A 72089-nucleotide genomic window follows, 5' to 3' on the forward strand; every position below is an offset into this window, starting at 1 on the left:
GATTTGCCTTTCCAGGTTGCTTGGTTGGCCAAAAAGGGCGTATGCGTTTTTTCCTGAATATATTCAGGAAAAAACGCATACGCCCTTTTTGGCCAAGGGCATCATTGTCGAGGTTTTGCCGCTTTTCCCGTGCTTTAAAGGCGATTCGAATCTACCTCCTGAAATCTGTTTCCTGCAATTCTGCCTTGCTTTCAAATCCTCTTCGTTGCCTACCGTCAATATATTTGAGGAGGAGAGTTATGATTTATAACTCTGCAGGTTTGTGAATTGCAGTGCCCCTGAGCTCCATTTTTCAAGTCGCTTTCTTGGGAGCTGGCTGCAAAAGCGCAGGATTGCTTCAGGCCCTATTCTGGTTCCGGGCGGAAGGATGAGCCTGAGGTTAATTCTTCTTCCTGATGGGAAAATAGAGTGACCTGTGCCTGTCCCAACACCTAGAGCTAGTGTCTCATTGGTTCCCCCTCTTCCCGTTCATCCTCAGGACAAATTGCAACCTGTACGGAACAGGAGGTTAAAGGTGCTGATTCTCCAAGGAGGGAGATTGCTAGTAAAGCGGCTGGAATGGCGAACCCGAGCACAAGGAGATGAGAAATGAGGTGCGTTTTAGAAACCTTTCCCGATCACACGGTGCACCATCTTCTGGGTTTCTCATGCATGTTTTCGAAGTAGGAAGATGCCCTTGAACCTGAAGATTTGGGACCCATGGGATTGGAACCACGCAGTATTACTTTAAAGGGTCTGCGTTTGCTCACCCAACCTCACCAAACCTCTCAGCCCCAAGAGTGTCCACCCTTATGTCTCAATCAGCTGTGGGTCTAGATATGGTCAATCCAGGTGGCATCACAGCCCCTGAACGAATTTTGTAAGAATTTCTCTCTCTTTCACTGTCTTTGTTTCACGGGTTTTTAAAAGTGATTGATTTTTATAAAGGGGTTTAGCTGCTTTTCACTGCTGTGTTTATGCCCCTTTACACCCACTTGACTCACTTACAGAGAGATATCAATACATAGGTTTTAAGATTCTTACTAGTCAGATATATTCTTGGGCGGTGAATAGGGGGTGTTGAGTCCAGTTCACTGAGCAAGGAGTAGGTCGTGTCTATTACATATTGGGTTTATGGAACGGTCTCTGAGCTAATTTGAAACCCTTCTTTTATGCATCACCCCACCTCCCCTTTCCCGTTAAGCAGCCATAGTGTGTTTTCTAAACGTGTGACTCTGTTCTGTTTTGTAATTCAGTTCAAGGGTCGCGGTTTTTACATTCCCTCTATAAGTGATATCTTATGATAAGTGTCTTTTTCTGTGTGACTTATTTCACTTAGAATCGTCGTACCTAAATCCACTCATCATGCTGCTATCAGCCTTATGACGTTGATTTCATGGCTGAGTGATATTCCATTGTACATAAGGACCACAACTTCTTTATCCAGTTTTCTCTTTCCTGGGATATTTAGGGTGTAACGAAGTGGAGGTTCTTGTCCACAGAGCAGCCCTAAACTTTGGGGTGCCTGTGTCTTGCTGATTTTTAGTTTTCCCAATTTATACGCCCATGAGTGGAAGTGCCCTATGCTCTCTAAGCTGAGTTTTTTTGATGTTTCAGGACACACCGTACACTTCTCCAGAGTGGCTGTTGGCAATTTACATCCCGCCCATCAGCGTAGCAGGGCTCCCGTTTCTCCATGGCCTGTCCTGCATTTCTGGGTTTGACACTTTATTCAGCATGGCCCTTTTGACCGATGGGAAGCGAGACTTCTTTGTAGCGCTGATTTGCCTTTCCAGGTTGCTTGGTTGGCCAAAAAGGGCGTATGCGTTTTTTCCTGAATATATTCAGGAAAAAACGCATACGCCCTTTTTGGCCAAGGGCATCATGGTCGAGGTTTTGCCGCTTTTCCCGTGCTATAAAAGCGATTCGAATCTACCTCCTGAAATCTGTTTCCTGCAATTCTGCCTTGCTTTCAAATCCTCTTCGTGGCCTTCCCTCAATATATTTGAGGACGAGAGTTATGATTTATAACTCTGCAGGTTTGTGAATTGCAGTGCCCCTGAGCTCCATTTTTCAACTCGCTTTCTTGGGAGCTGGCCGCAAAAGCGCAGGATTGCTTCAGGCCCTATTCTGGTTCCGGGCGGAAGGCTGAGCCTGTGGTTAATTCTTCTTCCTGATGGGAAAATAGAGTGACCTGTGCCTGTCCCAACACCTAGAGCTAGTGTCTCATTGGTTCCCCCTCTTCCCGTTCATCCTCAGGACAAATTGCAACCTGTACGGAACAGGAGGTTAAAGGTGCTGATTCTCCAAGGAGGGAGATTGCTAGTAAAGCGGCTGGAATGGCGAACCCGAGCACAAGGAGATGAGAAATGAGGTGCGTTTTAGAAACCTTTCCCGATCACACGGTGCACCATCTTCTGGGTTTCTCATGCATGTTTTCGAAGTAGGAAGATGCCCTTGAACCTGGAGATTTGGGACCCATGGGATGGGAACCACGCAGTATTACTTTAAAGGGTCTGCGTTTGCTCACCCAACCTCACCAAACCTCTCAGCCGCAAGAGTGTCCACCCTTATGTCTCTATCAGCTGTGGGTCTAGATATGGTCAATCCAGGTGGCATCACAGCCCCTGAACGAATTTAGTAAGAATTTCTCTATCTTTCACTGTCTTTGTTTCACGGGTTTTTAAAAGTGATTGATTTTTATAAAGGGGTTTAGCTGCTTTTCACTGCTGTGTTTATGCTGCTTTACACCCACTTGACTCACTTACAGAGCGATATCAATACATAGGTTTTAACATTCTTACTAGTCAGATATATTCTTGGGCGGTGAATAGGGGGTGTTGAGTCCAGTTCACTGAGCAAGGAGTAGGTCGTGTCTATTACATATTGGGTTGATGGAACGGTCTCTGAGCTAATTTGAAACCCTTCTTTTATGCATCACCGCACCTCACCTTTCCCGTTAAGCAGCCATAGTGTGTTTTCTAAACGTGTGACTCTGTTCTGTTTTGTAATTCAGTTCAAGGGTCGCGGTTTTTACATTCCCTCTATAAGTGATATCTTATGATAAGTGTCTTTTTCTGTGTGACTTATTTCACTTAGAATCGTCGTACCTAAATCCACTCATCATGCTGCTACTAGCCTTATGACGTTGATTTCATGGCTGAGTGATATTCCATTGTACATAAGGACCACAACTTCTTTATCCATTTTTCTCTTTCCTGGGATATTTAGGGTGTAACGGAGTGGAGGTTCTTGTCAACAGAGCAGCCCTAAACTTTGGGGTGCCTGTGTCTTGCTGATTTTTAGTTTTCCCAATTTATACGCCCATGAGTGGAAGTGCCCTATGCTCTCTAAGCTGAGTTTTTTCGATGTTTCAGGACACACCGTACACTTCTCCAGAGTGGTTGTTGGCAATTTACATCCCGCCCATCAGCGTAGCAAGGCTCCCGTTTCTCCATGGCCTGTCCTGCATTTCTGGGTTTGACACTTTATTCAGCATGGCCCTTTTGACCGATGGGAAGCGAGACTTCTTTGTAGCGCTGATTTGCCTTTCCAGGTTGCTTGGTTGGCCAAAAAGGGCGTATGCGTTTTTGCCTGAATATATTCAGGAAAAAACGCATACGCCCTTTTTGGCCAAGGGCATCTTTGTCGAGGTTTTGCCGCTTTTCCCGTGCTTTAAAGGCGATTTGAATCTACCTCCTGAAATCTGTTTCCTGCAATTCTGCCGTGCTTTCAAATCCTCTTCGTTGCCTTCCCTCAATATATTTGAGGACGAGAGTTATCATTTATAACTCTGCAGGTTTGTGAATTGCAGTGCCCCTGAGCTCCATTTTTCAACTCGCTTTCTTGGGAGCTGGCCGCAAAAGCGCAGGATTGCTTCAGGCCCTATTTTGGTCCCGGGCGGCAGGCTGAGCCTGTGGTTAATTCTTCTTCCTGATGGGAAAATAGAGTGACCTGTGCCTGTCCCAACACCTAGAGCTAGTGTCTCATTGGTTCCCCCTCTTCCGGTTCATCCTCAATTCAAATTGCAACCGGTACGGAACAGGAGGTTAAAGGTGCTGATTCTCCAAGGAGGGAGATTGCTAGTAAAGCGGCTGGAATGGCGAACCCGAGCACAAGGAGATGAGAAATGAGGTGCGTTTTAGAAACCTTTCCCGATCTCACGGTGTACCATCTTCTGGGTTTCTCATGCATGTTTTCGAAGTAGGAAGATGCCCTTGAACCTGGAGATTTGGGACCCATGGGATGGGAACCACGCAGTATTACTTTAAAGGGTCTGCGTTTGCTCACCCAACCTCACCAAACCTCTCAGGCCCAAGAGTCACCACCCTTATGTCTCAATCAGCTGTGGGTCTAGATATGGTCAATCCAGGTGGCATCACAGCCCCTGAACGAATTTAGTAAGAATTTCTCTATCTTTCACTGTCTTTGTTTCACGGGTTTTTAAAAGTGATTGATTTTCATAAAGGGGTTTAGCTGCTTTTCACTGCTGTGTTTATGCCGCTTTACACCCACTTGACTCACTTACAGAGAGATATCAATACATAGGTTTTAACATTCTTAATAGTCAGATATATTCTTGGGCGTTGAATAGGGGGTGTTGAGTCCAGTTCACTGAGCAAGGAGTAGGTCGTGTCTATTACATTTTGGGTTTATGGAACGGTCTCTGAGCTAATTTGAAACCCTTCTTTTATGCATCACCCCACCTCCCCTTTCCCGTTAAGCAGCCATAGTGTGTTTTCTAAACGTGTGACTCTGTTCTGTTTTGTAATTCAGTTCAAGGGTCGCGGTTTTTACATTCCCTCTATAAGTGATATCTTATGATAAGTGTCTTTTTCTGTGTGACTTATTTCACTTAGAATCGTCGTACCTAAATCCACTCATCATGCTGCTACCAGCCTTATGACGTTGATTTCATGGCTGAGTGATATTCCATTGTACATAAGGACCACAACTTCTTTATCCAGTTTTCTCTTTCCTGGGATATTTAGGTTGTAACGAAGTGGAGGTTCTTGTCCACAGAGCAGCCCTAAACTTTGGGGTGCCTGTGTCTTGCTGATTTTTAGTTTTCCCAATTTATACGCCCATGAGTGGAAGTGCCCTATGCTCTCTAAGCTGAGTTTTTTCGATGTTTCAGGACACACCGTACACTTCTCCAGAGTGGCTGTTGGCAATTTACATCCCGCCCATCAGCGTAGCAGGGCTCCCGTTTCTCCATGGCCTGTCCTGCATTTTTGGTTTTGACACTTTATTCAGCATGGCCCTTTTGACCGATGGGAAGCGAGACTTCTTTGTAGCGCTGATTTGCCTTTCCAGGTTGCTTGGTTGGCCAAAAAGGGCGTATGCGTTTTTGCCTGAATATATTCAGGAAAAAACGCATACGCCCTTTTTGGCCAAGGGCATCATGGTCGAGGTTTTGCCGCTTTTCCCGTGCTATAAAAGCGATTCGAATCTACCTCCTGAAATCTGTTTCCTGCAATTCTGCCTTGCTTTCAAATCCTCTTCGTGGCCTTCCCTCAATATATTTGAGGACGAGAGTTATGATTTATAACTCTGCAGGTTTGTGAATTGCAGTGCCCCTGAGCTCCATTTTTCAACTCGCTTTCTTGGGAGCTGGCCGCAAAAGCGCAGGATTGCTTCAGGCCCTATTCTGGTTCCGGGCGGAAGGCTGAGCCTGTGGTTAATTCTTCTTCCTGATGGGAAAATAGAGTGACCTGTGCCTGTCCCAACACCTAGAGCTAGTGTCTCATTGGTTCCCCCTCTTCCCGTTCATCCTCAGGACAAATTGCAACCTGTACGGAACAGGAGGTTAAAGGTGCTGATTCTCCAAGGAGGGAGATTGCTAGTAAAGCGGCTGGAATGGCGAACCCGAGCACAAGGAGATGAGAAATGAGGTGCGTTTTAGAAACCTTTCCCGATCACACAGTGCACCATCTTCTGGGTTTCTCATGCATGTTTTCGATGTAGGAACATGCCCTTGAACCTGGCGATTTGGGACCCATGGGATGGGTACCACGCAGTATTACTCTAAAGCGTCTGTGTTTGCTCACCCAACCCCACCAAACCTCTCAGCCCCAAGAGTTTCCACCCTTATGTCTCAGTCAGCTGTGGGTCTAGATATGGTCAATCCAGGTGGCATCACAGCCCCTGAACGAATTTAGTAAGAATTTCTCTATCTTTCACTGTCTTTGTTTCACGGATTTTTAAAAGTGATTGATTTTTATAAAGGGGTTTAGCTGCTTTTTACTGCTGTGTTTATGCCGCTTTACACCCACTTGACTCACTGACAGAGAGATATCAATACATAGGTTTTAAGATTCTTACTAGTCAGATATATTCTTGATCGTTGAATAGGGGGTGTTGAGTCCAGTTCACTGAGCAAGGAGTAGGTCGTGTCTGTTACATATTGGGTTTATGGAACGGTATCTGAGCTAATTTGAAACCCTTCTTTTATGCATCACCCCACCTCACCTTTCCCGTTAAGCAGCTATAGTGTGTTTTCTAAACGTGTGACTCTGTTCTGTTTTGTAATTCAGTTCAAGGGTAGCAATTTTTACATTCCCTCTATAAGTGATATCTTATGATAAGTGTCTTTTTCTGTGTGACTTATTGCACTTAGAATCGTCGTACCTAAATCCACTCATCATGCTGCTACTAGCCTTATGACGTTGATTTCATTGCTGAGTGATATTCCATTGTACATAAGGACCACAACTTCTTTATCCATTTTTCTCTTTCCTGGGATATTTAAGATGTAACGAAGTGGAGGTTCTTGTCAACAGAGCAGCCCTAAACTTTGGGGTGCCTGTGTCTTGCTGATTTTTAGTTTCCCCAGTTTATACGCCCACTAGTGGTAGTGCCTTATGCTCTCTAAGCTGAGTGTTTTCGATGTTTCAGGACACACCGTACACTTCTCCAGAGTGGCTGTTGGCAATTTACATCCCGCCCATCAGCGTAGCAAGGCTCCCGTTTCTCCATGGGCTGTCCTGCATATCTGGTTTTGACACTTTATTCAGCATGGCCCTTTTGACCGATGGGAAGCGAGACTTCTTTGTAGCGCTGATTTGCCTTTCCAGGTTGCTTGGTTGGCCAAAAAGGGCGTATGCGTTTTTGCCTGAATATATTCAGGAAAAAACGCATACGCCCTTTTTGGCCAAGGGCATCATGGTCGAGGTTTTGCCGCTTTTCCCGTGCTTTAAAGGCGATTCGAATCTACCTCCTGAAATCTGTTTCCTGCAATTCTGCCTTGCTTTCAAATCCTCTTCGTGGCCTTCCCTCAATATATTTGAGGACGAGAGTTATGATTTATAACTCTGCAGGTTTGTGAATTGCAGTGCCCCTGAGCTCCATTTTTCAACTCACTTTCTTGGGTCCTGGCCGCAAAAGCGCAGGATTGCTTCAGGCCCTATTCTGCTCCCGGGCGGCAGTCTGAGCCTGTGGTTAATTCTTCTTCCTGATGGGAAAATAGAGTGACCTGTGCCTGTCCCAACACCTAGAGCTAGTGTCTCATTGGTTCCCCCTCTTCCGGTTCATCCTCAATTCAAATTGCAACCGGTACGGAACAGGAGGTTAAAGGTGCTGATTCTCCAAGGAGGGAGATTGCTAGTAAAGCGGCTGGAATGGCGAACCCGAGCACAAGGAGATGAGAAATGAGGTGCGTTTTAGAAACCTTTCCCGATCACACCGTGCACCATCTTCTGGGTTTCTCATGCATGTTTTCGAAGTAGGAAGATGCCCTTGAACCTGGAGATTTGGGACCCATGGGATGGGAACCACGCAGTATTACTTTAAAGGGTCTGCATTTGCTCACTCAACCTCACGAAACCTCTCAGCCCCAAGAGTGTCCACCCTTATGTCTCAATTAGCTGTGTGTCTAGATATGGTAAATCCAGGTGGCATCACAGCCCTTGAACGAATTTTGTAAGAATTTCTCTCTCTTTCACTGTCTTTGTTTCACGGGTTTTTAAAAGTAATTGATTTTTATAAAGGGGTTTAGCTGTTTTTTACTGTTGTGTTTATGCCGCTTTACTTCCACTTGACTCACATACAGAGAGATATCAATACATAGGTTTTAAGATTCTTACTAGTCAGATATATTCTTGGGCGGTGAATACGGGGTTTTGAGTCCAGATCACTGAGCAAGGAGTAGGTCTTGTCTATTACATATTGGGTTTATGGAACGGTCTCTGAGCTAATTTGAAACCCTTCTTTTATGCATCACCCCACCTCACCTTTCCCGTTAAGCAGGCATAGTGTGTTTTCTAAACGTGTGACTCTGTTCTGTTTTGTAATTCAGTTTAAGGGTAGCGGTTTTTACATTCCCTCTATAAGTGATATCTTATGATAAGTGTCTTTTTCTGTGTGACTTATTGCACTTAGAATCGTCGTACCTAAATCCACTCATCATGCTGCTACTAGCCTTATGACGTTGATTTCATGGCTGAGTGATATTCCATTGTACATAAGGACCACAACTTCTTTATCCATTTTTCTCTTTCCTGGGATATTTAAGATGTAACGAAGTGGAGGTTCTTGTCAACAGAGCAGCCCTAAACTTTGGGGTGCCTGTGTCTTGCTGATTTTTAGTTTCCCCAGTTTATACGCCCACTAGTGGTAGTGCCTTATGCTCTCTAAGCTGAGTGTTTTCGATGTTTCAGGACACACCGTACACTTCTCCAGAGTGGCTGTTGGCAATTTACATCCCGCCCATCAGCGTAGCAAGGCTCCCGTTTCTCCATGGGCTGTCCTGCATATCTGGTTTTGACACTTTATTCAGCATGGCCCTTTTGACCGATGGGAAGCGAGACTTCTTTGTAGCGCTGATTTGCCTTTCCAGGTTGCTTGGTTGGCCAAAAAGGGCGTATGCGTTTTTGCCTGAATATATTCAGGAAAAAACGCATACGCCCTTTTTGGCCAAGGGCATCATGGTCGAGGTTTTGCCGCTTTTCCCGTGCTTTAAAGGCGATTCGAATCTACCTCCTGAAATCTGTTTCCTGCAATTCTGCCTTGCTTTCAAATCCTCTTCGTGGCCTTCCCTCAGTATATTTGAGGACGAGAGTTATGATTTATAACTCTGCAGGTTTGTGAATTGCAGTGCCCCTGAGCTCCATTTTTCAACTCGCTTTCTTGGGAGCTGGCCGCAAAAGCGCAGGATTGCTTCAGGCCCTATTCTGTTTCCGGGCGGAAGGCTGAGCCTGTGGTTAATTCTTCTTCCTGATGGGAAAATAGAGTGACCTGTGCCTGTCCCAACACCTATAGCTAGTGTCTCATTGGTTCCCCCTCTTCCCGTTCATCCTCAGGACAAATTGCAACCTGTACGGAACAGGAGGTTAAAGGTGCTGATTCTCCAAGGAGGGAGATTGCTAGTAAAGGGGCTGGAATGGCGAACCCAAGCACAAGGAGATGAGAAATGAGGTGCGTTTTAGAAACCTTTCCCGATCACACGGTGCACCATCTTCTGGGTTTCTCATGCATGTTTTCGAAGTAGGAAGATGCCCTTGAACCTGGAGATTTGGGACCCATGGGATGGGAACCACGCAGTATTACTTTAACGGGTCTGCGTTTGCTCACTCAACCTCACGAAACCTCTCAGCCCCAAGAGTGTCCACCCTTATGTCTCAATTAGCTGTGTGTCTAGATATGGTCAATCCAGGTGGCATCACAGCCCTTGAACGAATTTTGTAAGAATTTCTCTCTCTTTCACTGTCTTTGTTTCACGGGTTTTTAAAAGTGATTGATTTTTATAAAGGGGTTTAGCTGCTTTTCACTGCTGTGTTTATGCCGCTTTACACCCACTTGACTCACTTACAGAGAGATATCAATACATAGGTTTTAACATTCTTACTAGTCAGATATATTCTTGGGCGTTGAATAGGGGGTGTTGAGTCCAGTTCACTGAGCAAGGAGTAGGTCGTGTCTATTACATATTGGGTTTATGGAACGGTCTCTGAGCTAATTTGAAACCCTTCTTTTATGCATCACCCCACCTCCCCTTTCCCGTTAAGCAGCCATAGTGTGTTTTCTAAACGTGTGACTCTGTTCTGTTTTGTAATTCAGTTCAAGGGTAGCGGTTTTTACATTCCCTCTATAAGTGATATCTTATGATAAGTGTCTTTTTCTGTGTGACTTATTTCACTTAGAATCGTCGTACCTAAATCCACTCATCATGCTGCTACTAGCCTTATGACGTTGATTTCATGGCTGAGTGATATTCCATTGTACATAAGGACCACAACTTCTTTATCCATTTTTCTCTTTCCTGGCATATTTAGGGTGTAACGAAGTGGAGGTTCTTGTCAACAGAGCAGCCCTAAACTTTGGGGTGCCTGTGTCTTGCTGATTTTTAGTTTTCCCAATTTATACGCCCATGAGTGGAAGTGCCCTATGCTCTCTAAGCTGAGTTTTTTCGATGTTTCAGGACACACCGTACACTTCTCCAGAGTGGCTGTTGGCAATTTACATCCCGCCCATCAGCGTAGCAAGGCTCCCGTTTCTCCATGGCCTGTCCTGCATTTCTGGTTTTGACACTTTATTCAGCATGGCCCTTTTGACCGATGGGAAGCGAGACTTCTTTGTAGCGCTGATTTGCCTTTCCAGGTTGCTTGGTTGGCCAAAAAGGGCGTATGCGTTTTTTCCTGAATATATTCAGGAAAAAACGCATACGCCCTTTTTGGCCAAGGGCATCATGGTCGAGGTTTTGCCGCTTTTCCCGTGCTATAAAAGCGATTCGAATCTACCTCCTGAAATCTGTTTCCTGCAATTCTGCCTTGCTTTCAAATCTTCTTCATTGTCTTCCGTCAGTATGTTTGTGGACGAAAGTCATCATTTATAACTCTGCAGGTTTGTGAATTGCAGTGCCCCTGAGCTCCATTTTTCAACTCGCTTTCTTGGGAGCTGGCCGCAAAATCGCAGGACTGCTTCAGGCCCTATTTTGGTCCCGGGCGGCAGGCTGAGCCTGTGGTTAATTCTTCTTCCTGATGGGAAAATAGAGTGACCTGTGCCTGTCCCAACACCTAGAGCTAGTGTCTCATTGGTTCCCCCTCTTCCGGTTCATCCTCAATTCAAATTGCAACCGGTACGGAACAGGAGGTTAAAGGTGCTGATTCTCCAAGGAGGGAGATTGCTAGTAAAGCGGCTGGAATGGCGAACCCGAGCACAAGGAGATGAGAAATGAGGTGCGTTTTAGAAACCTTTCCCGATCACACGGTGCACCATCTTCTGGGTTTCTCATGCATGTTTTCGAAGTAGGAAGATGCCCTTGAACCTGGAGATTTGGGACCCATGGGATGGGAACCACGCAGTATTACTTTAAAGGGTCTGCGTTTGCTCACTCAACCTCACGAAACCTCTTAGCCCCAAGAGTGTCCACCCTTATGTCTCAATTAGCTGTGTGTCTAGATATGGTAAATCCAGGTGGCATCACAGCCCTTGAACGAATTTTGTAAGAATTTCTCTCTCTTTCACTGTCTTTGTTTCACGGGTTTTTAAAAGTAATTGATTTTTATAAAGGGGTTTAGCTGTTTTTTACTGCTGTGTTTATGCCGCTTTACTTCCACTTGACTCACATACAGAGAGATATCAATACATAGGTTTTAAGATTCTTACTAGTCAGATATATTCTTGGGCGGTGAATACGGGGTTTTGAGTCCAGATCACTGAGCAAGGAGTAGGTCTTGTCTATTACATATTGGGTTTATGGAACGGTCTCTGAGCTAATTTGAAACCCTTCTTTTATGGATCACCCCACCTCACCTTTCCCGTTAAGCAGCCATAGTGTGTTTTCTAAACGTGTGACTCTGTTCTGTTTTGTAATTCAGTTTAAGGGTAGCGGTTTTTACATTCCCTCTATAAGTGATATCTTATGATAAGTGTCTTTTTCTGTGTGACTTATTTCACTTAGAATCGTCGTACCTAAATCCACTCATCATGCTGCTACTAGCCTTATGACGTTGATTTCATGGCTGAGTGATATTCCATTGTACATAAGGACCACAACTTCTTTATCCATTTTTCTCTTTCCTGGGATATTTAGGGTGTAACGAAGTGGAGGTTCTTGTCAACAGAGCAGCCCTAAACTTTGGGGTGCCTGTGTCTTGCTGATTTGTAGTTTTCCCAATTTATACGCCCATGAGTGGAAGTGCCCTATGCTCTCTAAGCTGAGTTTTTTCGATGTTTCAGGACACACCGTACACTTCTCCAGAGTGGTTGTTGGCAATTTACATCCCGCCCATCAGCGTAGCAAGGCTCCCGTTTCTCCATGGCCTGTCCTGCATTTCTGGTTTTGACACTTTATTCAGCATGGCCCTTTTGACCGATGGGAAGCGAGACTTCTTTGTAGCGCTGATTTGCCTTTCCAGGTTGCTTGGTTGGCCAAAAAGGGCGTATGCGTTTTTTCCTGAATATATTCAGGAAAAAACGCATACGCCCTTTTTGGCCAAGGGCATCATGGTCGAGGTTTTGCCGCTTTTCCCGTGCTTTAAAGGCGATTCGAATCTACCTCCTGAAATCTGTTTCCTGCAATTCTGCCTTGCTTTCAAATCCTCTTCGTGGCCTTCCCTCAATATATTTGAGGACGAGAGTTATGATTTATAACTCTGCAGGTTTGTGAATTGCAGTGCCCCTGAGCTCCATTTTTCAACTCGCTTTCTTGGGAGCTGGCCGCAAAAGCGCAGGATTGCTTCAGGCCCTATTCTGTTTCCGGGCGGAAGGCTGAGCCTGTGGTTAATTCTTCTTCCTGATGGGAAAATAGAGTGACCTGTGCCTGTCCCAACACCTAGAGCTAGTGTCTCATTGGTTCCCCCTCTTCCCGTTCATCCTCAGGACAAATTGCAACCTGTACGGAACAGGAGGTTAAAGGTGCTGATTCTCCAAGGAGGAAGATTGCTAGTAAAGGGGCTGGAATGGCGAACCCAAGCACAAGGAGATGAGAAATGAGGTGCGTTTTAGAAACCTTTCCCGATCACACGGTGCACCATCTTCTGGGTTTCTCATGCATGTTTTCGAAGTAGGAAGATGCCCTTGAACCTGGAGATTTGGGACCCATGGGATGGGAACCACGCAGTATTACTTTAACGGGTCTGCGTTTGCTCACCCAACCTCACCAAACCTCTCAGCCCCAAGAGTGTCCACCCTTATGTCTCAATCAGCTGTGGGTCTAGATATGGTCAATCCAGGTGGCATCACAGCCCCTGAACGAATTTAGTAAGAATTTCTCTCTCTTTCACTGTCTTTGTTTCACGGGTTTTTAAAAGTGATTGATTTTTATAAAGGGGTTTAGCTGCTTTTCACTGCTGTGTTTATGCCGCTTTACACCCACTTGACTCACTTACAGAGAGATATCAATACATAGGTTTTAACATTCTTACTAGTCAGATATATTCTTGGGCGTTGAATAGGGGGTGTTGAGTCCAGTTCACTGAGCAAGGAGTAGGTCGTGTCTATTACATATTGGGTTTATGGAACGGTCTCTGAGCTAATTTGAAACCCTTCTTTTATGCATCACCCCACCTCCCCTTTCCCGTTAAGGAGCCATAGTGTGTTTTCTAAACGTGTGACTCTGTTCTGTTTTGTAATTCAGTTCAAGGGTAGCGGTTTTTACATTCCCTCTATAAGTGATATCTTATGATAAGTGTCTTTTTCTGTGTGACTTATTTCACTTAGAATCGTCGTACCTAAATCCACTCATCATGCTGCTACTAGCCTTATGACGTTGATTTCATGGCTGAGTGATATTCCATTGTACATAAGACCACAACTTCTTTATCCAGTTTTCTCTTTCCTGGGATATTTAGGGTGTAACGAAGTGGAGGTTCTTGTCAACAGAGCAGCCCTAAACTTTGGGGTGCCTGTGTCTTGCTGATTTTTAGTTTTCCCAATTTATACGCCCATGAGTGGAAGTGCCCTATGCTCTCTAAGCTGAGTTTTTTCGATGTTTCAGGACACACCGTACACTTCTCCAGAGTGGCTGTTGGCAATTTACATCCCGCCCATCAGCGTAGCAAGGCTCCCGTTTCTCCATGGCCTGTCCTGCATTTCTGGTTTTGACACTTTATTCAGCATGGCCCTTTTGACCGATGGGAAGCGAGACTTCTTTGTAGCGCTGATTTGCCTTTCCAGGTTTCTTGGTTGGCCAAAAAGGGCGTATGCGTTTTTTCCTGAATATATTCAGGAAAAAACGCATACGCCCTTTTTGGCCAAGGGCATCATGGTCGAGGTTTTGCCGCTTTTCCCGTGCTATAAAAGCGATTCGAATCTACCTCCTGAAATCTGTTTCCTGCAATTCTGCCTTGCTTTCAAATCTTCTTCATTGTCTTCCGTCAGTATGTTTGTGGACGAAAGTCATCATTTATAACTCTGCAGGTTTGTGAATTGCAGTGCCCCTGAGCTCCATTTTTCAACTCACTTTCTTGTGTCCTGGCCACAAAAGCGCAGGATTGCTTCAGGCCCTATTCTGCTCCCGGGCGGCAGGCTGAGCCTGTGGTTAATTCTTCTTCCTGATGGGAAAATAGAGTGACCTGTGCCTGTCCCAAAACCTAGAGCTAGTGTCTCATTGGTTCCCCCTCTTCCCGTTCATCCTCAGGACAAATTGCAACCTGTACGGAACAGGAGGTTAAAGGTGCTGATTCTCCAAGGAGGGAGATTGCTAGTAAAGTGGCTGGAATGGCGAACCCGAGCACAAGGAGATGAGAAATGAGGTGCGTTTTAGAAACCTTTCCCGATCACACGGTGTACCATCTTCTGGGTTTCTCATGCATGTTTTCGAAGTAGGAAGATGCCCTTGAACCTGGAGATTTGGGACCCATGGGATGGGAACCACGCAGTATTACTTTAAAGGGTCTGCGTTTGCTCACTCAACCTCACGAAACCTCTCAGCCCCAAGAGTGTCCACCCTTATGTCTCAATTAGCTGTGTGTCTAGATATGGTAAATCCAGGTGGCATCACAGCCCTTGAACGAATTTTGTAAGAATTTCTCTCTCTTTCACTGTCTTTGTTTCACGGGTTTTTAAAAGTAATTGATTTTTATAAAGGAGTTTAGCTGTTTTTTACTGCTGTGTTTATGCCGCTTTACTCCCACTTGACTCACTTACAGAGAGATATCAATACATAGGTTTTAAGATTCTTACTAGTCAGATATATTCTTGGGCGGTGAATACGGGGTTTTGAGTCCAGATCACTGAGCAAGGAGTAGGTCTTGTCTATTACATATTGGGTTTATGGAACGGTCTCTGAGCTAATTTGAAACCCTTCTTTTATGCATCACCCCACATCACCTTTCCCGTTAAGCAGCCATAGTGTGTTTTCTAAACGTGTGACTCTGTTCTGTTTTGTAATTCAGTTTAAGGGTAGCGGTTTTTACATTCCCTCTATAAGTGATATCTTATGATAAGTGTCTTTTTCTGTGTGACTTATTTCACTTAGAATAGTCGTACCTAAATCCACTCATCATGCTGCTACTAGCCTTATGACGTTGATTTCATGGCTGAGTGATATTCCATTGTACATAAGGACCACAACTTCTTTATCCATTTTTCTCTTTCCTGGGATATTTAGGGTGTAACGAAGTGGAGGTTCTTGTCAACAGAGCAGCCCTAAACTTTGGGGTGCCTGTGTCTTGCTGATTTGTAGTTTTCCCAATTTATACGCCCATGAGTGGAAGTGCCCTATGCTCTCTAAGCTGAGTTTTTTCGATGTTTCAGGACACACCGTACACTTCTCCAGAGTGGTTGTTGGCAATTTACATCCCGCCCATCAGCGTAGCAAGGCTCCCGTTTCTCCATGGCCTGTCCTGCATTTCTGGTTTTGACACTTTATTCAGCATGGCCCTTTTGACCGATGGGAAACGAGACTTCTTTGTAGCGCTGATTTGCCTTTCCAGGTTGCTTGGTTGGCCAAAAAGGGCGTATGCGTTTTTCCCTGAATATATTCAGGAAAAAACGCATACGCCCTTTTTGGCCAAGGGCATCATTGTCGAGGTTTTGCCGCTTTTCCCGTGCTTTAAAGGCGATTTGAATCTACCTCCTGAAATCTGTTTCCTGCAATTCTGCCGTGCTTTCAAATCCTCTTCGTTGCCTTCCCTCAATATATTTGAGGACGAGAGTTATCATTTATAACTCTGCAGGTTTGTGAATTGCAGTGCCCCTGAGCTCCATTTTTCAACTCGCTTTCTTGGGAGCTGGCCGCAAAATCGCAGGACTGCTTCAGGCCCTATTTTGGTCCCGGGCGGCAGGCTGAGCCTGTGGTTAATTCTTCTTCCTGATGGGAAAATAGAGTGACCTGTGCCTGTCCCAACACCTAGAGCTAGTGTCTCATTGGTTCCCCCTCTTCCGGTTCATCCTCAATTCAAATTGCAACCGGTACGGAACAGGAGGTTAAAGGTGCTGATTCTCCAAGGAGGGAGATTGCTAGTAAAGCGGCTGGAATGGCGAACCCGAGCACAAGGAGATGAGAAATGAGGTGCGTTTTAGAAACCTTTCCCGATCTCACGGTGTACCATCTTCTGGGTTTCTCATGCATGTTTTCGAAGTAGGAAGATGCCCTTGAACCTGGAGATTTGGGACCCATGGGATGGGAACCACGCAGTATTACTTTAAAGGGTCTGCGTTTGCTCACTCAACCTCACAAAACCTCTCAGCCCCAAGAGTGTCCACCCTTATGTCTCAATTAGCTGTGTGTCTAGATATGGTAAATCCAGGTGGCATCACAGCCCTTGAACGAATTTTGTAAGAATTTCTCTCTCTTTCACTGTCTTTGTTTCACGGGTTTTTAAAAGTAATTGATTTTTATAAAGGGGTTTAGCTGTTTTTTACTGCTGTGTTTATGCCGCTTTACTCCCACTTGACTCACATACAGAGAGATATCAATACATAGGTTTTAAGATTCTTACTAGTCAGATATATTCTTGGGCGGTGAATACGGGGTTTTGAGTCCAGATCACTGAGCAAGGAGTAGGTCTTGTCTATTACATATTGGGTTTATGGAACGGTCTCTGAGCTAATTTGAAACCCTTCTTTTATGGATCACCCCACCTCACCTTTCCCGTTAAGCAGCCATAGTGTGTTTTCTAAACGTGTGACTCTGTTCTGTTTTGTAATTCAGTTTAAGGGTAGCGGTTTTTACATTCCCTCTATAAGTGATATCTTATGATAAGTGTCTTTTTCTGTGTGACTTATTTCACTTAGAATCGTCGTACCTAAATCCACTCATCATGCTGCTACTAGCCTTATGACGTTGATTTCATGGCTGAGTGATATTCCATTGTACATAAGGACCACAACTTCTTTATCCATTTTTCTCTTTCCTGGGATATTTAGGGTGTAACGAAGTGGAGGTTCTTGTCAACAGAGCAGCCCTAAACTTTGGGGTGCCTGTGTCTTGCTGATTTGTAGTTTTCCCAATTTATACGCCCATGAGTGGAAGTGCCCTATGCTCTCTAAGCTGAGTTTTTTCGATGTTTCAGGACACACCGTACACTTCTCCAGAGTGGTTGTTGGCAATTTACATCCCGCCCATCAGCGTAGCAAGGCTCCCGTTTCTCCATGGCCTGTCCTGCATTTCTGGTTTTGACACTTTATTCAGCATGGCCCTTTTGACCGATGGGAAGCGAGACTTCTTTGTAGCGCTGATTTGCCTTTCCAGGTTGCTTGGTTGGCCAAAAAGGGCGTATGCGTTTTTTCCTGAATATATTCAGGAAAAAACGCATACGCCCTTTTTGGCCAAGGGCATCATTGTCGAGGTTTTGCCGCTTTTCCCGTGCTTTAAAGGCGATTCGAATCTACCTCCTGAAATCTGTTTCCTGCAATTCTGCCTTGCTTTCAAATCCTCTTCGTGGCCTTCCCTCAATATATTTGAGGACGAGAGTTATGATTTATAACTCTGCAGGTTTGTGAATTGCAGTGCCCCTGAGCTCCATTTTTCAACTCGCTTTCTTGGGAGCTGGCCGCAAAAGCGCAGGATTGCTTCAGGCCCTATTCTGTTTCCGGGCGGAAGGCTGAGCCTGTGGTTAATTCTTCTTCCTGATGGGAAAATAGAGTGACCTGTGCCTGTCCCAACACCTAGAGCTAGTGTCTCATTGGTTCCCCCTCTTCCCGTTCATCCTCAGGACAAATTGCAACCTGTACGGAACAGGAGGTTAAAGGTGCTGATTCTCCAAGGAGGAAGATTGCTAGTAAAGGGGCTGGAATGGCGAACCCAAGCACAAGGAGATGAGAAATGAGGTGCGTTTTAGAAACCTTTCCCGATCACACGGTGCACCATCTTCTGGGTTTCTCATGCATGTTTTCGAAGTAGGAAGATGCCCTTGAACCTGGAGATTTGGGACCCATGGGATGGGAACCACGCAGTATTACTTTAACGGGTCTGCGTTTGCTCACCCAACCTCACCAAACCTCTCAGCCCCAAGAGTGTCCACCCTTATGTCTCAATCAGCTGTGGGTCTAGATATGGTCAATCCAGGTGGCATCACAGCCCCTGAACGAATTTAGTAAGAATTTCTCTCTCTTTCACTGTCTTTGTTTCACGGGTTTTTAAAAGTGATTGATTTTTATAAAGGGGTTTAGCTGCTTTTCACTGCTGTGTTTATGCCGCTTTACACCCACTTGACTCACTTACAGAGAGATATCAATACATAGGTTTTAACATTCTTACTAGTCAGATATATTCTTGGGCGTTGAATAGGGGGTGTTGAGTCCAGTTCACTGAGCAAGGAGTAGGTCGTGTCTATTACATATTGGGTTTATGGAACGGTCTCTGAGCTAATTTGAAACCCTTCTTTTATGCATCACCCCACCTCCCCTTTCCCGTTAAGCAGCCATAGTGTGTTTTCTAAACGTGTGACTCTGTTCTGTTTTGTAATTCAGTTCAAGGGTAGCGGTTTTTACATTCCCTCTATAAGTGATATCTTATGATAAGTGTCTTTTTCTGTGTGACTTATTTCACTTAGAATCGTCGTACCTAAATCCACTCATCATGCTGCTACTAGCCTTATGACGTTGATTTCATGGCTGAGTGATATTCCATTGTACATAAGGACCACAACTTCTTTATCCAGTTTTCTCTTTCCTGGCATATTTAGGGTGTAACGAAGTGGAGGTTCTTGTCAACAGAGCAGCCCTAAACTTTGGGGTGCCTGTGTCTTGCTGATTTGTAGTTTTCCCAATTTATACGCCCATGAGTGGAAGTGCCCTATGCTCTCTAAGCTGAGTTTTTTCGATGTTTCAGGACACACCGTACACTTCTCCAGAGTGGCTGTTGGCAATTTACATCCCGCCCATCAGCGTAGCAAGGCTCCCGTTTCTCCATGGCCTGTCCTGCATTTCTGGTTTTGACACTTTATTCAGCATGGCCCTTTTGACCGATGGGAAGCGAGACTTCTTTGTAGCGCTGATTTGCCTTTCCAGGTTGCTTGGTTGGCCAAAAAGGGCGTATGCGTTTTTTCCTGAATATATTCAGGAAAAAACGCATACGCCCTTTTTGGCCAAGGGCATCATGGTCGAGGTTTTGCCGCTTTTCCCGTGCTATAAAAGCGATTCGAATCTACCTCCTGAAATCTGTTTCCTGCAATTCTGCCTTGCTTTCAAATCTTCTTCATTGTCTTCCGTCAGTATGTTTGTGGACGAAAGTCATCATTTATGACTCTGCAGGTTTGTGAATTGCAGTGCCCCTGAGCTCCAGTTTCCAACTCACTTTCTTGGGTCCTGGCCGCAAAAGCGCAGGATTGCTTCAGGCCCTATTCTGCTCCCGGGCGACAGGCTGAGCCTGTGGTTAATTCTTCATCCTGATGGGAAAATAGAGTGACCTGTGCCTGTCCCAAAACCTAGAGCTAGTGTCTCATTGGTTCCCCCTCTTCCCGTTCATCCTCAGGACAAATTGCAACCTGTACGGAACAGGAGGTTAAAGGTGCTGATTCTCCAAGGAGGGAGATTGCTAGTAAAGTGGCTGGAATGGCGAACCCGAGCACAAGGAGATGAGAAATGAGGTGCGTTTTAGAAACCTTTCCCGATCACACGGTGTACCATCTTCTGGGTTTCTCATGCATGTTTTCGAAGTAGGAAGATGCCCTTGAACCTGGAGATTTGGGACCCATGGGATGGGAACCACGCAGTATTACTTTAAAGGGTCTGCGTTTGCTCACTCAACCTCACGAAACCTCTCAGCCCCAAGAGTGTCCACCCTTATGTCTCAATTAGCTGTGTGTCTAGATATGGTAAATCCAGGTGGCATCACAGCCCTTGAACGAATTTTGTAAGAATTTCTCTCTCTTTCACTGTCTTTGTTTCACGGGTTTTTAAAAGTAATTGATTTTTATAAAGGAGTTTAGCTGTTTTTTACTGCTGTGTTTATGCCGCTTTACTCCCACTTGACTCACATACAGAGAGATATCAATACATAGGTTTTAAGATTCTTACTAGTCAGATATATTCTTGGGCGGTGAATACGGGGTTTTGAGTCCAGATCACTGAGCAAGGAGTAGGTCTTGTCTATTACATATTGGGTTTATGGAACGGTCTCTGAGCTAATTTGAAACCCTTCTTTTATGCATCACCCCACCTCCCCTTTCCCGTTAAGCAGCCATAGTGTGTTTTCTAAACGTGTGACTCTGTTCTGTTTTGTAATTCAGTTTAAGGGTAGCGGTTTTTACATTCCCTCTATAAGTGATATCTTATGATAAGTGTCTTTTTCTGTGTGACTTATTTCACTTAGAATCGTCGTACCTAAATCCACTCATCATGCTGCTACTAGCCTTATGACGTTGATTTCATGGCTGAGTGATATTCCATTGTACATAAGGACCACAACTTCTTTATCCATTTTTCTCTTTCCTGGGATATTTAGGGTGTAACGAAGTGGAGGTTCTTGTCAACAGAGCAGCCCTAAACTTTGGGGTGCCTGTGTCTTGCTGATTTTTAGTTTTCCCAATTTATACGCCCATGAGTGGAAGTGCCCTTTGCTCTCTAAGCTGAGTTTTTTCGATGTTTCAGGACACACCGTACACTTCTCCAGAGTGGTTGTTGGCAATTTACATCCCGCCCATCAGCGTAGCAAGGCTCCCGTTTCTCCATGGCCTGTCCTGCATTGCTGGTTTTGACACTTTATTCAGCATGGCCCTTTTGACCGATGGGAAGCGAGACTTCTTTGTAGCGCTGATTTGCCTTTCCAGGTTGCTTGGTTGGCCAAAAAGGGCGTATGCGTTTTTGCCTGAATATATTCAGGAAAAAACGCATACGCCCTTTTTGGCCAAGGGCATCATTGTCGAGGTTTTGCCGCTTTTCCCGTGCTTTAAAGGCGATTTGAATCTACCTCCTGAAATCTGTTTCCTGCAATTCTGCCGTGCTTTCAAATCCTCTTCGTTGCCTTCCCTCAATATATTTGAGGACGAGAGTTATCATTTATAACTCTGCAGGTTTGTGAATTGCAGTGCCCCTGAGCTCCATTTTTCAACTCGCTTTCTTGGGAGCTGGCCGCAAAATCGCAGGACTGCTTCAGGCCCTATTTTGGTCCCGGGCGGCAGGCTGAGCCTGTGGTTAATTCTTCTTCCTGATGGGAAAATAGAGTGACCTGTGCCTGTCCCAACACCTAGAGCTAGTGTCTCATTGGTTCCCCCTCTTCCGGTTCATCCTCAATTCAAATTGCAACCGGTACGGAACAGGAGGTTAAAGGTGCTGATTCTCCAAGGAGGGAGATTGCTAGTAAAGCGGCTGGAATGGCGAACCCGAGCACAAGGAGATGAGAAATGAGGTGCGTTTTAGAAACCTTTCCCGATCTCACGGTGTACCATCTTCTGGGTTTCTCATGCATGTTTTCGAAGTAGGAAGATGCCCTTGAACCTGGAGATTTGGGACCCATGGGATGGGAACCACGCAGTATTACTTTAAAGGGTCTGCGTTTGCTCACCCAACCTCACCAAACCTCTCAGGCCCAAGAGTGGCCACCCTTATGTCTCAATCAGCTGTGGGTCTAGATATGGTCAATCCAGGTGGCATCACAGCCCCTGAACGAATTTAGTAAGAATTTCTCTATCTTTCACTGTCTTTGTTTCACGGGTTTTTAAAAGTGATTGATTTTTATAAAGGGGTTTAGCTGCTTTTCACTGCTGTGTTTATGCCGCTTTACACCCACTTGACTCACTTACAGAGAGATATCAATACATAGGTTGTAAGATTCTTACTAGTCAGATATATTCTTGGGCGGTGAATAGGGGGTGTTGAGTCCAGTTCACTGAGCAAGGAGTAGGTCGTGTCTATTACATATTGGGTTTATGGAACGGTCTCTGAGCTAATTTGAAACCCTTCTTTTACGCATCACCCTACCTCACCTTTCCCGTTAAGCAGCCATAGTGTGTTTTCTAAACATGTGACTCTGTTCTGTTTTGTAATTCAGTTCAAGGGTAGCGGTTTTTACATTCCCTCTATAAGTGATATCTTAGGATAAGTCTCTTTTTCTGTGTGACTTATTTCACTTAGAATCGTCGTACCTAAATCCACTCATCATGCTACTACTAGCCTTATGACGTTGATTTCATGGCTGAGTGATATTCCATTGTACATAAGGACCACAACTTCTTTATCCATTTTTCTCTTTCCTGGGATATTTAAGGTGTAACGAAGTGGAGGTTCTTGTCAACAGAGCAGCCCTAAACTTTGCGGTGCCTGTGTCTTGCTGATTTGTAGTTTTCCCAATTTATACGCCCATGAGTGGAAGTGCCCTATGCTCTCTAAGCTGAGTTTTTTCGATGTTTCAGGACACACCGTACACTTCTTCAGAGTGGTTGTTGGCAATTTACATCCCGCCCATCAGCGTAGCAAGGCTCCCGTTTCTCCATGGCCTGTCCTGCATTGCTGGTTTTGACACTTTATTCAGCATGGCCCTTTTGACCGATGGGAAGCGAGACTTCTTTGTAGCGCTGATTTGCCTTTCCAGGTTGCTTGGTTGGCCAAAAAGGGCGTATGCGTTTTTGCCTGAATATATTCAGGAAAAAACGCATACGCCCTTTTTGGCCAAGGGCATCATTGTCGAGGTTTTGCCGCTTTTCCCGTGCTTTAAAGGCGATTTGAATCTACCTCCTGAAATCTGTTTCCTGCAATTCTGCCGTGCTTTCAAATCCTCTTCGTTGCCTTCCCTCAATATATTTGAGGACGAGAGTTATCATTTATAACTCTGCAGGTTTGTGAATTGCAGTGCCCCTGAGCTCCATTTTTCAACTCGCTTTCTTGGGAGCTGGCCGCAAAATCGCAGAACTGCTTCAGGCCCTATTTTGGTCCCGGGCGGCAGGCTGAGCCTGTGGTTAATTCTTCTTCCTGATGGGAAAATAGAGTGACCTGTGCCTGTCCCAACACCTAGAGCTAGTGTCTCATTGGTTCCCCCTCTTCCGGTTCATCCTCAATTCAAATTGCAACCGGTACGGAACAGGAGGTTAAAGGTGCTGATTCTCCAAGGAGGGAGATTGCTAGTAAAGCGGCTGGAATGGCGAACCCGAGCACAAGGAGATGAGAAATGAGGTGCGTTTTAGAAACCTTTCCCGATCTCACGGTGTACCATCTTCTGGGTTTCTCATGCATGTTTTCGAAGTAGGAAGATGCCCTTGAACCTGGAGATTTGGGACCCATGGGATGGGAACCACGCAGTATTACTTTAAAGGGTCTGCGTTTGCTCACCCAACCTCACCAAACCTCTCAGGCCCAAGAGTGGCCACCCTTATGTCTCAATCAGCTGTGGGTCTAGATATGGTCAATCCAGGTGGCATCACAGCCCCTGAACGAATTTAGTAAGAATTTCTCTATCTTTCACTGTCTTTGTTTCACGGGTTTTTAAAAGTGATTGATTTTTATAAAGGGGTTTAGCTGCTTTTCACTGCTGTGTTTATGCCGCTTTACACCCACTTGACTCACTTACAGAGAGATATCAATACATAGGTTGTAAGATTCTTACTAGTCAGATATATTCTTGGGCGTTGAATAAGGGGTGTTGAGTCCAGTTCACTGAGCAAGGAGTAGGTCGTGTCTATTACATATTGGGTTTATGGAACGGTCTCTGAGCTAATTTGAAACCCTTCTTTTACGCATCACCCTACCTCACCTTTCCCGTTAAGCAGCCATAGTGTGTTTTCTAAACGTGTGACTCTGTTCTGTTTTGTAATTCAGTTCAAGGGTAGCGGTTTTTACATTCCCTCTATATGTGATATCTTAGGATAAGTGTCTTTTTCTGTGTGACTTATTTCACTTAGAATCGTCGTACCTAAATCCACTCATCATGCTGCTACTAGCCTTATGACGTTGATTTCATGGCTGAGTGATATTCCATTGTACATAAGGACCACAACTTCTTTATCCATTTTTCTCTTTCCTGGGATATTTAAGGTGTAACGAAGTGGAGGTTCTTGTCAACAGAGCAGCCCTAAACTTTGGGGTGCCTGTGTCTTGCTGATTTGTAGTTTTCCCAATTTATACGCCCATGAGTGGAAGTGCCCTATGCTCTCTAAGCTGAGTTTTTTCGATGTTTCAGGACACACCGTACACTTCTCCAGAGTGGTTGTTGGCAATTTACATCCCGCCCATCAGCGTAGCAAGGCTCCCGTTTCTCCATGGCCTGTCCTGCATTTCTGGTTTTGACACTTTATTCAGCATGGCCCTTTTGACCTATGGGAAGCGAGACTTCTTTGTAACGCTGATTTGCCTTTCCAGGTTGCTTGGTTGGCCAAAAAGGGCGTATGCGTTTTTTCCTGAATATATTCAGGAAAAAACGCATACGCCCTTTTTGGCCAAGGGCATCATTGTCGAGGTTTTGCCGCTTTTCCCGTGCTTTAAAGGCGATTCGAATCTACCTCCTGAAATCTGTTTCCTGCAATTCTGCCTTGCTTTCAAATCCTCTTCGTTGCCTTCCGTCAATATATTTGTGGACGAGAGTTATCATTTATATCTCTGCAGGTTTGTGAATTGCAGTGCCCCTGAGCTCCATTTTTCAACTCGTTTTCTTGGGAGCTGGCCGCAAAAGCGCAGGATTGCTTCAGGCCCTATTCTGCTTCCGGGCGGAAGGCTGAGCCTGTGGTTAATTCTTCTTCCTGATGGGAAAATAGAGTGACCTGTGCCTGTCTCAACACCTAGAGCTAGTGTCGCATTGGTTCCCCCTCTTCCCGTTCATCCTCAGGACAAATTGCAACCTGTACGGAACAGGAGGTTAAAGGTGCTGATTCTCCAAGGAGGGAGATTGCTAGTAAAGCGGCTGGAATGGCGAACCCGAGCACAAGGAGATGAGAAATGAGGTGCGTTTTAGAAACCTTTCCCGATCACACGGTGTACCATCTTCTGGGTTTCTCATGCATGTTTTCGATGTAGGAACATGCCCTTGAACCTGGCGATTTGGGACCCATGGGATGGGTACCACGCAGTATTACTCTAAAGGGTCTGTGTTTGCTCACCCAACCTCACCAAACCTCTCAGCCCCAAGAGTTTCCACCCTTATGTCTCAGTCAGCTGTGGGTCTAGATATGGTCAATCCAGGTGGCATCACAGCCCCTGAACGAATTTAGTAAGAATTTCTCTATCTTTCACTGTCTTTGTTTCACGGATTTTTAAAAGTGATTGATTTTTATAAAGGGGTTTAGCTGCTTTTTACTGCTGTGTTTATGCCGCTTTACACCCACTTGACTCACTGACAGAGAGATATCGATACATAGGTTTTAACATTCTTATTAGTCAGATATATTCTTGGGTGGTGAATAGGGGGTGTTGAGTCCAGTTCACTGAGCAAGGAGTAGGTCATGTCTGTTACATATTGGGTTTATGGAACGGTATCTGAGCTAATTTGAAACCCTTCTTTTATGCATCACCCCACCTCACCTTTCCCGTTAAGCAGCCATAGTGTGTTTTCTAAACGTGTGACTCTGTTCTGTTTTGTAATTCAGTTCAAGGGTAGCAATTTTTACATTCCCTCTATAAGTGATATCTTATGATAAGTGTCTTTTTCTGTGTGACTTATTGCACTTTGAATCGTCGTACCTAAATCCACTCATCATGCTGCTACTAGCCTTATGACGTTGATTTCATTGCTGAGTGATATTCCATTGTACATAAGGACCACAACTTCTTTATCCATTTTTCTCTTTCCTGGGATATTTAAGATGTAACGAAGTGGAGGTTCTTGTCAACAGAGCAGCCCTAAACTTTGGGGTGCCTGTGTCTTGCTGATTTTTAGTTTCCCCAGTTTATACGCCCATGAGTGGAAGTGCCCTATGCTCTCTAAGCTGAGTGTTTTCGATGTTTCAGGACACACCGTACACTTCTCCAGAGTGGCTGTTGGCAATTTACATCCCGCCCATCAGCGTAGCAAGGCTCCCGTTTCTCCATGGGCTGTCCTGCATATCTGGTTTTGACACTTTATTCAGCATGGCCCTTTTGACCGATGGGAAGCGAGACTTCTTTGTAGCGCTGATTTGCCTTTCCAGGTTGCTTGGTTGGCCAAAAAGGGCGTATGCGTTTTTTCCTGAATATATTCAGGAAAAAACGCATACGCCCTTTTTGGCCAAGGGCATCATTGTCGAGGTATTGCCGCTTTTCCCGTGCTTTAAAGGCGATTCGAATCTACCTCCTGAAATCTGTTTCCTGCAATTCTGCCTTGCTTTCAAATCCTCTTCGTGGCCTTCCCTCAATATATTTGAGGACGAGAGTTATGATTTATAACTCTGCAGGTTTGTGAATTGCAGTGCCCCTGAGCCCCATTTTTCAACTCGCTTTCTTGGGAGCTGGCCGCAAAAGCGCAGGATTGCTTCAGGCCCTATTCTGTTTCCGGGCGGAAGGCTGAGCCTGTGGTTAATTCTTCTTCCTGATGGGAAAATAGAGTGACCTGTGCCTGTCCCAACACCTAGAGCTAGTGTCTCATTGGTTCCCCCTCTTCCCGTTCATCCTCAGGACAAATTGCAACCTGTACGGAACAGGAGGTTAAAGGTGCTGATTCTCCAAGGAGGAAGATTGCTAGTAAAGGGGCTGGAATGGCGAACCCAAGCACAAGGAGATGAGAAATGAGGTGCGTTTTAGAAACCTTTCCCGATCACACGGTGCACCATCTTCTGGGTTTCTCATGCATGTTTTCGAAGTAGGAAGATGCCCTTGAACCTGGAGATTTGGGACCCATGGGATGGGAACCACGCAGTATTACTTTAAAGGGTCTGCGTTTGCTCACCCAACCTCACCAAACCTCTCAGCCCCAAGAGTGTCCACCCTTATGTCTCAATCAGCTGTGGGTCTAGATATGGTCAATCCAGGTGGCATCACAGCCCCTGAACGAATTTAGTAAGAATTTCTCTCTCTTTCACTGTCTTTGTTTCACGGGTTTTTAAAAGTGATTGATTTTTATAAAGGGGTTTAGCTGCTTTTCACTGCTGTGTTTATGCCGCTTTACACCCACTTGACTCACTTACAGAGAGATATCAATACATAGGTTTTAAGATTCTTTCTAGTCAGATATATTCTTGGGCGGTGAATAGGGGGTGTTGAGTCCAGTTCACTGAGCAAGGAGTAGGTCGTGTCTATTACATATTGGGTTTATGGAACGGTCTCTGAGCTAATTTGAAACCCTTCTTTTATGCATCACCCCACCTCCCCTTTCCCGTTAAGCAGCCATAGTGTGTTTTCTAAACGTGTGACTCTGTTCTGTTTTGTAATTCAGTTCAAGGGTAGCGGTTTTTACATTCCCTCTATAAGTGATATCTTATGATAAGTGTCTTTTTCTGTGTGACTTATTTCACTTAGAATCGTCGTACCTAAATCCACTCATCATGCTGCTACTAGCCTTATGACGTTGATTTCATGGCTGAGTGATATTCCATTGTACATAAGGACCACAACTTCTTTATCCAGTTTTCTCTTTCCTGGGATATTTAGGGTGTAACGAAGTGGAGGTTCTTGTCAACAGAGCAGCCCTAAACTTTGGGGTGCCTGTGTCTTGCTGATTTTTAGTTTTCCCAATTTATACGCCCATGAGTGGAAGTGCCCTATGCTCTCTAAGCTGAGTTTTTTCGATGTTTCAGGACACACCATACACTTCTCCAGAGTGGCTGTTGGCAATTTACATCCCGCCCATCAGCGTAGCAAGGCTCCCGTTTCTCCATGGCCTGTCCTGTATTTCTGGTTTTGACACTTTATTCAGCATGGCCCTTTTGACCGATGGGAAGCGAGACTTCTTTGTAGCGCTGATTTGTCTTTCCAGGTTGCTTGGTTGGCCAAAAAGGGCGTATGCGTTTTTTCCTGAATATATTCAGGAAAAAACGCATACGCCCTTTTTGGCCAAGGGCATCATGGTCGAGGTTTTGCCGCTTTTCCCGTGCTATAAAAGCGATTCGAATCTACCTCCTGAAATCTGTTTCCTGCAATTCTGCCTTGCTTTCAAATCCTCTTCGTGGCCTTCCCTCAATATATTTGAGGACGAGAGTTATGATTTATAACTCTGCAGGTTTGTGAATTGCAGTGCCCCTGAGCTCCATTTTTCAACTCACTTTCTTGGGACCTGGCCGCAAAAGCGCAGGATTGCTTCAGGCCCTATTCTGCTCCCGGGCGGCAGGCTGAGCCTGTGGTTAATTCTTCTTCCTGATGGGAAAATAGAGTGACCTGTGCCTGTCCCAAAACCTAGGGCTAGTGTCTCATTGGTTCCCCCTCTTCCCGTTCATCCTCAGGACAAATTGCAACCTGTACGGAACAGGAGGTTAAAGGTGCTGATTCTCCAAGGAGGGAGATTGCTAGTAAAGTGGCTGGAATGGCGAACCCGAGCACAAGGAGATGAGAAATGAGGTGTGTTTTAGAAACCTTTCCCGATCACACGGTGTACCATCTTCTGGGTTTCTCATGCATGTTTTCGAAGTAGGAAGATGCCCTTGAACCTGGAGATTTGGGACCCATGGGATGGGAACCACGCAGTATTACTTTAAAGGGTCTGCGTTTGCTCACTCAACCTCACGAAACCTCTCAGCCCCAAGAGTGTCCACCCTTATGTCTCAATTAGCTGTGTGTCTAGATATGGTAAATCCAGGTGGCATCACAGCCCTTGAACGAATTTTGTAAGAATTTCTCTATCTTTCACTGTCTTTGTTTCACGGGTTTTTAAAAGTAATTCATTTTTATAAAGGAGTTTAGCTGTTTTTTACTGCTGTGTTTATGCCGCTTTACTCCCACTTGACTCACATACAGAGAGATATCAATACATAGGTTTTAAGATTCTTACTAGTGAGATATATTCTTGGGCGGTGAATACGGGGTTTTGAGTCCAGATCACTGAGCAAGGAGTAGGTCTTGTCTATTACATATTGGGTTTATGGAACGGTCTCTGAGCTAATTTGAAACCCTTCTTTTATGCATCACCCCACCTCCCCTTTCCCGTTAAGCAGCCATAGTGTGTTTTCTAAACGTGTGACTCTGTTCTGTTTTGTAATTCAGTTCAAGGGTAGCGGTTTTTACATTCCCTCTATAAGTGATATCTTATGATAAGTGTCTTTTTCTGTGTGACTTATTTCACTTAGAATCGTCGTACCTAAATCCACTCATCATGCTACTACTAGCCTTATGACGTTGATTTCATGGCTGAGTGATATTCCATTGTACATAAGGACCACAACTTCTTTATCCATTTTTCTCTTTCCTGGGATATTTAGGGTGTAACGAAGTGGAGGTTCTTGTCAACAGAGCAACCCTAAACTTTGGGGTGCCTGTGTCTTGCTGATTTTTAGTTTTCCCAATTTATACGCCCATGAGTGGAAGTGCCCTATGCTCTCTAAGCTGAGTTTTTTCGATGTTTCAGGACACACCGTACACTTCTCCAGAGTGGCTGTTGGCAATTTACATCCCGCCCATCAGCGTAGCAGGGCTCCCGTTTCTCCATGGCCTGTCCTGCATTTCTGGTTTTGACACTTTATTCAGCATGGCCCTTTTGACCGATGGGAAGCGAGACTTCTTTGTAGCGCTGATTTGCCTTTCCAGGTTGCTTGGTTGGCCAAAAAGGGCGTATGCGTTTTTTCCTGAATATATTCAGGAAAAAACGCATACGCCCTTTTTGGCCAAGGGCATCATGGTCGAGGTTTTGCCGCTTTTCCCGTGCTATAAAAGCGATTCGAATCTACCTCCTGAAATCTGTTTCCTGCAATTCTGCCTTGCTTTCAAATCCTCTTCGTGGCCTTCCCTCAATATATTTGAGGACGAGAGTTATGATTTATAACTCTGCAGGTTTGTGAATTGCAGTGCCCCTGAGCTCCATTTTTCAACTCGCTTTCTTGGGAGCTGGCCGCAAAAGCGCAGGATTGCTTCAGGCCCTATTCTGGTTCCGGGCGGAAGGCTGAGCCTGTGGTTAATTCTTCTTCCTGATGGGAAAATAGAGTGACCTGTGCCTGTCCCAACACCTAGAGCTAGTGTCTCATTGGTTCCCCCTCTTCCCGTTCATCCTCAGGACAAATTGCAACCTGTACGGAACAGGAGGTTAAAGGTGCTGATTCTCCAAGGAGGGAGATTGCTAGTAAAGCGGCTGGAATGGCGAACCCGAGCACAAGGAGATGAGAAATGAGGTGCGTTTTAGAAACCTTTCCCGATCACACGGTGCACTATCTTCTGGGTTTCTCATGCATGTTTTCGAAGTAGGAAGATGCCCTTGAACCTGGAGATTTGGGACCCATGGGATGGGAACCACGCAGTATTACTTTAAAGGGTCTGCGTTTGCTCACCCAACCTCACCAAACCTCTCAGGCCCAAGAGTGTCCACCCTTATGTCTCAATCAGCTGTGGGTCTAGATATGGTCAATCCAGGTGGCATCACAGCCCCTGAACGAATTTAGTAAGAATTTCTCTATCTTTCACTGTCTTTGTTTCACGGGTTTTTAAAAGTGATTGATTTTTATAAAGGGGTTTAGCTGCTTTTCACTGCTATGTTTATGCCGCTTTACACCCACTTGACTCACTTACAGAGAGATATCAATACATAGGTTTTAACATTCTTACTAGTCAGATATATTCTTGGGCGGTGAATAGGGGGTGTTGAGTCCAGTTCACTGAGCAAGGAGTAGGTCGTGTCTATTACATATTGGGTTTATGGAACGGTCTCTGAGCTAATTTGAAACCCTTCTTTTATGCATCACCCCACCTCCCCTTTCCCGTTAAGCAGCCATAGTGTGTTTTCTAAACGTGTGACTCTGTTCTGTTTTGTAATTCAGTTCAAGGGTCGCGGTTTTTACATTCCCTCTATAAGTGATATCTTATGATAAGTGTCTTTTTCTGTGTGACTTATTTCACTTAGAATCGTCGTACCTAAATCCACTCATCATGCTGCTACCAGCCTTATGACGTTGATTTCATGGCTGAGTGATATTCCATTGTACATAAGGACCACAACTTCTTTATCCAGTTTTCTCTTCCCTGGGATATTTAGGGTGTAACGAAGTGGAGGTTCTTGTCCACAGAGCAGCCCTAAACTTTGGGGTGCCTGTGTCTTGCTGATTTTTAGTTTTCCCAATTTATACGCCCATGAGTGGAAGTGCCCTATGCTCTCTAAGCTGAGTTTTTTCGATGTTTCAGGACACACCGTACACTTCTCCAGAGTGGCTGTTGGCAATTTACATCCCGCCCATCAGCGTAGCAGGGCTCCCGTTTCTCCATGGCCTGTCCTGCATTTCTGGTTTTGACACTTTATTCAGCATGGCCCTTTTGACCGATGGGAAGCGAGACTTCTTTGTAGCGCTGATTTGCCTTTCCAGGTTGCTTGGTTGGCCAAAAAGGGCGTATGCGTTTTTTCCTGAATATATTCAGGAAAAAACGCATACGCCCTTTTTGGCCAAGGGCATCATGGTCGAGGTTTTGCCGCTTTTCCCGTGCTATAAAAGCGATTCGAATCTACCTCCTGAAATCTGTTTCCTGCAATTCTGCCTTGCTTTCAAATCCTCTTCGTGGCCTTCCCTCAATATATTTGAGGACGAGAGTTATGATTTATAACTCTGCAGGTTTGTGAATTGCAGTGCCCCTGAGCTCCATTTTTCAACTCGCTTTCTTGGGAGCTGGCCGCAAAAGCGCAGGATTGCTTCAGGCCCTATTCTGGTTCCGGGCGGAAGGCTGAGCCTGTGGTTAATTCTTCTTCCTGATGGGAAAATAGAGTGACCTGTGCCTGTCCCAACACCTAGAGCTAGTGTCTCATTGGTTCCCCCTCTTCCCGTTCATCCTCAGGACAAATTGCAACCTGTACGGAACAGGAGGTTAAAGGTGCTGATTCTCCAAGGAGGGAGATTGCTAGTAAAGCGGCTGGAATGGCGAACCCGAGCACAAGGAGATGAGAAATGAGGTGCGTTTTAGAAACCTTTCCCGATCACACGGTGCACCATCTTCTGGGTTTCTCATGCATGTTTTCGAAGTAGGAAGATGCCCTTGAACCTGGAGATTTGGGACCCATGGGATGGGAACCACGCAGTATTACTTTAAAGGGTCTGCGTTTGCTCACCCAACCTCACCAAACCTCTCAGCCGCAAGAGTGTCCACCCTTATGTCTCTATCAGCTGTGGGTCTAGATATGGTCAATCCAGGTGGCATCACAGCCCCTGAACGAATTTAGTAAGAATTTCTCTATCTTTCACTGTCTTTGTTTCACGGGTTTTTAAAAGTGATTGATTTTTATAAAGGGGTTTAGCTGCTTTTCACTGCTGTGTTTATGCCGCTTTACACCCACTTGACTCACTTACAGAGCGATATCAATACATAGGTTTTAACATTCTTACTAGTCAGATATATTCTTGGGCGGTGAATAGGGGGTGTTGAGTCCAGTTCACTGAGCAAGGAGTAGGTCGTGTCTATTACATATTGGGTTTATGGAACGGTCTCTGAGCTAATTTGAAACCCTTCTTTTATGCATCACCCCACCTCCCCTTTCCCGTTAAGCAGCCATAGTGTGTTTTCTAAACGTGTGACTCTGTTCTGTTTTGTAATTCAGTTCAAGGGTCGCGGTTTTTACATTCCCTCTATAAGTGATATCTTATGATAAGTGTCTTTTTCTGTGTGACTTATTTCACTTAGAATCGTCGTACCTAAATCCACTCATCATGCTACTACTAGCCTTATGACGTTGATTTCATGGCTGAATGATATTCCATTGTACATAAGGACCACAACTTCTTTATCCATTTTTCTCTTTCCTGGGATATTTAAGGTGTAACGAAGTGGAGGTTCTTGTCAACAGAGCAGCCCTAAACTTTGCGGTGCCTGTGTCTTGCTGATTTGTAGTTTTCCCAATTTATACGCCCATGAGTGGAAGTGCCCTATGCTCTCTAAGCTGAGTTTTTTCGATGTTTCAGGACACACCGTACACTTCTTCAGAGTGGTTGTTGGCAATTTACATCCCGCCCATCAGCGTAGCAAGGCTCCCGTTTCTCCATGGCCTGTCCTGCATTGCTGGTTTTGACACTTTATTCAGCATGGCCCTTTTGACCGATGGGAAGCGAGACTTCTTTGTAGCGCTGATTTGCCTTTCCAGGTTGCTTGGTTGGCCAAAAAGGGCGTATGCGTTTTTGCCTGAATATATTCAGGCAAAAACGCATACGCCCTTTTTGGCCAAGGGCATCATTGTCGAGGTTTTGCCGCTTTTCCCGTCCTTTAAAGGCGATTCGAATCTACCTCCTGAAATCTGTTTCCTGCAATTCTGCCTTGCTTTCAAATCCTCTTCGTTGCCTTCCGTCAATATATTTGTGGACGAGAGTTATCATTTATAACTCTGCAGGTTTGTGAATTGCAGTGCCCCTGAGCTCCATTTTTCAACTCGTTTTCTTGGGAGCTGGCCGCAAAAGCGCAGGATTGCTTCAGGCCCTATTCTGCTTCCGGGCGGAAGGCTGAGCCTGTGGTTAATTCTTCTTCCTGATGGGAAAATAGAGTGACCTGTGCCTGTCTCAACACCTAGAGCTAGTGTCGCATTGGTTCCCCCTCTTCCCGTTCATCCTCAGGACAAATTGCAACCTGTACGGAACAGGAGGTTAAAGGTGCTGATTCTCCAAGGAGGGAGATTGCTAGTAAAGCGGCTGGAATGGCGAACCCGAGCACAAGGAGATGAGAAATGAGGTGCGTTTTAGAAACCTTTCCCGATCACACGGTGCACCATCTTCTGGGTTTCTCATGCATGTTTTCGAAGTAGGAAGATGCCCTTGAACCTGGAGCTTTGGGACCCATGGGATGGGAACCACGCAGTATTACTTTAACGGCTCTGCGTTTGCTCACCCAACCTCACCAAACCTCTCAGCCCCAAGAGTGTCCACCTTTATGTCTCAATCAGCTGTGGGTCTAGATATGGTCAATCCAGGTGGCATCACAGCCCCTGAACGAATTTAGTAAGAATTTCTCTCTCTTTCACTGTCTTTGTTCCACGGGTTTTTAAAAGTGATTGATTTTTATAAAGGGGTTTAGCTGCTTTTCACTGCTGTGTTTATGCCCCTTTACACCCACTTGACTCACTTACAGAGAGATATCAATACATAGGTTTTAAGATTCTTACTAGTCAGATATATTCTTGGGCGGTGAATAGGGGGTGTTGAGTCCAGTTCACTGAGCAAGGAGTAGGTCGTGTCTATTACATATTGGGTTTATGGAACGGTCTCTGAGCTAATTTGAAACCCTTGTTTTATGCATCACCCCACCTCCCCTTTCCCGTTAAGCAGCCATAGTGTGTTTTCTAAACGTGTGACTCTGTTCTGTTTTGTAATTCAGTTCAAGGGTAGCGGTTTTTACATTCCCTCTATAAGTGATATCTTATGATAAGTGTCTTTTTCTGTGTGACTTATTTCACTTAGAATCGTCGTACCTAAATCCACTCATCATGCTGCTACTAGCCTTATGACGTTGATTTCATGGCTGAGTGATATTCCATTGTACATAAGGACCACAACTTCTTTATCCAGTTTTCTCTTTCCTGGGATATTTAGGGTGTAACGAAGTGGAGGTTCTTGTCAACAGAGCAGCCCTAAACTTTGGGGTGCCTGTGTCTTGCTGATTTTTAGTTTTCCCAATTTATACGCCCATGAGTGGAAGTGCCCTATGCTCTCTAAGCTGAGTTTTTTCGATGTTTCAGGACACACCATACACTTCTCCAGAGTGGCTGTTGGCAATTTACATCCCGCCCATCAGCGTAGCAAGGCTCCCGTTTCTCCATGGCCTGTCCTGTATTTCTGGTTTTGACACTTTATTCAGCATGGCCCTTTTGACCGATGGGAAGCGAGACTTCTTTGTAGCGCTGATTTGTCTTTCCAGGTTGCTTGGTTGGCCAAAAAGGGCGTATGCGTTTTTTCCTGAATATATTCAGGAAAAAACGCATACGCCCTTTTTGGCCAAGGGCATCATGGTCGAGGTTTTGCCGCTTTTCCCGTGCTATAAAAGCGATTCGAATCTACCTCCTGAAATCTGTTTCCTGCAATTCTGCCTTGCTTTCAAATCCTCTTCGTGGCCTTCCCTCAATATATTTGAGGACGAGAGTTATGATTTATAACTCTGCAGGTTTGTGAATTGCAGTGCCCCTGAGCTCCATTTTTCAACTCACTTTCTTGGGACCTGGCCGCAAAAGCGCAGGATTGCTTCAGGCCCTATTCTGCTCCCGGGTGGCAGGCTGAGCCTGTGGTTAATTCTTCTTCCTGATGGGAAAATAGAGTGACCTGTGCCTATCCCAAAACCTAGGGCTAGTGTCTCATTGGTTCCCCCTCTTCCCGTTCATCCTCAGGACAAATTGCAACCTGTACGGAACAGGAGGTTAAAGGTGCTGATTCTCCAAGGAGGGAGATTGCTAGTAAAGTGGCTGGAATGGCGAACCCGAGCACAAGGAGATGAGAAATGAGGTGCGTTTTAGAAACCTTTCCCGATCACACGGTGTACCATCTTCTGGGTTTCTCATGCATGTTTTCGAAGTAGGAAGATGCCCTTGAACCTGGAGATTTGGGACCCATGGGATGGGAACCACGCAGTATTACTTTAAAGGGTCTGCGTTTGCTCACCCAACCTCACCAAACCTCTCAGGCCCAAGAGTGGCCACCCTTATGTCTCAATCAGCTGTGGGTCTAGATATGGTCAATCCAGGTGGCATCACAGCCCCTGAACGAATTTAGTAAGAATTTCTCTATCTTTCACTGTCTTTGTTTGACGGGTTTTTAAAAGTGATTGATTTTTATAAAGGGGTTTAGCTGCTTTTCACTGCTGTGTTTATGCCGCTTTACACCCACTTGACTCACTTACAGAGAGATATCAATACATAGGTTTTAACATTCTTACTAGTCAGATATATTCTTGGGCGTTGAATAGGGGGTGTTGAGTCCAGTTCACTGAGCAAGGAGTAGGTCGTGTCTATTACATATTGGGTTTATGGAACGGTCTCTGAGCTAATTTGAAACCCTTCTTTTATGCATCACCCCACCTCCCCTTTCCCGTTAAGCAGCCATAGTGTGTTTTCTAAACGTGTGACTCTGTTCTGTTTTGTAATTCAGTTCAAGGGTCGCGGTTTTTACATTCCCTCTATAAGTGATATCTTATGATAAGTGTCTTTTTCTGTGTGACTTATTTCACTTAGAATCGTCGTACCTAAATCCACTCATCATGCTGCTACCAGCCTTATGACGTTGATTTCATGGCTGAGTGATATTCCATTGTACATAAGGACCACAACTTCTTTATCCAGTTTTCTCTTCCCTGGGATATTTAGGGTGTAACGAAGTGGAGGTTCTTGTCCACAGAGCAGCCCTAAACTTTGGGGTGCCTGTGTCTTGCTGATTTTTAGTTTTCCCAATTTATACGCCCATGAGTGGAAGTGCCCTATGCTCTCTAAGCTGAGTTTTTTCGATGTTTCAGGACACACCGTACACTTCTCCAGAGTGGCTGTTGGCAATTTACATCCCGCCCATCAGCGTAGCAGGGCTCCCGTTTCTCCATGGCCTGTCCTGCATTTCTGGTTTTGACACTTTATTCAGCATGGCCCTTTTGACCGATGGGAAGCGAGACTTCTTTGTAGCGCTGATTTGCCTTTCCAGGTTGCTTGGTTGGCCAAAAAGGGCGTATGCGTTTTTTCCTGAATATATTCAGGAAAAAACGCATACGCCCTTTTTGGCCAAGGGCATCATGGTCGAGGTTTTGCCGCTTTTCCCGTGCTATAAAAGCGATTCGAATCTACCTCCTGAAATCTGTTTCCTGCAATTCTGCCTTGCTTTCAAATCCTCTTCGTGGCCTTCCCTCAATATATTTGAGGACGAGAGTTATGATTTATAACTCTGCAGGTTTGTGAATTGCAGTGCCCCTGAGCTCCATTTTTCAACTCGCTTTCTTGGGAGCTGGCCGCAAAAGCGCAGGATTGCTTCAGGCCCTATTCTGGTTCCGGGCGGAAGGCTGAGCCTGTGGTTAATTCTTCTTCCTGATGGGAAAATAGAGTGACCTGTGCCTGTCCCAACACCTAGAGCTAGTGTCTCATTGGTTCCCCCTCTTCCCGTTCATCCTCAGGACAAATTGCAACCTGTACGGAACAGGAGGTTAAAGGTGCTGATTCTCCAAGGAGGGAGATTGCTAGTAAAGCGGCTGGAATGGCGAACCCGAGCACAAGGAGATGAGAAATGAGGTGCGTTTTAGAAACCTTTCCCGATCACACGGTGCACCATCTTCTGGGTTTCTCATGCATGTTTTCGAAGTAGGAAGATGCCCTTGAACCTGGAGATTTGGGACCCATGGGATGGGAACCACGCAGTATTACTTTAAAGGGTCTGCGTTTGCTCACCCAACCTCACCAAACCTCTCAGCCGCAAGAGTGTCCACCCTTATGTCTCTATCAGCTGTGGGTCTAGATATGGTCAATCCAGGTGGCATCACAGCCCCTGAACGAATTTAGTAAGAATTTCTCTATCTTTCACTGTCTTTGTTTCACGGGTTTTTAAAAGTGATTGATTTTTATAAAGGGGTTTAGCTGCTTTTCACTGCTGTGTTTATGCCGCTTTACACCCACTTGACTCACTTACAGAGCGATATCAATACATAGGTTTTAACATTCTTACTAGTCAGATATATTCTTGGGCGGTGAATAGGGGGTGTTGAGTCCAGTTCACTGAGCAAGGAGTAGGTCGTGTCTATTACATATTGGGTTTATGGAACGGTCTCTGAGCTAATTTGAAACCCTTCTTTTATGCATCACCCCACCTCCCCTTTCCCGTTAAGCAGCCATAGTGTGTTTTCTAAACGTGTGACTCTGTTCTGTTTTGTAATTCAGTTCAAGGGTCGCGGTTTTTACATTCCCTCTATAAGTGATATCTTATGATAAGTGTCTTTTTCTGTGTGACTTATTTCACTTAGAATCGTCGTACCTAAATCCACTCATCATGCTACTACTAGCCTTATGACGTTGATTTCATGGCTGAATGATATTCCATTGTACATAAGGACCACAACTTCTTTATCCATTTTTCTCTTTCCTGGGATATTTAAGGTGTAACGAAGTGGAGGTTCTTGTCAACAGAGCAGCCCTAAACTTTGCGGTGCCTGTGTCTTGCTGATTTGTAGTTTTCCCAATTTATACGCCCATGAGTGGAAGTGCCCTATGCTCTCTAAGCTGAGTTTTTTCGATGTTTCAGGACACACCGTACACTTCTTCAGAGTGGTTGTTGGCAATTTACATCCCGCCCATCAGCGTAGCAAGGCTCCCGTTTCTCCATGGCCTGTCCTGCATTGCTGGTTTTGACACTTTATTCAGCATGGCCCTTTTGACCGATGGGAAGCGAGACTTCTTTGTAGCGCTGATTTGCCTTTCCAGGTTGCTTGGTTGGCCAAAAAGGGCGTATGCGTTTTTGCCTGAATATATTCAGGAAAAAACGCATACGCCCTTTTTGGCCAAGGGCATCATTGTCGAGGTTTTGCCGCTTTTCCCGTGCTTTAAAGGCGATTCGAATCTACCTCCTGAAATCTGTTTCCTGCAATTCTGCCTTGCTTTCAAATCCTCTTCGTTGCCTTCCGTCAATATATTTGTGGACGAGAGTTATCATTTATAACTCTGCAGGTTTGTGAATTGCAGTGCCCCTGAGCTCCATTTTTCAACTCGTTTTCTTGGGAGCTGGCCGCAAAAGCGCAGGATTGCTTCAGGCCCTATTCTGCTTCCGGGCGGAAGGCTGAGCCTGTGGTTAATTCTTCTTCCTGATGGGAAAATAGAGTGACCTGTGCCTGTCTCAACACCTAGAGCTAGTGTCGCATTGGTTCCCCCTCTTCCCGTTCATCCTCAGGACAAATTGCAACCTGTACGGAACAGGAGGTTAAAGGTGCTGATTCTCCAAGGAGGGAGATTGCTAGTAAAGCGGCTGGAATGGCGAACCCGAGCACAAGGAGATGAGAAATGAGGTGCGTTTTAGAAACCTTTCCCGATCACACGGTGCACCATCTTCTGGGTTTCTCATGCATGTTTTCGAAGTAGGAAGATGCCCTTGAACCTGGAGCTTTGGGACCCATGGGATGGGAACCACGCAGTATTACTTTAACGGCTCTGCGTTTGCTCACCCAACCTCACCAAACCTCTCAGCCCCAAGAGTGTCCACCTTTATGTCTCAATCAGCTGTGGGTCTAGATATGGTCAATCCAGGTGGCATCACAGCCCCTGAACGAATTTAGTAAGAATTTCTCTCTCTTTCACTGTCTTTGTTCCACGGGTTTTTAAAAGTGATTGATTTTTATAAAGGGGTTTAGCTGCTTTTCACTGCTGTGTTTATGCCCCTTTACACCCACTTGACTCACTTACAGAGAGATATCAATACATAGGTTGTAAGATTCTTACTAGTCAGATATATTCTTGGGCGGTGAATAGGGGGTGTTGAGTCCAGTTCACTGAGCAAGGAGTAGGTCGTGTCTATTACATATTGGGTTTATGGAACGGTCTCTGAGCTAATTTGAAACCCTTGTTTTATGCATCACCCCACCTCCCCTTTCCCGTTAAGCAGCCATAGTGTGTTTTCTAAACGTGTGACTCTGTTCTGTTTTGTAATTCAGTTCAAGGGTAGCGGTTTTTACATTCCCTCTATAAGTGATATCTTATGATAAGTGTCTTTTTCTGTGTGACTTATTTCACTTAGAATCGTCGTACCTAAATCCACTCATCATGCTGCTACTAGCCTTATGACGTTGATTTCATGGCTGAGTGATATTCCATTGTACATAAGGACCACAACTTCTTTATCCAGTTTTCTCTTTCCTGGGATATTTAGGGTGTAACGAAGTGGAGGTTCTTGTCAACAGAGCAGCCCTAAACTTTGGGGTGCCTGTGTCTTGCTGATTTTTAGTTTTCCCAATTTATACGCCCATGAGTGGAAGTGCCCTATGCTCTCTAAGCTGAGTTTTTTCGATGTTTCAGGACACACCATACACTTCTCCAGAGTGGCTGTTGGCAATTTACATCCCGCCCATCAGCGTAGCAAGGCTCCCGTTTCTCCATGGCCTGTCCTGTATTTCTGGTTTTGACACTTTATTCAGCATGGCCCTTTTGACCGATGGGAAGCGAGACTTCTTTGTAGCGCTGATTTGTCTTTCCAGGTTGCTTGGTTGGCCAAAAAGGGCGTATGCGTTTTTTCCTGAATATATTCAGGAAAAAACGCATACGCCCTTTTTGGCCAAGGGCATCATGGTCGAGGTTTTGCCGCTTTTCCCGTGCTATAAAAGCGATTCGAATCTACCTCCTGAAATCTGTTTCCTGCAATTCTGCCTTGCTTTCAAATCCTCTTCGTGGCCTTCCCTCAATATATTTGAGGACGAGAGTTATGATTTATAACTCTGCAGGTTTGTGAATTGCAGTGCCCCTGAGCTCCATTTTTCAACTCACTTTCTTGGGACCTGGCCGCAAAAGCGCAGGATTGCTTCAGGCCCTATTCTGCTCCCGGGTGGCAGGCTGAGCCTGTGGTTAATTCTTCTTCCTGATGGGAAAATAGAGTGACCTGTGCCTATCCCAAAACCTAGGGCTAGTGTCTCATTGGTTCCCCCTCTTCCCGTTCATCCTCAGGACAAATTGCAACCTGTACGGAACAGGAGGTTAAAGGTGCTGATTCTCCAAGGAGGGAGATTGCTAGTAAAGTGGCTGGAATGGCGAACCCGAGCACAAGGAGATGAGAAATGAGGTGCGTTTTAGAAACCTTTCCCGATCACACGGTGTACCATCTTCTGGGTTTCTCATGCATGTTTTCGAAGTAGGAAGATGCCCTTGAACCTGGAGATTTGGGACCCATGGGATGGGAACCACGCAGTATTACTTTAAAGGGTCTGCGTTTGCTCACCCAACCTCACCAAACCTCTCAGGCCCAAGAGTGGCCACCCTTATGTCTCAATCAGCTGTGGGTCTAGATATGGTCAATCCAGGTGGCATCACAGCCCCTGAACGAATTTAGTAAGAATTTCTCTATCTTTCACTGTCTTTGTTTGACGGGTTTTTAAAAGTGATTGATTTTTATAAAGGGGTTTAGCTGCTTTTCACTGCTGTGTTTATGCCGCTTTACACCCACTTGACTCACTTACAGAGAGATATCAATACATAGGTTTTAACATTCTTACTAGTCAGATATATTCTTGGGCGGTGAATAGGGGGTGTTGAGTCCAGTTCACTGAGCAAGGAGTAGGTCGTGTCTATTACATATTGGGTTTATGGAACGGTCTCTGAGCTAATTTGAAACCCTTCTTTTATGCATCACCCCACCTCCCCTTTCCCGTTAAGCAGCCATAGTGTGTTTTCTAAACGTGTGACTCTGTTCTGTTTTGTAATTCAGTTCAAGGGTCGCGGTTTTTACATTCCCTCTATAAGTGATATCTTATGATAAGTGTCTTTTTCTGTGTGACTTATTTCACTTAGAATCGTCGTACCTAAATCCACTCATCATGCTGCTACCAGCCTTATGACGTTGATTTCATGGCTGAGTGATATTCCATTGTACATAAGGACCACAACTTCTTTATCCAGTTTTCTCTTCCCTGGGATATTTAGGGTGTAACGAAGTGGAGGTTCTTGTCCACAGAGCAGCCCTAAACTTTGGGGTGCCTGTGTCTTGCTGATTTTTAGTTTTCCCAATTTATACGCCCATGAGTGGAAGTGCCCTATGCTCTCTAAGCTGAGTTTTTTCGATGTTTCAGGACACACCGTACACTTCTCCAGAGTGGCTGTTGGCAATTTACATCCCGCCCATCAGCGTAGCAGGGCTCCCGTTTCTCCATGGCCTGTCCTGTATTTCTGGTTTTGACACTTTATTCAGCATGGCCCTTTTGACCGATGGGAAGCGAGACTTCTTTGTAGCGCTGATTTGTCTTTCCAGGTTGCTTGGTTGGCCAAAAAGGGCGTATGCGTTTTTTCCTGAATATATTCAGGAAAAAACGCATACGCCCTTTTTGGCCAAGGGCATCATGGTCGAGGTTTTGCCGCTTTTCCCGTGCTATAAAAGCGATTCGAATCTACCTCCTGAAATCTGTTTCCTGCAATTCTGCCTTGCTTTCAAATCCTCTTCGTGGCCTTCCCTCAATATATTTGTGGACGAGAGTTATGATTTATAACTCTGCAGGTTTGTGAATTGCAGTGCCCCTGAGCTCCATTTTTCAACTCACTTTCTTGGGACCTGGCCGCAAAAGCGCAGGATTGCTTCAGGCCCTATTCTGCTCCCGGGCGGCAGGCTGAGCCTGTGGTTAATTCTTCTTCCTGATGGGAAAATAGAGTGACCTGTGCCTGTCCCAAAACCTAGGGCTAGTGTCTCATTGGTTCCCCCTCTTCCCGTTCATCCTCAGGACAAATTGCAACCTGTACGGAACAGGAGGTTAAAGGTGCTGATTCTCCAAGGAGGGAGATTGCTAGTAAAGGGGCTGGAATGGCGAACCCGAGCACAAGGAGATGAGAAATGAGGTGTGTTTTAGAAACCTTTCCCGATCACACGGTGTACCATCTTCTGGGTTTCTCATGCATGTTTTCGAAGTAGGAAGATGCCCTTGAACCTGGAGATTTGGGACCCATGGGATGGGAACCACGCAGTATTACTTTAAAGGGTCTGCGTTTGCTCACCCAACCTCACCAAACCTCTCAGCCCCAAGAGTGTCCACCCTTATGTCTCAATTAGCTGTGTGTCTAGATATGGTAAATCCAGGTGGCATCACAGCCCTTGAACGAATTTTGTAAGAATTTCTCTCTCTTTCACTGTCTTTGTTTCACGGGTTTTTAAAAGTAATTCATTTTTATAAAGGAGTTTAGCTGTTTTTTACTGCTGTGTTTATGCCGCTTTACTCCCACTTGACTCACATACAGAGAGATATCAATACATAGGTTTTAAGATTCTTACTAGTGAGATATATTCTTGGGCGGTGAATACGGGGTTTTGAGTCCAGATCACTGAGCAAGGAGTAGGTCTTGTCTATTACATATTGGGTTTATGGAACGGTCTCTGAGCTAATTTGAAACCCTTCTTTTATGCATCACCCCACCTCCCCTTTCCCGTTAAGCAGCCATAGTGTGTTTTCTAAACGTGTGACTCTGTTCTGTTTTGTAATTCAGTTCAAGGGTAGCGGTTTTTACATTCCCTCTATAAGTGATATCTTATGATAAGTGTCTTTTTCTGTGTGACTTATTTCACTTAGAATCGTCGTACCTAAATCCACTCATCATGCTACTACTAGCCTTATGACGTTGATTTCATGGCTGAGTGATATTCCATTGTACATAAGGACCACAACTTCTTTATCCATTTTTCTCTTTCCTGGGATATTTAGGGTGTAACGAAGTGGAGGTTCTTGTCAACAGAGCAACCCTAAACTTTGGGGTGCCTGTGTCTTGCTGATTTTTAGTTTTCCCAATTTATACGCCCATGAGTGGAAGTGCCTTATGCTCTCTAAGCTGAGTTTTTTCGATGTTTCAGGACACACCGTACACTTCTCCAGAGTGGCTGTTGGCAATTTACATCCCGCCCATCAGCGTAGCAGGGCTCCCGTTTCTCCATGGCCTGTCCTGCATTTCTGGTTTTGACACTTTATTCAGCATGGCCCTTTTGACCGATGGGAAGCGAGACTTCTTTGTAGCGCTGATTTGCCTTTCCAGGTTGCTTGGTTGGCCAAAAAGGGCGTATGCGTTTTTTCCTGAATATATTCAGGAAAAAACGCATACGCCCTTTTTGGCCAAGGGCATCATGGTCGAGGTTTTGCCGCTTTTCCCGTGCTATAAAAGCGATTCGAATCTACCTCCTGAAATCTGTTTCCTGCAATTCTGCCTTGCTTTCAAATCCTCTTCGTGGCCTTCCCTCAATATATTTGAGGACGAGAGTTATGATTTATAACTCTGCAGGTTTGTGAATTGCAGTGCCCCTGAGCTCCATTTTTCAACTCGCTTTCTTGGGAGCTGGCCGCAAAAGCGCAGGATTGCTTCAGGCCCTATTCTGGTTCCGGGCGGAAGGCTGAGCCTGTGGTTAATTCTTCTTCCTGATGGGAAAATAGAGTGACCTGTGCCTGTCCCAACACCTAGAGCTAGTGTCTCATTGGTTCCCCCTCTTCCCGTTCATCCTCAGGACAAATTGCAACCTGTACGGAACAGGAGGTTAAAGGTGCTGATTCTCCAAGGAGGGAGATTGCTAGTAAAGCGGCTGGAATGGCGAACCCGAGCACAAGGAGATGAGAAATGAGGTGCGTTTTAGAAACCTTTCCCGATCACACGGTGCACTATCTTCTGGGTTTCTCATGCATGTTTTCGAAGTAGGAAGATGCCCTTGAACCTGGAGATTTGGGACCCATGGGATGGGAACCACGCAGTATTACTTTAAAGGGTCTGCGTTTGCTCACCCAACCTCACCAAACCTCTCAGGCCCAAGAGTGTCCACCCTTATGTCTCAATCAGCTGTGGGTCTAGATATGGTCAATCCAGGTGGCATCACAGCCCCTGAACGAATTTACTAAGAATTTCTCTATCTTTCACTGTCTTTGTTTCACGGGTTTTTAAAAGTGATTGATTTTTATAAAGGGGTTTAGCTGCTTTTCACTGCTATGTTTATGCCGCTTTACACCCACTTGACTCACTTACAGAGAGATATCAATACATAGGTTTTAACATTCTTACTAGTCAGATATATTCTTGGGCGGTGAATAGGGGGTGTTGAGTCCAGTTCACTGAGCAAGGAGTAGGTCGTGTCTATTACATATTGGGTTTATGGAACGGTCTCTGAGCTAATTTGAAACCCTTCTTTTATGCATCACCCCACCTCCCCTTTCCCGTTAAGCAGCCATAGTGTGTTTTCTAAACGTGTGACTCTGTTCTGTTTTGTAATTCAGTTCAAGGGTCGCGGTTTTTACATTCCCTCTATAAGTGATATCTTATGATAAGTGTCTTTTTCTGTGTGACTTATTTCACTTAGAATCGTCGTACCTAAATCCACTCATCATGCTGCTACCAGCCTTATGACGTTGATTTCATGGCTGAGTGATATTCCATTGTACATAAGGACCACAACTTCTTTATCCAGTTTTCTCTTCCCTGGGATATTTAGGGTGTAACGAAGTGGAGGTTCTTGTCCACAGAGCAGCCCTAAACTTTGGGGTGCCTGTGTCTTGCTGATTTTTAGTTTTCCCAATTTATACGCCCATGAGTGGAAGTGCCCTATGCTCTCTAAGCTGAGTTTTTTCGATGTTTCAGGACACACCGTACACTTCTCCAGAGTGGCTGTTGGCAATTTACATCCCGCCCATCAGCGTAGCAGGGCTCCCGTTTCTCCATGGCCTGTCCTGCATTTCGGGTTTTGACACTTTATTCAGCATGGCCCTTTTGACCGATGGGAAGCGAGACTTCTTTGTAGCGCTGATTTGCCTTTCCAGGTTGCTTGGTTGGCCAAAAAGGGCGTATGCGTTTTTTCCTGAATATATTCAGGAAAAAACGCATACGCCCTTTTTGGCCAAGGGCATCATGGTCGAGGTTTTGCCGCTTTTCCCGTGCTATAAAAGCGATTCGAATCTACCTCCTGAAATCTGTTTCCTGCAATTCTGCCTTGCTTTCAAATCCTCTTCGTGGCCTTCCCTCAATATATTTGAGGACGAGAGTTATGATTTATAACTCTGCAGGTTTGTGAATTGCAGTGCCCCTGAGCTCCATTTTTCAACTCGCTTTCTTGGGAGCTGGCCGCAAAAGCGCAGGATTGCTTCAGGCCCTATTCTGGTTCCGGGCGGAAGGCTGAGCCTGTGGTTAATTCTTCTTCCTGATGGGAAAATAGAGTGACCTGTGCCTGTCCCAACACCTAGAGCTAGTGTCTCATTGGTTCCCCCTCTTCCCGTTCATCCTCAGGACAAATTGCAACCTGTACGGAACAGGAGGTTAAAGGTGCTGATTCTCCAAGGAGGGAGATTGCTAGTAAAGCGGCTGGAATGGCGAACCCGAGCACAAGGAGATGAGAAATGAGGTGCGTTTTAGAAACCTTTCCCGATCACACGGTGCACCATCTTCTGGGTTTCTCATGCATGTTTTCGAAGTAGGAAGATGCCCTTGAACCTGGAGATTTGGGACCCATGGGATGGGAACCACGCAGTATTACTTTAAAGGGTCTGCGTTTGCTCACCCAACCTCACCAAACCTCTCAGCCGCAAGAGTGTCCACCCTTATGTCTCTATCAGCTGTGGGTCTAGATATGGTCAATCCAGGTGGCATCACAGCCCCTGAACGAATTTAGTAAGAATTTCTCTATCTTTCACTGTCTTTGTTTCACGGGTTTTTAAAAGTGATTGATTTTTATAAAGGGGTTTAGCTGCTTTTCACTGCTGTGTTTATGCCGCTTTACACCCACTTGACTCACTTACAGAGCGATATCAATACATAGGTTTTAACATTCTTACTAGTCAGATATATTCTTGGGCGGTGAATAGGGGGTGTTGAGTCCAGTTCACTGAGCAAGGAGTAGGTCGTGTCTATTACATATTGGGTTTATGGAACGGTCTCTGAGCTAATTTGAAACCCTTCTTTTATGCATCACCCCACCTCCCCTTTCCCGTTAAGCAGCCATAGTGTGTTTTCTAAACGTGTGACTCTGTTCTGTTTTGTAATTCAGTTCAAGGGTCGCGGTTTTTACATTCCCTCTATAAGTGATATCTTATGATAAGTGTCTTTTTCTGTGTGACTTATTTCACTTAGAATCGTCGTACCTAAATCCACTCATCATGCTACTACTAGCCTTATGACGTTGATTTCATGGCTGAATGATATTCCATTGTACATAAGGACCACAACTTCTTTATCCATTTTTCTCTTTCCTGGGATATTTAAGGTGTAACGAAGTGGAGGTTCTTGTCAACAGAGCAGCCCTAAACTTTGCGGTGCCTGTGTCTTGCTGATTTGTAGTTTTCCCAATTTATACGCCCATGAGTGGAAGTGCCCTATGCTCTCTAAGCTGAGTTTTTTCGATGTTTCAGGACACACCGTACACTTCTTCAGAGTGGTTGTTGGCAATTTACATCCCGCCCATCAGCGTAGCAAGGCTCCCGTTTCTCCATGGCCTGTCCTGCATTGCTGGTTTTGACACTTTATTCAGCATGGCCCTTTTGACCGATGGGAAGCGAGACTTCTTTGTAGCGCTGATTTGCCTTTCCAGGTTGCTTGGTTGGCCAAAAAGGGCGTATGCGTTTTTGCCTGAATATATTCAGGAAAAAACGCATACGCCCTTTTTGGCCAAGGGCATCATTGTCGAGGTTTTGCCGCTTTTCCCGTGCTTTAAAGGCGATTCGAATCTACCTCCTGAAATCTGTTTCCTGCAATTCTGCCTTGCTTTCAAATCCTCTTCGTTGCCTTCCGTCAATATATTTGTGGACGAGAGTTATCATTTATAACTCTGCAGGTTTGTGAATTGCAGTGCCCCTGAGCTCCATTTTTCAACTCGTTTTCTTGGGAGCTGGCCGCAAAAGCGCAGGATTGCTTCAGGCCCTATTCTGCTTCCGGGCGGAAGGCTGAGCCTGTGGTTAATTCTTCTTCCTGATGGGAAAATAGAGTGACCTGTGCCTGTCTCAACACCTAGAGCTAGTGTCGCATTGGTTTCCCCTCTTCCCGTTCATCCTCAGGACAAATTGCAACCTGTACGGAACAGGAGGTTAAAGGTGCTGATTCTCCAAGGAGGGAGATTGCTAGTAAAGCGGCTGGAATGGCGAACCCGAGCACAAGGAGATGAGAAATGAGGTGCGTTTTAGAAACCTTTCCCGATCACACGGTGCACCATCTTCTGGGTTTCTCATGCATGTTTTCGAAGTAGGAAGATGCCCTTGAACCTGGAGCTTTGGGACCCATGGGATGGGAACCACGCAGTATTACTTTAACGGCTCTGCGTTTGCTCACCCAACCTCACCAAACCTCTCAGCCCCAAGAGTGTCCACCTTTATGTCTCAATCAGCTGTGGGTCTAGATATGGTCAATCCAGGTGGCATCACAGCCCCTGAACGAATTTAGTAAGAATTTCTCTCTCTTTCACTGTCTTTGTTCCACGGGTTTTTAAAAGTGATTGATTTTTATAAAGGGGTTTAGCTGCTTTTCACTGCTGTGTTTATGCCCCTTTACACCCACTTGACTCACTTACAGAGAGATATCAATACATAGGTTGTAAGATTCTTACTAGTCAGATATATTCTTGGGCGGTGAATAGGGGGTGTTGAGTCCAGTTCACTGAGCAAGGAGTAGGTCGTGTCTATTACATATTGGGTTTATGGAACGGTCTCTGAGCTAATTTGAAACCCTTGTTTTATGCATCACCCCACCTCCCCTTTCCCGTTAAGCAGCCATAGTGTGTTTTCTAAACGTGTGACTCTGTTCTGTTTTGTAATTCAGTTCAAGGGTAGCGGTTTTTACATTCCCTCTATAAGTGATATCTTATGATAAGTGTCTTTTTCTGTGTGACTTATTTCACTTAGAATCGTCGTACCTAAATCCACTCATCATGCTGCTACTAGCCTTATGACGTTGATTTCATGGCTGAGTGATATTCCATTGTACATAAGGACCACAACTTCTTTATCCAGTTTTCTCTTTCCTGGGATATTTAGGGTGTAACGAAGTGGAGGTTCTTGTCAACAGAGCAGCCCTAAACTTTGGGGTGCCTGTGTCTTGCTGATTTTTAGTTTTCCCAATTTATACGCCCATGAGTGGAAGTGCCCTATGCTCTCTAAGCTGAGTTTTTTCGATGTTTCAGGACACACCATACACTTCTCCAGAGTGGCTGTTGGCAATTTACATCCCGCCCATCAGCGTAGCAAGGCTCCCGTTTCTCCATGGCCTGTCCTGTATTTCTGGTTTTGACACTTTATTCAGCATGGCCCTTTTGACCGATGGGAAGCGAGACTTCTTTGTAGCGCTGATTTGTCTTTCCAGGTTGCTTGGTTGGCCAAAAAGGGCGTATGCGTTTTTTCCTGAATATATTCAGGAAAAAACGCATACGCCCTTTTTGGCCAAGGGCATCATGGTCGAGGTTTTGCCGCTTTTCCCGTGCTATAAAAGCGATTCGAATCTACCTCCTGAAATCTGTTTCCTGCAATTCTGCCTTGCTTTCAAATCCTCTTCGTGGCCTTCCCTCAATATATTTGAGGACGAGAGTTATGATTTATAACTCTGCAGGTTTGTGAATTGCAGTGCCCCTGAGCTCCATTTTTCAACTCACTTTCTTGGGACCTGGCCGCAAAAGCGCAGGATTGCTTCAGGCCCTATTCTGCTCCCGGGTGGCAGGCTGAGCTGTGGTTAATTCTTCTTCCTGATGGGAAAATAGAGTGACCTGTTCTATCCAAACCCCGTTCTCCTCAGGACAAATTGCAACCTGTACGGAACAGGAGGTTAAAGGTGCTGATTCTCCAAGGAGGGAGATTGCTAGTAAAGTGGCTGGAATGGCGAACCCGAGCACAAGGAGATGAGAAATGAGGTGCGTTTTAGAAACCTTTCCCGATCACACGGTGTACCATCTTCTGGGTTTCTCATGCATGTTTTCGAAGTAGGAAGATGCCCTTGAACCTGGAGATTTGGGACCCATGGGATGGGAACCACGCAGTATTACTTTAAAGGGTCTGCGTTTGCTCACCCAACCTCACCAAACCTCTCAGGCCCAAGAGTGGCCACCCTTATGTCTCAATCAGCTGTGGGTCTAGATATGGTCAATCCAGGTGGCATCACAGCCCCTGAACGAATTTAGTAAGAATTTCTCTATCTTTCACTGTCTTTGTTTCACGGGTTTTTAAAAGTGATTGATTTTTATAAAGGGGTTTAGCTGCTTTTCACTGCTGTGTTTATGCCGCTTTACACCCACTTGACTCACTTACAGAGAGATATCAATACATAGGTTTTAACATTCTTACTAGTCAGATATATTCTTGGGCGGTGAATAGGGGGTGTTGAGTCCAGTTCACTGAGCAAGGAGTAGGTCGTGTCTATTACATATTGGGTTTATGGAACGGTCTCTGAGCTAATTTGAAACCCTTCTTTTATGCATCACCCCACCTCCCCTTTCCCGTTAAGCAGCCATAGTGTGTTTTCTAAACGTGTGACTCTGTTCTGTTTTGTAATTCAGTTCAAGGGTCGCGGTTTTTACATTCCCTCTATAAGTGATATCTTATGATAAGTGTCTTTTTCTGTGTGACTTATTTCACTTAGAATCGTCGTACCTAAATCCACTCATCATGCTGCTACCAGCCTTATGACGTTGATTTCATGGCTGAGTGATATTCCATTGTACATAAGGACCACAACTTCTTTATCCAGTTTTCTCTTCCCTGGGATATTTAGGGTGTAACGAAGTGGAGGTTCTTGTCCACAGAGCAGCCCTAAACTTTGGGGTGCCTGTGTCTTGCTGATTTTTAGTTTTCCCAATTTATACGCCCATGAGTGGAAGTGCCCTATGCTCTCTAAGCTGAGTTTTTTCGATGTTTCAGGACACACCGTACACTTCTCCAGAGTGGCTGTTGGCAATTTACATCCCGCCCATCAGCGTAGCAGGGCTCCCGTTTCTCCATGGCCTGTCCTGTATTTCTGGTTTTGACACTTTATTCAGCATGGCCCTTTTGACCGATGGGAAGCGAGACTTCTTTGTAGCGCTGATTTGTCTTTCCAGGTTGCTTGGTTGGCCAAAAAGGGCGTATGCGTTTTTTCCTGAATATATTCAGGAAAAAACGCATACGCCCTTTTTGGCCAAGGGCATCATGGTCGAGGTTTTGCCGCTTTTCCCGTGCTATAAAAGCGATTCGAATCTACCTCCTGAAATCTGTTTCCTGCAATTCTGCCTTGCTTTCAAATCCTCTTCGTGGCCTTCCCTCAATATATTTGTGGACGAGAGTTATGATTTATAACTCTGCAGGTTTGTGAATTGCAGTGCCCCTGAGCTCCATTTTTCAACTCACTTTCTTGGGACCTGGCCGCAAAAGCGCAGGATTGCTTCAGGCCCTATTCTGCTCCCGGGCGGCAGGCTGAGCCTGTGGTTAATTCTTCTTCCTGATGGGAAAATAGAGTGACCTGTGCCTGTCCCAAAACCTAGGGCTAGTGTCTCATTGGTTCCCCCTCTTCCCGTTCATCCTCAGGACAAATTGCAACCTGTACGGAACAGGAGGTTAAAGGTGCTGATTCTCCAAGGAGGGAGATTGCTAGTAAAGGGGCTGGAATGGCGAACCCGAGCACAAGGAGATGAGAAATGAGGTGTGTTTTAGAAACCTTTCCCGATCACACGGTGTACCATCTTCTGGGTTTCTCATGCATGTTTTCGAAGTAGGAAGATGCCCTTGAACCTGGAGATTTGGGACCCATGGGATGGGAACCACGCAGTATTACTTTAAAGGGTCTGCGTTTGCTCACCCAACCTCACCAAACCTCTCAGCCCCAAGAGTGTCCACCCTTATGTCTCAATTAGCTGTGTGTCTAGATATGGTAAATCCAGGTGGCATCACAGCCCTTGAACGAATTTTGTAAGAATTTCTCTCTCTTTCACTGTCTTTGTTTCACGGGTTTTTAAAAGTAATTCATTTTTATAAAGGAGTTTAGCTGTTTTTTACTGCTGTGTTTATGCCGCTTTACTCCCACTTGACTCACATACAGAGAGATATCAATACATAGGTTTTAAGATTCTTACTAGTGAGATATATTCTTGGGCGGTGAATACGGGGTTTTGAGTCCAGATCACTGAGCAAGGAGTAGGTCTTGTCTATTACATATTGGGTTTATGGAACGGTCTCTGAGCTAATTTGAAACCCTTCTTTTATGCATCACCCCACCTCCCCTTTCCCGTTAAGCAGCCATAGTGTGTTTTCTAAACGTGTGACTCTGTTCTGTTTTGTAATTCAGTTCAAGGGTAGCGGTTTTTACATTCCCTCTATAAGTGATATCTTATGATAAGTGTCTTTTTCTGTGTGACTTATTTCACTTAGAATCGTCGTACCTAAATCCACTCATCATGCTACTACTAGCCTTATGACGTTGATTTCATGGCTGAGTGATATTCCATTGTACATAAGGACCACAACTTCTTTATCCATTTTTCTCTTTCCTGGGATATTTAGGGTGTAACGAAGTGGAGGTTCTTGTCAACAGAGCAACCCTAAACTTTGGGGTGCCTGTGTCTTGCTGATTTTTAGTTTTCCCAATTTATACGCCCATGAGTGGAAGTGCCTTATGCTCTCTAAGCTGAGTTTTTTCGATGTTTCAGGACACACCGTACACTTCTCCAGAGTGGCTGTTGGCAATTTACATCCCGCCCATCAGCGTAGCAGGGCTCCCGTTTCTCCATGGCCTGTCCTGCATTTCTGGTTTTGACACTTTATTCAGCATGGCCCTTTTGACCGATGGGAAGCGAGACTTCTTTGTAGCGCTGATTTGCCTTTCCAGGTTGCTTGGTTGGCCAAAAAGGGCGTATGCGTTTTTTCCTGAATATATTCAGGAAAAAACGCATACGCCCTTTTTGGCCAAGGGCATCATGGTCGAGGTTTTGCCGCTTTTCCCGTGCTATAAAAGCGATTCGAATCTACCTCCTGAAATCTGTTTCCTGCAATTCTGCCTTGCTTTCAAATCCTCTTCGTGGCCTTCCCTCAATATATTTGAGGACGAGAGTTATGATTTATAACTCTGCAGGTTTGTGAATTGCAGTGCCCCTGAGCTCCATTTTTCAACTCGCTTTCTTGGGAGCTGGCCGCAAAAGCGCAGGATTGCTTCAGGCCCTATTCTGGTTCCGGGCGGAAGGCTGAGCCTGTGGTTAATTCTTCTTCCTGATGGGAAAATAGAGTGACCTGTGCCTGTCCCAACACCTAGAGCTAGTGTCTCATTGGTTCCCCCTCTTCCCGTTCATCCTCAGGACAAATTGCAACCTGTACGGAACAGGAGGTTAAAGGTGCTGATTCTCCAAGGAGGGAGATTGCTAGTAAAGCGGCTGGAATGGCGAACCCGAGCACAAGGAGATGAGAAATGAGGTGCGTTTTAGAAACCTTTCCCGATCACACGGTGCACTATCTTCTGGGTTTCTCATGCATGTTTTCGAAGTAGGAAGATGCCCTTGAACCTGGAGATTTGGGACCCATGGGATGGGAACCACGCAGTATTACTTTAAAGGGTCTGCGTTTGCTCACCCAACCTCACCAAACCTCTCAGGCCCAAGAGTGTCCACCCTTATGTCTCAATCAGCTGTGGGTCTAGATATGGTCAATCCAGGTGGCATCACAGCCCCTGAACGAATTTACTAAGAATTTCTCTATCTTTCACTGTCTTTGTTTCACGGGTTTTTAAAAGTGATTGATTTTTATAAAGGGGTTTAGCTGCTTTTCACTGCTATGTTTATGCCGCTTTACACCCACTTGACTCACTTACAGAGAGATATCAATACATAGGTTTTAACATTCTTACTAGTCAGATATATTCTTGGGCGGTGAATAGGGGGTGTTGAGTCCAGTTCACTGAGCAAGGAGTAGGTCGTGTCTATTACATATTGGGTTTATGGAACGGTCTCTGAGCTAATTTGAAACCCTTCTTTTATGCATCACCCCACCTCCCCTTTCCCGTTAAGCAGCCATAGTGTGTTTTCTAAACGTGTGACTCTGTTCTGTTTTGTAATTCAGTTCAAGGGTCGCGGTTTTTACATTCCCTCTATAAGTGATATCTTATGATAAGTGTCTTTTTCTGTGTGACTTATTTCACTTAGAATCGTCGTACCTAAATCCACTCATCATGCTGCTACCAGCCTTATGACGTTGATTTCATGGCTGAGTGATATTCCATTGTACATAAGGACCACAACTTCTTTATCCAGTTTTCTCTTCCCTGGGATATTTAGGGTGTAACGAAGTGGAGGTTCTTGTCCACAGAGCAGCCCTAAACTTTGGGGTGCCTGTGTCTTGCTGATTTTTAGTTTTCCCAATTTATACGCCCATGAGTGGAAGTGCCCTATGCTCTCTAAGCTGAGTTTTTTCGATGTTTCAGGACACACCGTACACTTCTCCAGAGTGGCTGTTGGCAATTTACATCCCGCCCATCAGCGTAGCAGGGCTCCCGTTTCTCCATGGCCTGTCCTGCATTTCTGGTTTTGACACTTTATTCAGCATGGCCCTTTTGACCGATGGGAAGCGAGACTTCTTTGTAGCGCTGATTTGCCTTTCCAGGTTGCTTGGTTGGCCAAAAAGGGCGTATGCGTTTTTTCCTGAATATATTCAGGAAAAAACGCATACGCCCTTTTTGGCCAAGGGCATCATGGTCGAGGTTTTGCCGCTTTTCCCGTGCTATAAAAGCGATTCGAATCTACCTCCTGAAATCTGTTTCCTGCAATTCTGCCTTGCTTTCAAATCCTCTTCGTGGCCTTCCCTCAATATATTTGAGGACGAGAGTTATGATTTATAACTCTGCAGGTTTGTGAATTGCAGTGCCCCTGAGCTCCATTTTTCAACTCGCTTTCTTGGGAGCTGGCCGCAAAAGCGCAGGATTGCTTCAGGCCCTATTCTGGTTCCGGGCGGAAGGCTGAGCCTGTGGTTAATTCTTCTTCCTGATGGGAAAATAGAGTGACCTCTGCCTGTCCCAACACCTAGAGCTAGTGTCTCATTGGTTCCCCCTCTTCCCGTTCATCCTCAGGACAAATTGCAACCTGTACGGAACAGGAGGTTAAAGGTGCTGATTCTCCAAGGAGGGAGATTGCTAGTAAAGCGGCTGGAATGGCGAACCAGAGCACAAGGAGATGAGAAATGAGGTGCGTTTTAGAAACCTTTCCCGATCACACGGTGCACCATCTTCTGGGTTTTTCATGCATGTTTTCGAAGTAGGAAGATGCCCTTGAACCTGGAGATTTGGGACCCATGGGATGGGAACCACGCAGTATTACTTTAAAGGGTCTGCGTTTGCTCACCCAACCTCACCAAACCTCTCAGCCGCAAGAGTGTCCACCCTTATGTCTCTATCAGCTGTGGGTCTAGATATGGTCAATCCAGGTGGCATCACAGCCCCTGAACGAATTTAGTAAGAATTTCTCTATCTTTCACTGTCTTTGTTTCACGGGTTTTTAAAAGTGATTGATTTTTATAAAGGGGTTTAGCTGCTTTTCACTGCTGTGTTTATGCCGCTTTACACCCACTTGACTCACTTACAGAGCGATATCAATACATAGGTTTTAACATTCTTACTAGTCAGATATATTCTTGGGCGGTGAATAGGGGGTGTTGAGTCCAGTTCACTGAGCAAGGAGTAGGTCGTGTCTATTACATATTGGGTTTATGGAACGGTCTCTGAGCTAATTTGAAACCCTTCTTTTATGCATCACCCCACCTCCCCTTTCCCGTTAAGCAGCCATAGTGTGTTTTCTAAACGTGTGACTCTGTTCTGTTTTGTAATTCAGTTCAAGGGTCGCGGTTTTTACATTCCCTCTATAAGTGATATCTTATGATAAGTGTCTTTTTCTGTGTGACTTATTTCACTTAGAATCGTCGTACCTAAATCCACTCATCATGCTACTACTAGCCTTATGACGTTGATTTCATGGCTGAATGATATTCCATTGTACATAAGGACCACAACTTCTTTATCCATTTTTCTCTTTCCTGGGATATTTAAGGTGTAACGAAGTGGAGGTTCTTTTCAACAGAGCAGCCCTAAACTTTGCGGTGCCTGTGTCTTGCTGATTTGTAGTTTTCCCAATTTATACGCCCATGAGTGGAAGTGCCCTATGCTCTCTAAGCTGAGTTTTTTCGATGTTTCAGGACACACCGTACACTTCTTCAGAGTGGTTGTTGGCAATTTACATCCCGCCCATCAGCGTAGCAAGGCTCCCGTTTCTCCATGGCCTGTCCTGCATTGCTGGTTTTGACACTTTATTCAGCATGGCCCTTTTGACCGATGGGAAGCGAGACTTCTTTGTAGCGCTGATTTGCCTTTCCAGGTTGCTTGGTTGGCCAAAAAGGGCGTATGCCTTTTTGCCTGAATATATTCAGGAAAAAACGCATACGCCCTTTTTGGCCAAGGGCATCATTGTCGAGGTTTTGCCGCTTTTCCCGTGCTTTAAAGGCGATTTGAATCTACCTCCTGAAATCTGTTTCCTGCAATTCTGCCGTGCTTTCAAATCCTCTTCGTTGCCTTCCCTCAATATATTTGAGGACGAGAGTTCTCATTTATAACTCTGCAGGTTTGTGAATTGCAGTGCCCCTGAGCTCCATTTTTCAACTCGCTTTCTTGGGAGCTGGCCGCAAAATCGCAGGACTGCTTCAGGCCCTATTTTGGTCCCGGGCGGCAGGCTGAGCCTGTGGTTAATTCTTCTTCCTGATGGGAAAATAGAGTGACCTGTGCCTGTTTCTTCCTGATGGGAAAATAGAGTGACCTGTGCCTGTCCCAACACCTAGAGCTAGTGTCTCATTGGTTCCCCCTCTTCCGGTTCATCCTCAATTCAAATTGCAACCGGTACGGAACAGGAGGTTAAAGGTGCTGATTCTCCAAGGAGGGAGATTGCTAGTAAAGCGGCTGGAATGGCGAACCCGAGCACAAGGAGATGAGAAATGAGGTGCGTTTTAGAAACCTTTCCCGATCTCACGGTGTACCATCTTCTGGGTTTCTCATGCATGTTTTCGAAGTAGGAAGATGCCCTTGAACCTGGAGATTTGGGACCCATGGGATGGGAACCACGCAGTATTACTTTAAAGGGTCTGCGTTTGCTCACCCAACCTCACCAAACCTCTCAGGCCCAAGAGTGGCCACCCTTATGTCTCAATCAGCTGTGGGTCTAGATATGGTCAATCCAGGTGGCATCACAGCCCCTGAACGAATTTAGTAAGAATTTCTCTATCTTTCACTGTCTTTGTTTCACGGGTTTTTAAAAGTGATTGATTTTTATAAAGGGGTTTAGCTGCTTTTCACTGCTGTGTTTATGCCGCTTTACACCCACTTGACTCACTTACAGAGAGATATCAATACATAGGTTGTAAGATTCTTACTAGTCAGATATATTCTTGGGCGGTGAATAGGGGGTGTTGAGTCCAGTTCACTGAGCAAGGAGTAGGTCGTGTCTATTACATATTGGGTTTATGGAACGGTCTCTGAGCTAATTTGAAACCCTTCTTTTACGCATCACCCTACCTCACCTTTCCCGTTAAGCAGCCATAGTGTGTTTTCTAAACGTGTGACTCTGTTCTGTTTTGTAATTCAGTTCAAAGGTAGCGGTTTTTACATTCCCTCTATAAGTGATATCTTAGGATAAGTGTCTTTTTCTGTGTGACTTATTTCACTTAGAATCGTCGTACCTAAATCCACTCATCATGCTGCTACTAGCCTTATGACGTTGATTTCATGGCTGAGTGATATTCCATTGTACATAAGGACCACAACTTCTTTATCCATTTTTCTCTTTCCTGGGATATTTAAGGTGTAACGAAGTGGAGGTTCTTGTCAACAGAGCAGCCCTAAACTTTGGGGTGCCTGTGTCTTGCTGATTTGTAGTTTTCCCAATTTATACGCCCATGAGTGGAAGTGCCCTATGCTCTCTAAGCTGAGTTTTTTCGATGTTTCAGGACACACCGTACACTTCTCCAGAGTGGTTGTTGGCAATTTACATCCCGCCCATCAGCGTAGCAAGGCTCCCGTTTCTCCATGGCCTGTCCTGCATTTCTGGTTTTGACACTTTATTCAGCATGGCCCTTTTGACCTATGGGAAGCGAGACTTCTTTGTAACGCTGATTTGCCTTTCCAGGTTGCTTGGTTGGCCAAAAAGGGCGTATGCGTTTTTTCCTGAATATATTCAGGAAAAAACGCATACGCCCTTTTTGGCCAAGGGCATCATTGTCGAGGTTTTGCCGCTTTTCCCGTGCTTTAAAGGCGATTCGAATCTACCTCCTGAAATCTGTTTCCTGCAATTCTGCCTTGCTTTCAAATCCTCTTCGTTGCCTTCCGTCAATATATTTGTGGACGAGAGTTATCATTTATATCTCTGCAGGTTTGTGAATTGCAGTGCCCCTGAGCTCCATTTTTCAACTCGTTTTCTTGGGAGCTGGCCGCAAAAGCGCAGGATTGCTTCAGGCCCTATTCTGCTTCCGGGCGGAAGGCTGAGCCTGTGGTTAATTCTTCTTCCTGATGGGAAAATAGAGTGACCTGTGCCTGTCTCAACACCTAGAGCTAGTGTCGCATTGGTTCCCCCTCTTCCCGTTCATCCTCAGGACAAATTGCAACCTGTACGGAACAGGAGGTTAAAGGTGCTGATTCTCCAAGGAGGGAGATTGCTAGTAAAGCGGCTGGAATGGCGAACCCGAGCACAAGGAGATGAGAAATGAGGTGCGTTTTAGAAACCTTTCCCGATCACACGGTGTACCATCTTCTGGGTTTCTCATGCATGTTTTCGATGTAGGAACATGCCCTTGAACCTGGCGATTTGGGACCCATGGGATGGGTACCACGCAGTATTACTCTAAAGGGTCTGTGTTTGCTCACCCAACCTCACCAAACCTCTCAGCCCCAAGAGTTTCCACCCTTATGTCTCAGTCAGCTGTGGGTCTAGATATGGTCAATCCAGGTGGCATCACAGCCCCTGAACGAATTTAGTAAGAATTTCTCTATCTTTCACTGTCTTTGTTTCACGGATTTTTAAAAGTGATTGATTTTTATAAAGGGGTTTAGCTGCTTTTTACTGCTGTGTTTATGCCGCTTTACACCCACTTGACTCACTGACAGAGAGATATCGATACATAGGTTTTAACATTCTTATTAGTCAGATATATTCTTGGGTGGTGAATAGGGGGTGTTGAGTCCAGTTCACTGAGCAAGGAGTAGGTCATGTCTGTTACATATTGGGTTTATGGAACGGTATCTGAGCTAATTTGAAACCCTTCTTTTATGCATCACCCCACCTCACCTTTCCCGTTAAGCAGCCATAGTGTGTTTTCTAAACGTGTGACTCTGTTCTGTTTTGTAATTCAGTTCAAGGGTAGCAATTTTTACATTCCCTCTATAAGTGATATCTTATGATAAGTGTCTTTTTCTGTGTGACTTATTGCACTTAGAATCGTCGTACCTAAATCCACTCATCATGCTGCTACTAGCCTTATGACGTTGATTTCATTGCTGAGTGATATTCCATTGTACATAAGGACCACAACTTCTTTATCCATTTTTCTCTTTCCTGGGATATTTAAGATGTAACGAAGTGGAGGTTCTTGTCAACAGAGCAGCCCTAAACTTTGGGGTGCCTGTGTCTTGCTGATTTTCCGTTTCCCCAGTTTATACGCCCACTAGTGGTAGTGCCTTATGCTCTCTAAGCTGAGTGTTTTCGATGTTTCAGGACACACCGTACACTTCTCCAGAGTGGCTGTTGGCAATTTACATCCCGCCCATCAGCGTAGCAAGGCTCCCGTTTCTCCATGGGCTGTCCTGCATATCTGGTTTTGACACTTTATTCAGCATGGCCCTTTTGACCGATGGGAAGCGAGACTTCTTTGTAGCGCTGATTTGCCTTTCCAGGTTGCTTGGTTGGCCAAAAAGGGCGTATGCGTTTTTTCCTGAATATATTCAGGAAAAAACGCATACGCCCTTTTTGGCCAAGGGCATCATTGTCGAGGTTTTGCCGCTTTTCCCGTGCTTTAAAGGCGATTCGAATCTACCTCCTGAAATCTGTTTCCTGCAATTCTGCCTTGCTTTCAAATCCTCTTCGTGGCCTTCCCTCAATATATTTGAGGACGAGAGTTATGATTTATAACTCTGCAGGTTTGTGAATTGCAGTGCCCCTGAGCTCCATTTTTCAACTCGCTTTCTTGGGAGCTGGCCGCAAAAGCGCAGGATTGCTTCAGGCCCTATTCTGTTTCCGGGCGGAAGGCTGAGCCTGTGGTTAATTCTTCTTCCTGATGGGAAAATAGAGTGACCTGTGCCTGTCCCAACACCTAGAGCTAGTGTCTCATTGGTTACCCCTCTTCCCGTTCATCCTCAGGACAAATTGCAACCTGTACGGAACAGGAGGTTAAAGGTGCTGATTCTCCAAGGAGGAAGATTGCTAGTAAAGGGGCTGGAATGGCGAACCCAAGCACAAGGAGATGAGAAATGAGGTGCGTTTTAGAAACCTTTCCCGATCACACGGTGCACCATCTTCTGGGTTTCTCATGCATGTTTTCGAAGTAGGAAGATGCCCTTGAACCTGGAGATTTGGGACCCATGGGATGGGAACCACGCAGTATTACTTTAACGGCTCTGCGTTTGCTCACCCAACCTCACCAAACCTCTCAGCCCCAAGAGTGTCCACCCTTATGTCTCAATCAGCTGTGGGTCTAGATATGGTCAATCCAGGTGGCATCACAGCCCCTGAACGAATTTAGTAAGAATTTCTCTCTCTTTCACTGTCTTTGTTCCACGGGTTTTTAAAAGTGATTGATTTTTATAAAGGGGTTTAGCTGCTTTTCACTGCTGTGTTTATGCCCCTTTACACCCACTTGACTCACTTACAGAGAGATATCAATACATAGGTTTTAAGATTCTTACTACTCAGATATATTCTTGGGCGGTGAATAGGGGGTGTTGAGTCCAGTTCACTGAGCAAGGAGTAGGTCGTGTCTATTACATATTGGGTTTATGGAACGGTCTCTGAGCTAATTTGAAACCCTTCTTTTATGCATCACCCCACCTCCCCTTTCCCGTTAAGCAGCCATAGTGTGTTTTCTAAACGTGTGACTCTGTTCTGTTTTGTAATTCAGTTCAAGGGTAGCGGTTTTTACATTCCCTCTATAAGTGATATCTTATGATAAGTGTCTTTTTCTGTGTGACTTATTTCACTTAGAATCGTCGTACCTAAATCCACTCATCATGCTGCTACTAGCCTTATGACGTTGATTTCATGGCTGAGTGATATTCCATTGTACATAAGGACCACAACTTCTTTATCCAGTTTTCTCTTTCCTGGGATATTTAGGGTGTAACGAAGTGGAGGTTCTTGTCAACAGAGCAGCCCTAAACTTTGGGGTGCCTGTGTCTTGCTGATTTGTAGTTTTCCCAATTTATACGCCCATGAGTGGAAGTGCCCTATGCTCTCTAAGCTGAGTTTTTTCGATGTTTCAGGACACACCGTACACTTCTCCAGAGGGGCTGTTGGCAATTTACATCCCGCCCATCAGCGTAGCAAGGCTCCCGTTTCTCCATGGCCTGTCCTGCATTTCTGGTTTTGACACTTTATTCAGCATGGCCCTTTTGACCGATGGGAAGCGAGACTTCTTTGTAGCGCTGATTTGCCTTTCCAGGTTGCTTGGTTGGCCAAAAAGGGCGTATGCGTTTTTTCCTGAATATATTCAGGAAAAAACGCATACGCCCTTTTTGCCCAAGGGCATCATTGTCGAGGTTTTGCCGCTTTTCCCGTGCTTTAAAGGCGATTCGAATCTACCTCCTGAAATCTGTTTCCTGCAATTCTGCCTTGCTTTCAAATCCTCTTCGTTGTCTTCCATCAATATATTTGAGGACGAGAGTTATGATTTATAACTCTGCAGGTTTGTGAATTGCAGTGCCCCTGAGCTCCATTTTTCAACTCGCTTTCTTGGGAGCTGGCCGCAAAAGCGCAGGATTGCTTCAGACCCTATTCTGGTCCCGGGCGGCAGGCTAAGCCTGTGGTTAATTCTTCTTCCTGATGGGAAAATAGAGTGACCTCTGCCTGTCCCAACACCTAGAGCTAGTGTCTCATTGGTTCCCCCTCTTCCCGTTCATCCTCAGGACAAATTGCAACCTGTACGGAACAGGAGGTTAAAGGTGCTGATTCTCCAAGGAGGGAGATTGCTAGTAAAGCGGCTGGAATGGGGAACCCGAGCACAAGGAGATGAGAAATGAGGTGCGTTTTAGAAACCTTTCCCGATCACACGGTGTACCATCTTCTGGGTTTCTCATGCATGTTTTCGATGTAGGAAGATGCCCTTGAATCTGGAGATTTGGGACCCATGGGATGGGTACCACGCAGTATTACTCTAAAGGGTCTGCGTTTGCTCACCCAACCTCACCAAACCTCTGAGCCCCAAGAGTGTCCACCCTTATGTCTCAATCAGCTGTGGGTCTAGATATGGTCAATCCAGGTGGCATCACAGCCCCTGAACGAATTTAGTAAGAATTTCTCTCTCTTTCACTGTCTTTGTTTCACGGGTTTTTAAAAGTGATTGATTTTTATAAAGGGGTTTAGCTGCTTTTCACTGCTGTGTTTATGCCACTTTACACCCACTTGACTCACTTACAGAGTGATATCAATACATAGGTTTTAACATTCTTATTAGTCAGATATATTCTTGGGTGGTGAATAGGGGGTGTTGAGTCCAGTTCACTGAGCAAGGAGTAGGTCGTGTCTGTTACATATTGGGTTTATGGAACGGTATCTGAGCTAATTTGAAACCCTTCTTTTATGCATCACCCCACCTCACCTTTCCCGTTAAGCAGCCATAGTGTGTTTATTAAACGTGTGACTCTGTTCTGTTTTGTAATTCAGTTCAAGGGTAGCGGTTTTTACATTCCCTCTATAAGTGATATCTTAGGATAAGTGTCTTTTTCTGTGTGACTTATTTCACTTAGAATCGTCGTACCTAAATCCACTCATCATGCTGCTACTAGCCTTATGACGTTGATTTCATGGCTGAGTGATATTCCATTGTACATAAGGACCACAACTTCTTTATCCATTTTTCTCTTTCCTGGGATATTTAGGGTGTAACGAAGTGGAGGTTCTTGTCAACAGAGCAGCCCTAAACTTTGGGGTGCCTGTGTCTTGCTGATTTTTAGTTTTCCCAATTTATACGCCCATGAGTGGAAGTGCCCTATGCTCTCTAAGCTGAGTTTTTTCGATGTTTCAGGACACACCGTACACTTCTCCAGAGTGGCTGTTGGCAATTTACATCCCGCCCATCAGCGTAGCAAGGCTCCCGTTTCTCCATGGCCTGTCCTGCATTTCTGGTTTTGACACTTTATTCAGCATGGCCCTTTTGACCGATGGGAAGCGAGACTTCTTTGTAGCGCTGATTTGCCGTTCCAGGTTGATTGGTTGGCCAAAAAGGGCGTATGCGTTTTTGCCTGAATATATTCAGGAAAAAACGCATACGCCCTTTTTGGCCAAGGGCATCATTGTCGAGGTTTTGCCGCTTTTCCCGTGCTTTAAAGGCGATTTGAATCTACCTCCTGAAATCTGTTTCCTGCAATTCTGCCGTGCTTTCAAATCCTCTTCGTTGCCTTCCCTCAATATATTTGTGCACGAGAGTTATCATTTATAACTCTGCAGGTTTGTGAATTGCAGTGCCCCTGAGCTCCATTTTTCAACTCACTTTCTTGGGTCCTGGCCGCAAAAGCGCAGGATTGCTTCAGGCCCTATTCTGCTCCCGGGCGGCAGGCTGAGCCTGTGGTTAATTCTTCTTCCTGATGGGAAAATAGAGTGACCTGTGCCTGTCCCAAAACCTAGAGCTAGTGTCTCATTGGTTCCCCCTCTTCCCGTTCATCCTCAGGACAAATTGCAACCTGTACGGAACAGGAGGTTAAAGGTGCTGATTCTCCAAGGAGGGAGATTGCTAGTAAAGTGGCTGGAATGGCGAACCCGAGCACAAGGAGATGAGAAATGAGGTGCGTTTTAGAAACCTTTCCCGATCACTCGGTGTACCATCTTCTGGGTTTCTCATGCATGTTTTCGAAGTAGGAAGATGCCCTTGAACCTGGAGATTTGGGACCCATGGGATGGGAACCACGCAGTATTACTTTAAAGGGTCTGCGTTTGCTCACCCAACCTCACCAAACCTCTCAGGCCCAAGAGTGGCCACCCTTATGTCTCAATCAGCTGTGGGTCTAGATATGGTCAATCCAGGTGGCATCACAGCCCCTGAACGAATTTAGTAAGAATTTCTCTATCTTTCACTGTCTTTGTTTCACGGGTTTTTAAAAGTGATTGATTTTTATAAAGGGGTTTAGCTGCTTTTCACTGCTGTGTTTATGCCGCTTTACACCCACTTGACTCACTTACAGAGAGATATCAATACATAGGTTGTAAGATTCTTACTAGTCAGATATATTCTTGGGCGGTGAATAGGGGGTGTTGAGTCCAGTTCACTGAGCAAGGAGTAGGTCGTGTCTATTACATATTGGGTTTATGGAACGGTCTCTGAGCTAATTTGAAACCCTTCTTTTACGCATCACCCTACCTCACCTTTCCCGTTAAGCAGCCATAGTGTGTTTTCTAAACGTGTGACTCTGTTCTGTTTTGTAATTCAGTTCAAGGGTAGCGGTTTTTACATTCTCTCTATAAGTGATATCTTATGATAAGTGTCTTTTTCTGTGTGACTTATTTCACTTAGAATCGTCGTACCTAAATCCACTCATCATGCTGCTACTAGCCTTATGACGTTGATTTCATGGCTGAGTGATATTCCATTGTACATAAGGACCACAACTTCTTTATCCAGTTTTCTCTTTCCTGGGATATTTAAGGTGTAACGAAGTGGAGGTTCTTGTCAACAGAGCAGCCCTAAACTTTGGGGTGCTTGTGTCGTGCTGATTTGTAGTTTTCCCAATTTATACGCCCATGAGTGGAAGTGCCCTATGCTCTCTAAGCTGAGTTTTTTCGATGTTTCAGGACACACCGTACACTTCTCCAGAGTGGTTGTTGGCAATTTACATCCCGCCCATCAGCGTAGCAAGGCTCCCGTTTCTCCATGGCCTGTCCTGCATTTCTGGTTTTGACACTTTATTCAGCATGGCCCTTTTGACCTATGGGAAGCGAGACTTCTTTGTAACGCTGATTTGCCTTTCCAGGTTGCTTGGTTGGCCAAAAAGGGCGTATGCGTTTTTTCCTGAATATATTCAGGAAAAAACGCATACGCCCTTTTTGGCCAAGGGCATCATTGTCGAGGTTTTGCCGCTTTTCCCGTGCTTTAAAGGCGATTTGAATCTACCTCCTGAAATCTGTTTCCTGCAATTCTGCCTTGCTTTCAAATCCTCTTCGTTGCCTTCCGTCAATATATTTGTGGACGAGAGTTATCATTTATATCTCTGCAGGTTTGTGAATTGCAGTGCCCCTGAGCTCCATTTTTCAACTCGTTTTCTTGGGAGCTGGCCGCAAAAGCGCAGGATTGCTTCAGGCACTATTCTGCTTCCGGGCGGAAGGCTGAGCCTGTGGTTAATTCTTCTTCCTGATGGGAAAATAGAGTGACCTGTGCCTGTCTCAACACCTAGAGCTAGTGTCGCATTGGTTCCCCCTCTTCCCGTTCATCCCCAGGACAAATTGCAACCTGTACGGAACAGGAGGTTAAAGGTGCTGATTCTCCAAGGAGGGAGATTGCTAGTAAAGCGGCTGGAATGGCGAACCCGAGCACAAGGAGATGAGAAATGAGGTGCGTTTTAGAAACCTTTCCCGATCACACGGTGTACCATCTTCTGGGTTTCTCATGCATGTTTTCGATGTAGGAACATGCCCTTGAACCTGGCGATTTGGGACCCATGGGATGGGTACCACGCAGTATTACTCTAAAGGGTCTGTGTTTGCTCACCCAACCTCACCAAACCTCTCAGCCCCAAGAGTTTCCACCCTTATGTCTCAGTCAGCTGTGGGTCTAGATATGGTCAATCCAGGTGGCATCACAGCCCATGAACGAATTTAGTAAGAATTTCTCTATCTTTCACTGTCTTTGTTTCACGGATTTTTAAAAGTGATTGATTTTTATAAAGGGGTTTAGCTGCTTTTTACTGCTGTGTTTATGCCGCTTTACACCCACTTGACTCACTTACAGAGAGATATCGATACATAGGTTTTAACATTCTTATTAGTCAGATATATTCTTGGGTGGTGAATAGGGGGTGTTGAGTCCAGTTCACTGAGCAAGGAGTAGGTCGTGTCTGTTACATATTGGGTTTATGGAACGGTATCTGAGCTAATTTGAAACCCTTCTTTTATGCATCACCCCACCTCACCTTTCCCGTTAAGCAGCCATAGTGTGTTTTCTAAACGTGTGACTCTGTTCTGTTTTGTAATTCAGTTCAAGGGTAGCAATTTTTACATTCCCTCTATAAGTGATATCTTATGATAAGTGTCTTTTTCTGTGTGACTTATTGCACTTAGAATCGTCGTACCTAAATCCACTCATCATGCTGCTACTAGCCTTATGACGTTGATTTCATGGCTGAGTGATATTCCATTGTACATAAGGACCACAACTTCTTTATCCATTTTTCTCTTTCCTGGGATATTTAAGATGTAACCAAGTGGAGGTTCTTGTCAACAGAGCAGCCCTAAACTTTGGGGTGCCTGTGTCTTGCTGATTTTCAGTTTCCCCAGTTTATACGCCCACTAGTGGTAGTGCCTTATGCTCTCTAAGCTGAGTGTTTTCGATGTTTCAGGACACACCGTACACTTCTCCAGAGTGGCTGTTGGCAATTTACATCCCGCCCATCAGCGTAGCAAGGCTCCCGTTTCTCCATGGGCTGTCCTGCATATCTGGTTTTGACACTTTATTCAGCATGGCCCTTTTGACCGATGGGAAGCGAGACTTCTTTGTAGCGCTGATTTGCCTTTCCAGGTTGCTTGGTTGGCCAAAAAGGGCGTATGCGTTTTTTCCTGAATATATTCAGGAAAAAACGCATACGCCCTTTTTGGCCAAGGGCATCATTGTCGAGGTTTTGCCGCTTTTCCCGTGCTTTAAAGGCGATTCGAATCTACCTCCTGAAATCTGTTTCCTGCAATTCTGCCTTGCTTTCAAATCCTCTTCGTGGCCTTCCCTCAATATATTTGAGGACGAGAGTTATGATTTATAACTCTGCAGGTTTGTGAATTGCAGTGCCCCTGAGCTCCATTTTTCAACTCGCTTTCTTGGGAGCTGGCCGCAAAAGCGCAGGATTGCTTCAGGCCCTATTCTGTTTCCGGGCGGAAGGCTGAGCCTGTGGTGAATTCTTCTTCCTGATGGGAAAATAGAGTGACCTGTGCCTGTCCCAACACCTAGAGCTAGTGTCGCATTGGTTCCCCCTCTTCCCGTTCATCCTCAGGACAAATTGCAACCTGTACGGAACAGGAGGTTAAAGGTGCTGATTCTCCAAGGAGGGAGATTGCTAGTAAAGGGGCTGGAATGGCGAACCCAAGCACAAGGAGATGAGAAATGAGGTGCGTTTTAGAAACCTTTCCCGATCACACGGTGCACCATCTTCTGGGTTTCTCATGCATGTTTTCGAAGTAGGAAGATGCCCTTGAACCTGGAGATTTGGGACCCATGGGATGGGAACCACGCAGTATTACTTTAACGGGTCTGCGTTTGCTCACCCAACCTCACCAAACCTCTCAGCCCCAAGAGTGTCCACCCTTATGTCTCAATCAGCTGTGGGTCTAGATATGGTCAATCCAGGTGGCATCACAGCCCCTGAACGAATTTAGTAAGAATTTCTCTCTCTTTCACTGTCTTTGTTTCACGGGTTTTTAAAAGTGATTGATTTTTATAAAGGGGTTTAGCTGCTTTTCACTGCTGTGTTTATGCCGCTTTACACCCACTTGACTCACTTACAGAGAGATATCAATACATAGGTTTTAAGATTCTTACTAGTCAGATATATTCTTGGGCGTTGAATAGGGGGTGTTGAGTCCAGTTCACTGAGCAAGGAGTAGGTCGTGTCTATTACATATTGGGTTTATGGAACGGTCTCTGAGCTAATTTGAAACCCTTCTTTTATGCATCACCCCACCTCCCCTTTCCCGTTAAGCAGCCATAGTGTGTTTTCTAAACGTGTGACTCTGTTCTGTTTTGTAATTCAGTTCAAGGGTAGCGGTTTTTACATTCCCTCTATAAGTGATATCTTATGATAAGTGTCTTTTTCTGTGTGACTTATTTCACTTAGAATCGTCGTACCTAAATCCACTCATCATGCTGCTACTAGCCTTATGACGTTGATTTCATGGCTGAGTGATATGCCATTGTACATAAGGACCACAACTTCTTTATCCAGTTTTCTCTTTCCTGGGATATTTAGGGTGTAACGAAGTGGAGGTTCTTGTCAACAGAGCAGCCCTAAACTTTGGGGTGCCTGTGTCTTGCTGATTTTTAGTTTTCCCAATTTATACGCCCATGAGTGGAAGTGCCCTATGCTCTCTAAGCTGAGTTTTTTCGATGTTTCAGGACACACCGTACACTTCTCCAGAGTGGCTGTTGGCAATTTACATCCCGCCCATCAGCGTAGCAAGGCTCCCGTTTCTCCATGGCCTGTCCTGTATTTCTGGTTTTGACACTTTATTCAGCTTGGCCCTTTTGACCGATGGGAAGCGAGACTTCTTTGTAGCGCTGATTTGCCTTTCCAGGTTGCTTGGTTGGCCAAAAAGGGCGTATGCGTTTTTTCCTGAATATATTCAGGAAAAAACGCATACGCCCTTTTTGGCCAAGGGCATCATGGTCGAGGTTTTGCCGCTTTTCCCGTGCTATAAAAGCGATTCGAATCTACCTCCTGAAATCTGTTTCCTGCAATTCTGCCTTGCTTTCAAATCTTCTTCATTGTCTTCCGTCAGTATGTTTGTGGACGAAAGTCATCATTTATAACTCTGCAGGTTTGTGAATTGCAGTGCCCCTGAGCTCCATTTTTCAACTCACTTTCTTGGGTCCTGGCCGCAAAAGCGCAGGATTGCTTCAGGCCCTATTCTGCTCCCGGGCGGCAGGCTGAGCCTGTGGTTAATTCTTCTTCCTGATGGGAAAATAGAGTGACCTGTGCCTGTCCCAACACCTAGAGCTAGTGTCTCATTGGTTCCCCCTCTTCCCGTTCATCCTCAGGACAAATTGCAACCTGTACGGAACAGGAGGTTAAAGGTGCTGATTCTCCAAGGAGGGAGATTGCTAGTAAAGTGGCTGGAATGGCGAACCCGAGCACAAGGAGATGAGAAATGAGGTGCGTTTTAGAAACCTTTCCCGATCACTCGGTGTACCATCTTCTGGGTTTCTCATGCATGTTTTCGAAGTAGGAAGATGCCCTTGAACCTGGAGATTTGGGACCCATGGGATGGGAACCACGCAGTATTACTTTAAAGGGTCTGCGTTTGCTCACTCAACCTCACGAAACCTCTCAGCCCCAAGAGTGTCCACCCTTATGTCTCAATTAGCTGTGTGTCTAGATATGGTAAATCCAGGTGGCATCACAGCCCTTTAACGAATTTTGTAAGAATTTCTCTCTCTTTCACTGTCTTTGTTTCACGGGTTTTTAAAAGTAATTGATTTTTATAAAGGAGTTTAGCTGTTGTTTACTGCTGTGTTTATGCCGCTTTACTCCCACTTGACTCACATACAGAGAGATATCAATACATAGGTTTTAAGATTCTTACTAGTCAGATATATTCTTGGGCGGTGAATACGGGGTTTTGAGTCCAGATCACTGAGCAAGGAGTAGGTCTTGTCTATTACATATTGGGTTTATGGAACGGTCTCTGAGCTAATTTGAAACCCTTCTTTTATGCATCACCCCACCTCACCTTTCCCGTTAAGCAGCCATAGTGTGTTTTCTAAACGTGTGACTCTGTTCTGTTTTGTAATTCAGTTTAAGGGTAGCGGTTTTTACATTCCCTCTATAAGTGATATCTTAGGATAAGTGTCTTTTTCTGTGTGACTTATTTCACTTAGAATCGTCGTACCTAAATCCACTCATCATGCTGCTACTAGCCTTATGACGTTGATTTCATGGCTGAGTGATATTCCATTGTACATAAGGACCACAACTTCTTTATCCATTTTTCTCTTTCCTGGGATATTTAGGGTGTAACGAAGTGGAGGTTCTTGTCAACAGAGCAGCCCTAAACTTTGGGGTGCCTGTGTCTTGCTGATTTTTAGTTTTCCCAATTTATACGCCCATGAGTGGAAGTGCCCTATGCTCTCTAAGCTGAGTTTTTTCGATGTTTCAGGACACACCGTACACTTCTCCAGAGTGGTTGTTGGCAATTTACATCCCGCCCATCAGCGTAGCAAGGCTCCCGTTTCTCCATGGCCTGTCCTGCATTTCTGGTTTTGACATTTTATTCAGCATGGCCCTTTTGACCGATGGGAAGCGAGACTTCTTTGTAGCGCTGATTTGCCTTTCCAGGTTGCTTGGTTGGCCAAAAAGGGCGTATGCGTTTTTGCCTGAATATATTCAGGAAAAAACGCATACGCCCTTTTTGGCCAAGGGCATCATTGTCGAGGTTTTGCCGCTTTTCCCGTGCTTTAAAGGCGATTTGAATCTACCTCCTGAAATCTGTTTCCTGCAATTCTGCCGTGCTTTCAAATCCTCTTCGTTGCCTTCCCTCAATATATTTGAGGACGAGAGTTCTCATTTATAACTCTGCAGGTTTGTGAATTGCAGTGCCCCTGAGCTCCATTTTTCAACTCGCTTTCTTGGGAGCTGGCCGCAAAATCGCAGGACTGCTTCAGGCCCTATTTTGGTCCCGGGTGGCAGGCTGAGCCTGTGGTTAATTCTTCTTCCTGATGGGAAAATAGAGTGACCTGTGCCTGTCCCAACACCTAGAGCTAGTGTCTCATTGGTTCCCCCTCTTCCGGTTCATCCTCAATTCAAATTGCAACCGGTACGGAACAGGAGGTTAAAGGTGCTGATTCTCCAAGGAGGGAGATTGCTAGTAAAGCGGCTGGAATGGCGAACCCGAGCACAAGGAGATGAGAAATGAGGTGCGTTTTAGAAACCTTTCCCGATCTCACGGTGTCCAATCTTCTGGGTTTCTCATGCATGTTTTCGAAGTAGGAAGATGCCCTTGAACCTGGAGATTTGGGACCCATGGGATGGGAACCACGCAGTATTACTTTAAAGGGTCTGCGTTTGCTCACCCAACCTCACCAAACCTCTCAGGCCCAAGAGTGGCCACCCTTATGTCTCAATCAGCTGTGGGTCTAGATATGGTCAATCCAGGTGGCATCACAGCCCCTGAACGAATTTAGTAAGAATTTCTCTATCTTTCACTGTCTTTGTTTCACGGGTTTTTAAAAGTGATTGATTTTTATAAAGGGGTTTAGCTGCTTTTCACTGCTGTGTTTATGCCGCTTTACACCCACTTGACTCACTTACAGAGAGATATCAATACATAGGTTGTAAGATTCTTACTAGTCAGATATATTCTTGGGCGGTGAATAGGGGGTGTTGAGTCCAGTTCACTGAGCAAGGAGTAGGTCGTGTCTATTACATATTGGGTTTATGGAACGGTCTCTGAGCTAATTTGAAACCCTTCTTTTACGCATCACCCTACCTCACCTTTCCCGTTAAGCAGCCATAGTGTGTTTTCTAAACGTGTGACTCTGTTCTGTTTTGTAATTCAGTTCAAGGGTAGCGGTTTTTACATTCCCTCTATAAGTGATATCTTATGATAAGTGTCTTTTTCTGTGTGACTTATTTCACTTAGAATCGTCGTACCTAAATCCACTCATCATGCTGCTACTAGCCTTATGACGTTGATTTCATGGCTGAGTGATATTCCATTGTACATAAGGACCACAACTTCTTTATCCAGTTTTCTCTTTCCTGGGATATTTAAGGTGTAACGAAGTGGAGGTTCTTGTCAACAGAGCAGCCCTAAACTTTGGGGTGCCTGTGTCTTGCTGATTTTTAGTTTTCCCAATTTATACGCCCATGAGTGGAAGTGCCCTATGCTCTCTAAGCTGAGTTTTTTCGATGTTTCAGGACACACCGTACACTTCTCCAGAGTGGCTGTTGGCAATTTACATCCCGCCCATCAGCGTAGCAAGGCTCCCGTTTCTCCATGGCCTGTCCTGTA

Source organism: Balaenoptera borealis (assembly GCF_965194805.1).
Source record: "Balaenoptera borealis genome assembly, chromosome: 7".
NCBI lineage: Eukaryota > Metazoa > Chordata > Mammalia > Artiodactyla > Balaenopteridae > Balaenoptera > Balaenoptera borealis.